The sequence below is a fragment of the Sturnus vulgaris genome, chromosome 3 (genome assembly GCF_052056855.1).
Source record: "Sturnus vulgaris isolate bStuVul1 chromosome 3, bStuVul1.hap1, whole genome shotgun sequence".
NCBI classification, from domain to species: domain Eukaryota; kingdom Metazoa; phylum Chordata; class Aves; order Passeriformes; family Sturnidae; genus Sturnus; species Sturnus vulgaris.
Genome location: NC_142245.1, coordinates 52,464,435 through 52,536,329, shown reverse-complemented (window position 1 = coordinate 52,536,329; position 71,895 = coordinate 52,464,435). Strand labels below are relative to the sequence as shown.

General features: G+C 42.0%; 2 protein-coding genes and 1 long non-coding RNA gene across 3 annotated transcripts; 2 read left to right on the top strand and 1 right to left on the bottom strand.

Moving 5' to 3' along the window:
• The first annotated feature begins 18,932 nt into the window (after window positions 1-18,932).
• On the top strand, window positions 18,933-21,830 carry CITED2 (Cbp/p300 interacting transactivator with ED-rich tail 2). Its single transcript, XM_014879093.2, has 2 exons — window positions 18,933-19,166; window positions 19,817-21,830. The coding sequence occupies exon 2, from the start codon at window positions 19,824-19,826 to the stop codon at window positions 20,544-20,546; it is 723 nt and encodes a 240-aa protein (XP_014734579.1). The 5' UTR covers window positions 18,933-19,166; window positions 19,817-19,823; the 3' UTR covers window positions 20,547-21,830.
• A 6,415-nt stretch (window positions 21,831-28,245) lies between these two features.
• LOC148224339 (uncharacterized) lies at window positions 28,246-68,191 on the bottom strand. The gene is made up of 4 exons (XR_015802406.1): window positions 68,086-68,191; window positions 64,591-64,853; window positions 51,983-52,102; window positions 28,246-31,865 (listed from the first exon to the last, which is right to left on the bottom strand). It is a non-coding gene; the product is annotated as an uncharacterized LOC148224339 (long non-coding RNA).
• TXLNB (taxilin beta) lies at window positions 43,559-69,098 on the top strand. Its single transcript, XM_014879091.2, has 9 exons — window positions 43,559-43,961; window positions 45,832-45,923; window positions 49,661-49,831; window positions 55,353-55,547; window positions 57,144-57,263; window positions 62,343-62,417; window positions 66,470-66,562; window positions 66,916-67,011; window positions 68,111-69,098. Exons 1-9 carry the CDS (start codon window positions 43,559-43,561, stop codon window positions 68,930-68,932), a joined length of 2,067 nt encoding a protein of 688 aa, XP_014734577.1. The 3' UTR covers window positions 68,933-69,098.
• Window positions 69,099-71,895: the final 2,797 nt, after the last annotated feature.

Sequence of the window (71,895 nt, the reverse complement as noted above, 5' to 3'; positions counted from 1 at the left end):
AAGTAATTTTGAAATCTGATACTAATATCAAGGGAGCAAGTACTGTTATTTTTTCAGGAAATAGTATAATTTATTGTGCTTTAGCAAATCTGATTCCAATCTATCACAAACTACAACACTAACTTGGTTAAACACAGAAAATCAAATTAACAATTATTTCTTAGTGTTGTAGAAGCAATCAATAATTCCTGGAATACCTTCCACAGTAGCACTGTCATGATGTAGATATATAGATATATGTAATGGTCATTGTTCAAATGATAAGAAATTACATCAATTAATATGCTTTTCACTAATTTAGCTCTATTAGTCCCTTTCCCTGCTTTTTCTCTCATACTCCTGCCATTTTCTTTTCCTTCCACTCCCACCTTATCCTCTCTCATCATGATATTCCCTCTTCCATGTCCCCTCTGTTCACCCTGCCCTGCCTCCTGTGTATTGAGCATCAACAGTGCCACCTCATACACCAGACATTAAAGCTCATTCTTCAGCCATGGCATCCTGAACCTTTCCTTCACTGATGATTTGCTTCCATAAACTGCAAAGCAGTGTGTGGGTCCAAGTGCCAATTTGGTTGTCTGCACACTAAGCTAGAGAATCTGAAAAACCTGCCATGGAACCTTTTGGAAGAGCAATTTATCCACTAGCCTGGGGTGCCTTGGTTTCAGAATTATAGCCACATGGATTGCATATAGGACTGGGAGCCCAGAAACTCCTGAGTGCCAGTAGTAGCTTTAAGTAATGATTTTTTAAATGGATCCCGACAATTCATTAATCCTCTTTGTCTCAGATTATCTGCAAAGATTGGTATAATAATGCTTTGCTCACCTTCCTCACAGAATTTTGCAAAAAATATGCTCGAGTTTCATTTATTTCAAGGGGAATTATGCTTTTCCACCTGAAGGCAGAACTCAGCCCTTCTACAGTCAAGATGTAAACCTCAAGTTTTATTATAGTCTTTAAGAGACACATGCAAAGTCAAAAGTTGAAGAGAAGGCTGTTACTCCCATTAAGAAGAGATGTGACAGGAAAACGCAAACAAAGAAAATGAAGAAGAGTGTTCCCTTTAAATTAGGACAAATTTGGATCCCAGAATAGAAGATGGAGCAAGAAGATTCCTGCTTTCAAGGGAAAGTATGTTAAGTGCTGAAAACATTGCCTACATTGTTCATGAACACTTCGTGATTACTTAATGACTGATTACTCAGTAATGTTCACAAGGTCAGCAAAACCTTGGGTATCTGTCATCTGAATGCCACTTCCATGAATTTAAGTGAATAAAATTGCAGTAACTTTAAATATCTGACATCTTTAAAGGCCGTATTCCTTTATTATATAGTTTGTTTATTTATTTAAGCATAGTCAAAATGTAACAAGAAAAAGAACTATTCATACCAAAAATGCTATTCCTAGAATTGCATTTGAATTATGTGACATTACAATATAAATTATATCACAGAATCAGAGAATTATTTAGTTTGGAAAAGACCTTCCTCACAAGAGTATTAGAAAAATGAGTAATTAAAAATGTCAAATACATACAAGCATGAAATACACATTTTTATTGCCAAAACAAAGTTCTTATTATAGAAACCAATTATTAAGCTATACAATGCTTCAGATTTTATGAACTAAATCTACAAATTAATTGAATGCCTAGCTCCAAGTTTAGGTGCCTCTGGTTAGCCTTTCAGCAGCACTGCAACCCACAGATCCAACTTATATTTGAGGGCAGAGCAGGAGATCAACAGGTAGGCACACGCTAGGCTGTGAAGCTGCTCACAGCCATACCACATGCCCACTCTCTGCTGGAAATCTCACATTCAGGATTTGGTGGGCGAGGTTAGGAGAGTGCAGCAGGGTCAGGGCACACAGCAGGATTAGGTGTATTGAAAAATGCATTCTGAAGTCTCTTCTCTGCCTGATTCATTGAAGGAACTTGAGCCTATATTCCTCTTTCTCCAGGAATTGGTCAAATGTCAAAGCCATTCAGTGTTTTGAAAAAAATCAGTCTCATCTGTCCCACTATAGTTGCTTCACTTTGTACATTTCTGGGAACATTCACATGAAGTCTCCCATATGACCACCTTAACTAGCAGGTTAGTTCCACAGGCTGTAATTCCCACTGAGGAAGAATAACTTCAGTAGGAGGTACTTGCTCAAAAATGTGCTGTGGCTTCAGATATTGGAAATGTATGCTCATATATGGCTCCAAATCAGACAAAATGCAAACATGGTCTGAATACTTGCCTACTATTTTGCATTCTCCAAAATGAAATAAAATAAAATAAAATTTCTCTATCCTAACATGTGATACATTGGTTTTCAAGGGATTTCATATTGCTTCATAGGAAATTATATACAGAGTGAACTCCACTAAATATTCTGAGGAGAAAGAGTACATCATCCCAGCATTGTGGAACTGGGGCCCAAGCAAACTATGCACTGAACCAGAAAAGCAGCTTCTTGGTCTGAGCACCAAAATGCAAGGGGGAAGAAAAGGACAAAGAAGCACTGGTCAGACCTTGAAAAAGCTAAGCATGAGCAATTAGTTCTTCACAAAATGGTACAGAAAAGAGCTTGCATACAAACAATGTAACAGCCAGTTTGGGAGTCACGTTAGGTATGGGTAAATATTCCCTGAGCACACCAATCCACCTCCAGAATAATCTTACTTCCTACCAGCCCCAGCTCAGGAAACTCCTGTGATTACACCAGGAAGAGGTTATCTTGTGGTACACTGTACCATCTTCATCTTTAAAAGCTGCCCACACCAGAAGAACTTGTCAGCAGCTTCCACTAGCAGTAATTTGATTGTAAACAGAAAAATTTTACCCAAGCTTGGCCTGAGTGACACAAACCCATTTAGTGACAATGGCTTAGGTTCTCTCCACTTAGCCTTTCCTAAGATAAAGGAATAAATGCCCTTATACCTCTGGCCAACACAGCCCAGGGCCAGTTCACGAGTGTCTCCTAACATGTGGAAAGCCTCATGCTGCACATACCAGGCAGCAACAGCAAGAGGTGCTCATCTTCATGATCCATATCCCAGTGTTCATGGGACTGGGGATTGTTAACAGTGCTGTATGAGTGTGTACCTGGTCATAAAAAATTAAACCATTCTCAAATGTCTCTTCTTTCCCTGCCAAGAGCATTATAATCCACATGGAAATGACATCTGCTCTGAGGTCACTTTCCTGGAGAGCACCATCTTGTGACCACCCTCACCTTAAATTTGGGCTTGTCTACACATGGAGTTGTTCCTGATTAATTGTTCTTGATTAATGACATGTGTGGCCACTGCATCCACATGCAGCAGTGCTCAGAAATAGCTCTAAGTGTAAACAAGCCCTTATTCACGGTAGGAGTGCTAACGAGATTAGGAGCGGCCCTGCCCAGCACTTCTTGGGATAGACACTTCTTTACCAACGCGGTGTAAGACATTCCTCAGTCAACGGCTCCAGCCACAAGACACCCTCAGAATTTACACCTAACAGGATGTAAAGCACAGTCCCAGCTACTTTTTTAAAGCCAGTGATGTAGGTGAATGCTCTCAACTAAATATTCACGTTCCTGCCCTCACAGAACTGGAGGATCCATAGGAGTTAGTCCCAAACTTGTCCAAGTTTTGCTGATTTTGCCCAAGCAGCAAAGAAAGAGGCTTTAGCTGACTGCTTGCAGCAGATGAGGCTGCACTTCCCTCAATCCAACCCCCAAACTCCTTTATTCCTTGGTAGCCACTGAATCTTGCAGACTCCTTCCTTCTTTGCTGTGGTTTTAAGCTCTCATTCTCGCTTGAATTATTTTCTATCCACATATTTCTGATGCACAGAGACATCCTTCTTTCTCAGCAAGTTTTGGGTTGGTTTGGTTTCCTCTCCAAGTTGGTTCAATTTTATATTATTATATAGCGCCAAACCGTTATTTCTCCAAGTGCCACAATTCAAAAGTACTTTCTGAAACAATTATTTACTGGTTTTGTTTCTGCTGAGCACCTACACTGAGTTCTGTCAGTGAACAGAACTTAAAGAATAACTCCCAGCACAAGTTATTAAACCAAGGTCACCTAAGCACTTCAGTTTTCTTGTTTATATACACAAAACTAAAGAAGTACTTATATTTTCTAACCAAGATAAAGCATATTTTGATAGAGATCATATCTGCTGAAACTTTATTTTCCAGGTTTTATCTTAAAATATTTCTACTTCTATAATGATTCAAAACCTGAACATTTAGTTGTACAGCCATTAATAACCATAATAAAAAACCTGTTAATATAAACCAGCGTGATACTACCTACATTTTCTTCATTTTTTAAAATCTTATTTGCTATGTTTTGAGTGTTTAGCTTTTCTGGTTTCTAGGGAGGGGTGAGTGCAGATGGGGGTTTAACTGCCTGTTTATTTCATCTGGAAAATGATATGTCTGTTGTTAGATGTGGCTTTGGAATTCTCTTTTAACAGTATATCACTTGTTTTAGACCAGGTGTTGACTGGTCAAATTACAGGAACATGAAGTATAATTTGTACTTGTCACACAGGCAGCCTTTTCTTAAAGGCATTAAGTACTATCTTTTTCACCTGATTCAGTGAAAAGATATCTAAATGTGTGGTGGGCAGTTACACCCTCTCAATGTGCCTCCACCCACATCACCCTGTGGATGGTGCTTTGTTATCTTAGCACTGGAGTCATGCTGGACCCAGCTGGAAAAGAGGCAAAGAAAGTGATGTGGGAGGGGCAGAGCTCTTAGAAACCATTCCCGGTTTTGTAAATAGGAAAAAGCCATTTTAATTCAAGATGATGTAGTTTCCAAGTGATTAAGCCAGAGAGAAAGATGATTTATTTTTCCAGTGGAATTGGAAAAGGCATGTAGGGAGTCACTAATGCACTCATGGGTCCAAACTGCCAGACAGAGGGGCCTAACATTATATTCCTAAAATCTCAGGCTAAGTTTATTGTTAGCCACTAATTTGACATTATAAGCACAGATAAGTCAATCGAAAGTATTGGTATTGAGGCCCCTTTTTTCCCAATTCGAGAAGTTTGGGGGAAATTCAGACTAAGTTTAGTCCAATCCCCTGAATTGAGCATGTGTTGCTCCAGGCATTTCCAAGTTGTTCAAGGGCTGCATTACAGGCTTGGACCATCACCAGCTGTCAAAGTGGTTTTGGTGTGCAAGCAGAGAGAAGCTTCTGGTTTAGCTTCTCTTAAAAGAAACAAAATTTAGTTAGCTCGTACCAAAAACACTTTGCAGACTAAAACAGAGCTTTGTAAGTGGAGACAGTTGGGGAAATAACTTCAAAACTCCATTGCTGCTCCAGCCTAGAATACCATGCACAGCCTCAGGCACCTGAAAATAGAATCTTGATTTCCAAAGCAGCCACGTGACAAAAGTGCCGACTTATTGTTTACCTTACAAAACAAAAACATAACATAAAAATGGCAATTTTTTTTCTTTTTTTAAGTCCCATACAACATACATACTGAAGTCTCATCTATTATTTCTAATGCCTCATATGATAAATTGCTGAATTAGAACTCCTAAGCTGTGTTTAGAACAGGGGAATAGGAAGCCAAATATTCAGGCCAAAAGCTACAAAGGTCTAAGGCATCAAGCAGCTGTGTAGATGGCCAGCTCACATTGAAATCACTCAAGCACAGTGAGGTGCCTAAATAACATTGTGCCTCCTGTCTCCTTCTCCACCAAATAAACTAGGGCAAATAATCTAGATTTCTGGGGTTAGACTAATGGATCTTTGCTCAGACAGTTATATAATAATTTTGCACTTCAAATGCAAAGACAACTGAGAGACTTTCAGACTGTAGATAAACTAATAATACACTGCACTTTTAGTTTGTTATTCAAGGGATGTTACACAAAGGGAGATTGATTTTGCAGCTATTGCACTTGAGCAGCTCCTATTTGGGGCAATGGGCACTTGTGTTGGAAGAACTGCTGTGGAAGCAGTCCCCATAATGCACTTATTGACAAGATTAATCCTCAGTTTTCCTTCAAAGTGACTGTAAGCTGCATCACCATTCCAGAGATCTTAGATGGTTTCTGTGTATTTTCCCATATGGTTTTAGCAAGAAGTTTTAAAAAGTTATATGACAAAAGCTTGATTAAAAAGAAAATAAAATCCCTAAATTGGGTCATATGTAGGACATTCCTCTTGGTAATCTCTGTATTATAGAACAGCCTCACAATTTAAATAGAAGTCAACCCAATTTACAAAATTGGATTGGACAAAACACTAGAGAACATGTTACAGTATAAGGAGTCATCATGCATACACAGTGCAGATGCACTGCTGAATGACCTAACTTGCCCATTTGCATCTCTAATTTCTATGATATAATCTCCATTCCACACTGCAATTATTAGAGAAATAAATTAATTTCTTGGTTTCAATGAAGTTGGTGGAGGAATAGAGGGGTGAAGGGAGGAAATCGAATTTTGCAGAGCCATGATTCCAAAAATAATTCAGAAAGGAAAAATCCTGTAGAAGAAGAGGGTAGAAAGTAATGGAAGAGAATTGACATTCAGCATGCTGTTAAAACTCTGCATTGCTAGCATAGTGGCAACAAAGTCATTCCTTGTTTCTATTGCATTCCAACTGTTTTGTTCTCTTCCACTATTCTTTGCCATTTGTTTTTATATTTACTGTTCCATATACCAATTAAGAATTCTTAGCAGGTCTTCCAAGCAGTAGAAATTTAAATTAGATTACAAAAAAAGAACCTCAAAAGCAGAATGAGATTTTAAATAGATCATTGAAACTAACTGCAAAATTCTTTTATCAGGAGGGGGGAAGGTAATACTTTTTAAGAGTGCCTTAAAATTAATCCAAAATAAGTCACTTATTTTCAGTGTGTCAGATTTGAAAGGTTTACTCTGAGGTTAATGTGAAAGTGAATGTAAAAATATTTTAAGCCTTTTATTCACCAAACTAGAATACCATGAAATGAAAATTTTAGGAAACCAAGGTGTTATCAACAGTACCAACCATATAGTAAGTATAGTGCCCTAAAGTATACTCCATTGAACTGAATAGGGCTGCAAGTTGCTCAGGGTAAGAGTTGCTGCTTCTCCTTCTGCCACATGGAATAGTAAAAAAGGTATCCAGATGCACATTTCTTGAAGGAATTTGCAGTGCTGCCATGCAGTTACTCTGTGTTGTATAAGCTGGCAAAATAGGTGGTCCAACCTTTCCCCCACACTACCAAATTCCCATCTTTGCCTCCTGCCCCATGCTGGTCATATGTTGACCAGAATCACAGCTCATCTTGCCACATTTAAATCTGTTATTTCTGACTAGCAAAAGCCAACAAGTAGTAAGCAAGGCAACCTTCAAAAATTGCAGTGTCTGCCGTTTGGGATGCAGTGGCCTTGCACCAGTGCACCAGTGTTTTTTTCTAGAATCTCTGAGGACTGACAAGACTGGTCCAACTCCATCAGTATCAGGGATGCTCAGTGCACAGACACAGATGGAGCTCCCTAGACAGTGAGTGTTTCACCTCCATCCACATTGCCAAAGGTTAAACAGGAGCTGTGCCCCACCCATTACCAGTGTTTCACAGCCAGTGAATTTAAAAAAAATTAAAAGAAAGAAAATAAGCAAACACCCACATTAAAGAAAGTGTGTCCCTTCCTGAGAAAGGCCTCAGTTTCAAAGGATCTCTGCTCTCGGGTGCTGCACCACTTCCCACACACTGTCACAAGTCTCTAGTTCTTAGTGCCGTTATTTTCTGCCACCAGGTGATCTCAAATCCTTTCTTTTTTCTAAGTAATTTTCCATTTCTCACACCTATGAAGAAAGAGTTTAATAAAAGTGATTCACCTAAAACTAGGTGATCCCTGTGCACAGTTTTGGCTCGTTCCCTGGGCCCAGCCAAGGGACTCACCATGTAGGACCACAACTCTCCTCCAGGTTAACAGTTCCCAGCTCATAGGGACAGCACGACAAACCTGCTCCAAATGCCAAAATGAGCACAGCCACCTGCCCCAGCAGGCACAGCAGCAAGGGGCACTCAGGCGGGTGCTGCTAGCCAAGGTGACAGCCAGGGAGAGGAGGGCAATCTACTTGAGGATTGAGGAGTTGTGGAGGCTCTTGTGCAAGGCTTGAGAAGAGGCACCAGGGGTGAACAAGGATGTGGTGAGGCAGCTGTGGGGTGGCAGGCAGAGACGAGCCCTGGAGGGGAAAGGAAGCCCAGGCTTGTGCACCTGATAGACCTGGTGTCTGAGAGAAGCCTCTCCTGCAGGCAAAACAGAAACATGAAGAATTTTCCTGAGGGACAAGGTAGCAGATGCTGATCAGTCAGTACCAAATTTAGTATAACACCAGCATGGGACCCTAAGGTTAAAAGTGAACCCTCAGCAAGCCCCAAACTTGGGTGTGGGTATGTGGATGCATCATTGCTGAGGAAACTTCATTTCTCTATCTTTTTTTCTTCAGCTCCTAAGTGGCTGAGAGAACTGCTTCTGCAGAAATTGCTACTTGTACAAAACACAACAGCCTGCTGAAATAGATTTAGTTTATAAAGTAGCTCCCCATCACAGCAGCACTGCAGTAGTACAGACCTGAAAGCCACCCGTACAGAACACTGAAAAAACAACACTCGTAGCAACAAAATCTTTTGGGTCAACAAACAAAAGTTTGTGGAAAGAAAGAAGGCTTTGATGTCAGTTACTTGGATTTTGAGCAATTTTGTGACGTGGTAATGGGGAACCAGGGGATGTTACTTAAACAGTGCAAAGGCTTTGAATAAAGAGTGTTCACAAAAGGCTACTAAGGAAAGCTAGTTGTCAGGAGGAGAAGAGTGAGTAACACCCTGCCAGTCATGGATGCAAATCCAGTTAGGGGATAGCACACAGGGGCAGAGCAGGAATAATTGCTTGGTTCTCTTCGCAGCATTTAAGTAGTGGGGTGCCTCTAGGATCAATACAAACAGTAGCATTGTTTAATGCACTTATTGAGGTCCTACTTGAAAAGCGAGATCCGTAAGAGCAGTAGGCAAGACAAGGCTGGTGAGGCACTTCGGTAAGCCTTGACAACACTAAGTAACTGAGTAATGCATCAGCAAAGGGAATGCAGTGTAGATGAGCGCACAGTAATGCATCTTGGAAGGCATGATTTAAACTACTCATATACACAGATGGGTTCTGAATTAATTGTAGCCTTTCAACAAAAAGATTGAGGCATCAGTGTGGACAACTTAATGAAGATGTCTGCTCAGTGTGCTGCAGTGGTCAAACCCAGAAAATAAGCTGTAATAAAAAAAATGGATGACAGAAGATATTGTAACATGATTATATAAAAAACATCCACAGAAAATTTCAGTTATCCAACCTCAGAGGGATGAAGAAGAGAAACATGCCTAGAGAATAAACGAAATGAACTTGTAGAGGTCAATCATGCCAAGTGCCGCTTATGCCCTGAGTTATTGACTGCAGTGCATCCTAGGATCTCAGCACCTCAACTTAGCAGATTGATGGCTTTTCAAGAAAGAGTACATGAAAGTTTGTTCAATGAAGGACAGAACAGATGTGGCACATGGCATGCTTATGTACCTAGCTCATAATAAGGAAACATGTAAAAGAATATAGTCTCTCAATGCAGCCTGTAACTAATCTGTAGAAAACTGGTCATAAACTGTAAGTGTGGTAAATAGCTTTGTTTACCACCAAAACCGAGGAGACTTATACATAAAAAAAGAAAGGAAACACAGCCTCTCTGCTCATGTAAATAAAGTCAGTCCATTAACTGTTGTAATCAGGCAAACTGATTATACAAGCCACAGAGGTACCATTTCATCAGTTGTACAGAAAATAAAAATGACAAGAGCCTTCAATTTCCAGTGTTCAAGAGTCGGCAGGGTTAAGATAGAAATCCCTCAGATTTATGTCTCCACCAGTGATGATATAGCTGGAAAGTTGCTTCATATTAAAGTTTTGTCCTCTCAGTTGTACAGTCATGAGAGAATCCTTCCTCAGGTATTGTTGAATGCCAGATGCATCACGAGTTCTCTAGAAGATATTAATGTTGGCATTGCTAGTTAAGCAGATACTGAACTTAGTGTACCAGCAGCTTTTCCTGTGCTATGAATACTTGTCTTCAGGCAAAATACATGTGACTAAATTTCAGATATCCTTTAAGTTATTTGTTCTTTCTGAAATCAAGTTCCTTTGTGCTGTAGGAAAAAAGAAAAAACAAAACAAAACAAAACAAAACAAAAAAAACCCAAACCAACTAGCAAGGGATTCAAGGGACTGCTAGCCATAATACATGAGAAGCAATATGACAGTTTAAAATAGCATTAATCAGAGCTATAGACTGTATTTAAGTCAGCATTAGTCACAGAACATTTTGTTTTATTCTGCAAGACCTAATATAATATTCAAGACATATGATATTCAAGATAATAATAATAAAAATAATAATAATAATAATAATAATAATAATAATAATAATAATAATAATAATAATAATAATAATAATAATAAGCAGTCAACTAGCCTGGAGAATTTATACATTATTGGGAGTTTTGCCCTTAAATATGAATAATTATAGAAAATCTGTAAATGAAAATACAGAGTGATGGATATTTCTTGAACTCTTGGAGGAGTAAAAGCAATATGTGCATGTCCATCAGTAGTAATAATCCTCTTCCTACCCTGGCATGGGAATGGTGGCGGGAGAGGAACTGCAGACAACCTCGCTGAACTACAAGTGTAGGTCAGCCTCCACCCTTGGAGGAAATATTTATCTTAAGATCTTGAAGACAACTTCAGATGGATGCAAGAGCACTAACACATATTTGTGCTATCACTGAACACCTTCCATACCAGAGCAAATTATATGATGTTTGGTTTATCCTGTATGGGCATTATAGTTGTTAGAAGTTGTTAGATTTAACATTTTCTAAAGGAATGGAAATTGATTATTGGGGTGTCAGAGTCTGGGGGGAGAAAAGAGGCAGTGGATGTGGTTATGCACAGAAGTTGTCAAAGAACCTAACTTCACTGCGATTGATAGTATGTTGCTGGACTGCTGCCATTCACCTTGTGAGAGATTTGGTGGGGGGTGTTGCATGTAGCTGCAGGAAATGGGCTATTTGGAAGGAAAATTGCAATGATCTTCCCGGACAAGAGCTATGAGGATTGAAAGTTTGCAGGGATAATTCATCCTGGAGCAGAAAGGAAGCAAGAGCCTCCAAAGAGTCTTGCAGACGTAATTGGTAAGAGGCACTGGGAGCGGAATATTTAGGACACAGGGAAGGCAGAGGAAAGGGGAGAATTTTGTCCTGTTGCTTGAGTGGGACTGAACACAAGGTTATTGGAAGGGTTACCTTTTGGATGAGATTAAAAATGCCAGAGTGGATCCTGCCTACACTGAAGTCAGTGATGGTAATGACTATTTCTACTGACACTAAGGTGGCCGGAGCCTCACTCATGATCTGAAATAAATGCAGAAAACTAGGATAGCTGTAAAATGCTTTGATGTCAAATATCTGTGGCCACAGTAGTGATTCTTAGGCATTAACCCAAAAGGATCTCTGCTAGGTATTTTCTAGGAGAAAGGTATCATTTTTTCCACTTTACAGAGAGATAAACTGAGGTCTATGTAGGACTTTCAGAAGGAGAAAGGAATTCGGGTGCTTAAGTCTGATTTTAATTACACTGCTGGAGCTGGGAGAGAGGAGAGAACAAATACCCTAGCTCCTGGCCTTTTGATGAGACCACTGCACAGCTATTAAAGGACTTGTTTTCCTTTCTGATTACATTTGACCATTTAAATCCATTTAAGCTTCTACTCTAAAAGGAAAAGAGTGCATGCTCAATTCTGGAGTAATTAGGTAATGCTGGTATTATGCTCTGAAGCTGTGAAGTGCTAATTTATGTAAAAGGCTAGTAGTAGTATGATTAGTGCTTGAGTATGATATCATCAGGCTGATGCATAAGAACAGCAAAGTGTGAAAAATTACATACATCTGCTGTGCCTTCCTAAAGACAACTGAAACCAAAAATAATCAATTGAAAAAAAATTTATAGTGTAGTTTGCAACACTCATAAAGATATGTCTGATAAGAAAACGGTGTATATTTCCAAATAAGGAGCTACCAAACTTGACTTTTGAGTAGTTTTAGGAAATATAAACTATTTTGAGTATTTATATTTCTTTGTTTACATTTCATTAATTTTCAGGGGTTTGAGTAACTTACTGTACATATTTCAGAGCAAAACTTAAAACGTACTAGAATCGAGTCTGTTGTTTCCAAATCCTAGGGCCCACGAAACAGCTACTTACACAAATGGAAACAACATTTGCTGGTGCCAACCAAAATGAAAGGCTGAAGGAAAGCAGGAAGTAATCCACAATAGAAAGTGTGTAACTAATCTTGAGAGGGATAGCAGCAAGGCTCCTCTACAGCAAGCATTCAGGAAGGGAGAAGCACAGATAGGCATCTTCTACACTGAGAATGGCCTGTCTAAGCGAGATTAACCCCTGCCACAGAAAACAAAGATAACCTATCCTGTTCCAGAGAACAGACAATGTGAAGTGCTGGATTGAGATGAGACCAAATTTGAAATATAAAGCCTCAAAATACAGCTTTGCAGCAAAAAGTTCTCAACTAAAGAAAGGCAGTGAAAATCCACTGACATGACAGGTCAGATTGGAATGATTCCCAGATTCTTCATCCTTGTAAAAAATAAACCACTGGAGAAGGTGTATGCAAAGTAAGTTGCCTAAAATGACAAACAGGATGAGAAGTTTTATTGCTTACAAATTCTCCTGAACCCACAGCATATTTCTAAAGGCCTGGAATAGATGGTGCTGCCATTACCACACAGTACACACATTATAATTATTTAATTTAGGAGAAGAACATAATCAAATCAAAGGAGAAAATGTAACTGAAACTGCAACTGTCTGCTGACAATGTATGACACGTGACACCAACACCACAGCTGCTTGTAACCCTTTATCATCAAGAGGAGGACTAAACTTCCCTGTTTCTTTAAATAAAAACTTAAAGTGGCAAAGTTGCTGGAGAAACCTTAATGACCATAGTGATTATATGGAACAACTACTTTCCTACACACTACAACACCATATTTGCACACACTTGTTTGCCGTACACAGAATTCTTGTGTTCCCATGAAAGCCAGCATTTGTCATGTGATTTAGAGAGATTCTGCTGAATATGGTATTGTTAAGTCCAATAAGCATATCCAAAGTACGTGCTTATCCATATCTAAATTGGTGTTCAGCATTGCAGCAGAACATTTCTGTTACATAATAATCATTATGTTAATTTTACTAACATTTTCTTCAAGTCAGAAATATTGAAATTGCCAAGACACAATCTGGACTTAATCAATGGAATAATATAATTATATTTTTAATTGGATATTATTGAATTCCAGGCCAGAAACTCACACAGATCAGTGTCTCAAGTGGACTGTTGTGCTATAAAGATGTGATCACCTGAAAATCCAGTCACTAGTAGAGACAGAGTTGCTGGATGGCTGGATGTAAGTTGTGTCAATTTTATCGGCTGGTGGTCTGAGAAGTAAAGATTGTGTCAAGCTTACTCATACTGAGAAGAATCTTACTTCCTGCCTCACCCACTTCAAATAGAATGTTTGTATGCAGGTTCAAGACAGTAGGGTACTGTGTGAAGGGATCCGTCCAAAAAAGTGACTGTTAACCATGTGTATAAATGTATCTGTATTGAGCCCTATATTTGTAATCATAAATCTTTTTTTAGCATTCCAGTTCATTCTAATAATAAATTTCAATTATTCAGTGGACTTCAAATAAATTACTTGTCAACTACCAGTTCAATTAATTACAGAATGTATGCGACAAATGCTTTAGGTGTACTCATCCAGGTCTAATACATACTTAGAAATATGCACATTGCTTTCTAATAATTTTTAATTAAATAAAGCATCTCATTCTAAAAAAAAAATTTTAAAGTCTTTCTTGACCCAAACAAGTAGTATTAGTACGTGGCTTGGTCTCCAAATGAAAAAAATGTTTGTTCATACAGCCTAGTCCTCGTGACCACTTTCCACCTCTGTGCTCTTTTTGAAGCTTGTGTTATTCAGTTTACTACAGAAGCTGCCACTGCTTTGTCAAAAGCACCTGAATGTTTCCTTTTGTTACTTCTGCTTCCCGCTGATACCAAAACATAAAGAGTAGTGAAAAGGTCTGTGTTGGGGTTCTGTGTAACAAAGTACAAATATAATGATGCTTGATTCATTACTTGCTTATGTGTGTGTTTATTTTAGTATATTTATATCCTCTTGTGCCTCTTCCAGAAATAATGTTCTTAATAAGTTTTCCCATTTTTGCAGTTACTTTTTTCAAAAGATACCTTGCAGTGAATACACTTGAATATTCCTCTCAGTTGTGATCACACAAGTTTGAAAGACTGCACAAAGAGGGCATATATGGGCAAAAAAATGGAGCTTGCCAAGACATTTTACATGAATAAGATCATGCAGATAAAGAGTGCAAAACCACATTCATTATTATCAAAATAAAATATACTATCTTGATCCATTTAACAAAACAAAACAAAACAAAAAAAAAAAAGTGGGTGGGAAGAGAGTAGCACCATTTGCATAGCCCGTATTCCTTAATTTTGACCAGCAATTTTATGTGTACATCTTTGGTTCCTGGCATACCAACAAGAGATGCAAGCACATGAAACCCTCTACCATATCCCCTAATGCTTCAAGGAAGTTCCTTGCCCTGGGTAACTCCTTTCAGAATTATTTGCTGCTAATAAAGCACACCTGTAACCCCAACTCTCAGCACAGTGACCACTTGCAACCAGCACAGAGATGGTTTATCCTGTGAAATCTGTCAAAGAAAAAATTAATCTCATACAGACTAATTGAGATCACACATTCTATGTCTCTTTCTCCACTTCCACTGACTTTCTCCCACTAGCCAACTCTCAGGAATACAATACAGATTTGCTTTGACATCACTCCAGTAACTCCTGGTAACAGGCCACCACTGAAATAAATCTCCAGTGGGTCATCTCATCCACACTTGGGCTGCCCACCTGTATGGCAGGTGCAGTACCTATCTGGCCAGTGGCCTTTCCTGGGATAGCAGACTGTTGAAACAGGAGGCTAGATGCTCAGCTCTGGGGAATGCCTGGCTAGTGTCTGGACCAACAGAGGGGAGCTGTGATGGATTTAGGAAGATCATGTCTGATATATTGAACTAGGTAAACTGAGTTAATCCTGTGATTTTTGCCATAGTCTGGACTTTGGTGCTGTTCGAACAGCCAAACTTGCCATGGTAATTCCTTCCCACCTAGGTACACAGAGGATCTCATGACTAGACCCATGGTTAAACCTGTGTCCAATCTTTCCCCTCAATCCCATAATAACAGGTCTCTCAGTAACACAGAAAACAGTTCCCTGTTAATCAAAACCCCAACAGCAAAAAAAAAACCTCTAACAGTTCTTCTCACAAAAGGAATTCTGGGGGTAATAAAAAGGCATGTAGAGAGACCAAAACAGATTTCTCTGATTCCTGGGTGCCCATCTGGAACAAACTTGTCATTTTTCCTCAGAGTGGGCAGTGAAGCTAGGGACAGCTATCCAGCAAAGAGCTGGGGACCTCCTGTACCACAGTTCCCTCCTCCATCCCAACCACTAGGTGCCTCTGGGACGGGTGGGATTGAAGGTAGCTTTGAAGAGGTCAGATGTGAGAGCAGCCAGAAAATCATGGCTTGTCTTCTCAATAGCAGAGTGTCATTTCTACAGAAAAAAGCATTTCTTCCAGGATATCATTCTAATATAAAATTTCCTATCAGATAACCCTAACAGCTATCCTGACCTGGATTTTCCTGACTGCTTTGTGTCAGTGTGGGAGAGAACACACAGAAACTCATCTCCACAACCATCTGGGACAGACAAGTTACAGAGAGTTGGAGATTACATTTTCAAAGTTGCAAAAAAAGGAAGATCCAAGTTGGCCTGAAATTCGTACCTGGGTACCTTGTTCCAGGGACATACCCCCAATACTCTGCAAGCATAAACATTTCCAGCAAGTATCTGAAAACACACCATCTGGGATTCTCCTTTGTGATTTTCCTTTCCTTCCTTTCACCACGCTCAGCAGACATTCCACTCTGGAAGGAGTGAACAAAGCTGCATCTGCAAGCCAGCCTTCCAATCCAAAATGTTAACATTCAACTGAGAATCTATCTTTTTCTTTTCCATTGTCGCGTTTGATATTTCTCAGTGATTTGTCCTAGATGGGCCCTTCAGTCACATTCTGCTTTCAACTCTACTCTGATTCTTCACTTGAGAAGCAATTCTGTGAATCCTGCTGCTTTCATTCCCATCCCTGGCCATCTCTGGCTTTCTCCTGGTATGCAGTGCCCTGCTTTCTTGCTGTCTGTCTGAGGAACCAACTCATATGCAAAAGACTTTGAAGAACATGAGTGAAAATATTTCTTTAAATAACCATGGCTTAGATCAGGAGCAGCAAACAAATGAGATTCGGGGTTTCCTGAGAGCTCAATGGTGATGGGCTCATGCTTTGTCCTGCATTCCCTTAGCTGCCAGTCACAAGCCTTCCAGCCATTTCCTGGAAAGCAACCAACTGACTGTGTTCCCACTTTGCTATGGCCATAAACAATGACAGACTTGCCTTGTCTGGCAGTGCTCTGCTGAGCCTTATCTGGATCCCACTGCAGCCCCCGATGGAGAAAGCACTGTCTCACCTAATTCTTTGTACGTGGGCTGTAAATACCTGAAGATATGTTTTGTATGAGTGAAGTGTCATGGAGGCTATGACTTCCCTACTACTGCTTCTGGCAGTCTCAGGCCAATTGTCCATAACTCACTTTGGCAAGCTGGCAGCTTGCAGCACCTGAAAGCTGAAAATAGGAAAGGGCATTTGCAGGGTGGTGATACGATGGCTTTAAAAAGGATCACAAATTTAAAGCAGTGGAGAGCAAAAAGGCATACCAGTATCACCATGGATATGTGACATTAAACAAACCACTTGTCATGATACACAGCTGACTACTTGCCAAATGGAACAGGATCTTATTATTCATTGTTTTGTCCTGCTAAACCTGCACACCACTGAGAAGAAAAAACTATGGAAAGGTACTGTCACTTTTCTGACCATCCCTGGCTGTATTGAAGATCCTTGCTCAGTGACAATTCCCACATCCATCTACTCATGTGCATTTGAAGACCAAAATGTGAAATCATGGTAGGCACCCAACAACTGCTGCAGGAAAGGGAGCTCCAGGACAAGGTAACTTCCTTGAAGTAACTCACACTTTTAAAGCTTGCTATCCTCCCAGTGCTTTGATTTCACCCCTTTTGTCCCTCACAGTTGGGACGTCAGCCAGGTATTTTCCTGGTATCCCATGTGTGCCCAACCACTGCCACTTGCCCATGTGGCTTTGCCAAAGGATTGCACCAGCCGCACAGAGACACCCATCCATCACTTCTCAGTGCATCCAGCAGCCCAGCTCTGCCTCCATCTCCAGGAGAGACAAGCAGAGCTAACTATCCTTTAGGTTTCATAAGTCACTGCAGCCAAGTAAGAACCTGGCCCACCCAAAAGGGGGCAAGACAATGACACATGGAGAGCCTCTTGAAGCATCCAATTTGCTTCACCTGTGCCTCCCCAGGGAGACTCTCTTGCACTGTGGTGCCTCCTTGCAAAGCACATGGAGGAGCAGAAACCCCATCTCAGCCTACATGACGGCCGTCTTGACATCATATTCACAATTCCTTGTGCCGGGGGGAGCGTCCTGCCTATCACTGTCCTCTCTGTGTGCCCGTAGACAGCTCCGAGAAGAAAAACAAACACGGAAGCAGAAAGCAGGCAAATGCACTGTGGAAAAGTGGGCCACCATCCAGCACTTCCCTGTGGTATGCCTCAGCTCTTCCCTGCTACTTCAGCATGGCTGCCCTGCAGAGAGGAGCTGGTGGATCTGGAGCAAGAGGCAGGAGCGCCGGCCTCGGGGGTGGGGGGGAGGCTTGGATACGCATGGCCCTTGCCGGGGCTGTGCAGCGAGGCAGGGCTCTGCCGGGCAGGGGGAGCGATAGGGGACGTGCCCAGCCAGGGCGATTGCCAGTGCAAAGTGTGTGCCCACCCGCAGACCGCATGTTGTTTTTCTTTGCCATTCCAATGAAAACAATCGTAAATAACTGTAATAAACCCCACACTGGCCAAGGGCAAGAGTGGGTGGGCACTCGCCCTACACAGCCCAGGTGGCAGCAGGGGAAAAAAACAGGAGATGGAGGGACGTGGGAAGTGGGGAGCGTGCCGGTATCCCCACGTACACCACTCGCGTACGGCACCCGTGTTTGTGGAAAAAGGTGGATTTCGGATCTCGCCTCCGGGAGAGGGGCCGGCCCCAAGGACGCCCACGCGGGTTCTGGGGCCTCAGGCCGGCGGATCCGGGCACCTGCACCGCGGCGGCGCCGGAGGGACGGACCTCGCCCTGCCCGGGCAGCGCAGCCGGAGCGCTCAGCCCCACGCGTGTCGGCGGCCGCCGCGCCGCAGCGACACGACCGGACGGGGCGCAAGGGGCAGCGGCGATGCCCGGGTGCGGGGCCGGACGGGGCCGTGGGCGGCGGGAGAGCAGCCGCGGGGTGCGCGGGGTGTCGCTCCTGCCGCGGAGCCCCGCTTTGTTCCCGGGGGAGGCGCTGAGCGCGGGCTGCGCGGGCCCCTTCCCGATCCGCCTGGCCTCTTCCCGCGTGTCTCCGAACACGCGTGTGCCCCGCTGCCTGCGCGCGCGCGCTGGGTGTTGGGTGTTTGGGGATTTTTTTTTTTCCCTTTTCTTCCCCCCCTTTTCCCTCCCCCCCCCGCCCCTCTTGCTCCAGGTTTTACTTCTGGTTGCCTGTAAGGGTTTTGCTCCTCCCTTCTGAAATCCTATATTAGCCGCGGCCAAAGCCGTGTAAGGAACACAGCTCATTGTTGGCAAGTGCCGATGCGCCTCGCGGAGGGGCGAGAACCAGCTCCGGGGCTGCGGCAGCGATCGCGGCGCCGGTCACGTCAGCGCCGGGGAGAGGGAGCCGGAGAAGCCCTCTCTATGCTGGGTGACTCTCGCTGACTGATTCCACCGCCACCTTTGAGGGAGAAGAAGAAAGAAGCCGGGAGGTGAGTGCGGCGGTTCTCGTGGCTGGTGCCGGGTGTCCCTTTTGTGTGCAACAGGAAAAACGTGACTGTAGAAACACGCGAGGAAAGGTGTTTCTCAGCTGCTTGGCTTCATGTCCTTATCTGTGCATTACCAAAATTTCACCAAAATAATTGAGACTTAATTCGAAAAGTTGCTGACAGCGGCTAGGTGGGACTTGCCAATTCTTTGCTTGTTCCCCGCAAGTTAGCGAGAGTGCCGTGGGAATCCGCTGCCTTCGCGGGCGAAGCCGGGGGGCTTGGGCGGCTCCGGAGCGTGCGGGGAGGCGGCGGCGGTGGCCGAATGCGACGCTCCCCGCCGATAGGTATGCGCGACTTGGAGTAGGAAGGCGTGCTGCCCGCCGGATTAGCGGAGGGGACTGGGATTTTCGTTCCGCGGGCTCCCCTTTTATTTTTCCTTTTGTACTCCATGGTGGAGCCACTGTAGATTTTTGGGAGGTTTTTTGTTTTTTTTTTTTTTTTCCTTAATTCCCTCCACGGGGAAAGAGAGAGGACTGCAGGACCAGCGAAGTAATTTCTGCCAGGGCCAGGCTGATGCAGCTGGTCCGGGAGAGGGCGGCTGAATGTCCGAGGAGGGTGTATTTTCCTAATATATTCACACGCTAACTTTCCAGGTGAGCCATGGCAGACCACATGATGGCCATGAACCACGGGCGATTCCCCGACGGATCCGGCGGGCTCCACCACCACCCTGCGCATCGGATGGGCATGGGGCAGTTTCCGACCCCCCATCACCACCACCAGCAGCAGCAGCCGCCGCAGCAGCACGCCTTCAGCGCCCTGATGGGCGACCATATACATTACGGAGCTGGGAGTATGAACGCGAGCAGCGGGGTGAGGCACGCCATGGGGCCGGGCAGCGTGAGCGGAGGGCACCCAGCGGGCAGCATGCCGCCCCCCGCCCGCTTCAGCGGCTCCCAGTTCATGGCCCCCCCCGTCGCCAGCCCGGGAGGGCAGCTGAGCGCCAGCATGCAGCTCCAGAAGCTGAACAACCAGTACTTCAGCCACCACCCCTACCCCCACAGCCACTACATGCCGGACTTGCACCCCGGTAGCCACCAGCTGAACGGCGGCAGCCAGCAGCATTTCAGGGACTGCAACCCCAAGCACGGCGGCGGCGGCGGCAGCGGCTTGCCGCCCGCCGTCCCCCACGTCCCCGCGGCAATGCTGCCGCCCAATGTCATAGACACGGACTTCATCGACGAGGAGGTCCTCATGTCCTTAGTCATCGAAATGGGGCTGGATCGCATCAAGGAGCTTCCCGAGCTGTGGTTGGGACAGAACGAGTTTGACTTCATGACAGACTTCGTTTGCAAACAGCAGCCCAGCAGGGTGAGCTGCTGATTCATTTAAAACAAACAAAGGACTTTTATCGGTGCGAATGAAAACATTCCCCTAGACACGGTGTCTCACTTTTCAGGGCTTGAAAAGGTGAGAATCTGGAAAGCAGAGTCAACTATGCGCTTGTATAATTTTTTTTTTTTTAATCGCTGCCACTTTTTTTTCCTTTTTGTAGCTTTGTCACTCACCTCCCCTCCTGTAGTAATAATATCTAGCAAACTCTGCCTTTTTATGTTGGTTGCCCCCCTCCCGACCTCCCTCTCTTAATTTCCTCACAGTAACGTGCCCATAATTCCCACAGTGCCGGACTGTTAGATATTAATCTTGGCAAATTGCTTAATCTTGTGGATTTTGTAAACTATGATTTCCAATGACTTGAACTGCATTCAAATTCTGAGTGAACAGGGAAAAAAATTGCATTAGTTGGTTGCATGAACTTTGAAGGGCAGATACTACTGCACAAAAGCTGCCATCTTGCTTAATTTTTAACTATGCATTGCAGTGCAGACTAATTTTTTTTTTTTTCTGAATACGCTAAACTGGAAGCTTAACAGATGTGGGCCAAACCTTTCCAGATCAGGAAAAGTAATACTGTTACTTAAAAAGTCTGCTACCCATTCCCCCTCCCCCATATGTACAGACAATAATATGGTGTGGATGGAATGTTGACTAGTGGCAAACATTTCACAGATTTTTTTTTTTTTTTAATTTTGTTTCTGTCTTCAGCGTTTTGACACTGTGCTAATATAGTTTATTCAGTACATGAAAAGATACTACTGTGTTGAAAGCTTTTCAGGAAATTTTGACAGTATTTTTGTACAAAACATTTTTTTGAGAAAATATTGTTAATTTATTCTATTTTAATTTGCCAATGTCAATAAAAAGTTAAGAAATGCTTTAGTTTTTCTAGAAGTCATTTACCAGTATTTTTCTTCAAAACTCTTCCCCACTGTCCCTGGTAAGTAGAACATAACATCTATCTGTACAACCGTGTTGGTGTGCAAAAAGACATTCCAAGATAGAAACTACACTACACCCATATATATGTCATGGTGAACTCGGTAGGTGAGCGGGATTTGAACATACTTACAGCATAAAGCCTCATGCGTTACATTGTAATATGCCTGTCCGTGTGGTTTTCTGAAAAATAAAGTTGCCGAGGGAGCAACTTTTTTTGTGACTTGCCAACATACTTGCTTTAAATGTAGTTGTCCAGAGTTATGATGCATAAAGTATTTATTATATTTATCTATTAAACTTGTAATTTTATAAATCTGCTTTCATTTATATAGTAGACTTTGTTCTTTTGTATATTTGTTATCCATCCGGAAGAGCTATGTAAAAAGTGTGGGAAGGGAGGGTGGTGGGTGTCACCCTCTGCCTCTTTCTCACCTCACAGGAGATTGCTGCATCAATCCAGATCTGTGTGACACTGGAACCAGTTTCAGTTCATTTCCAGTGACTTAGGAGAAGGGGAATATATCATTGAAGTATTTCACAGTGGGACATCTCTGACCCCTCTCCCAGAAATTGCTGCCAACTGAAGCCACTGACACAAATCCATACAGGTCTACTTAAAATATATTGGAGAAAAATGCCCATTATTTCAAGGCAGCTGACATTTAGTGCCAACTGTTGCTGCCTCCTGCCCTCACTCAGCCTTTGGCAAAGCTCCTGCACAAGTTATTAGTTTGCTGAGGGCTGTGGGATCAGGACCCTAATAATACATGTAATCCTGTTTAGCCATGATTCCCAAGTTTGATAAAGGAGCAGTACCATTGAGCTTTCTTTTTGCTTACTTTTTAATCCATGTCTTCTGAATTAGGAAGAAAAACAGCATGGTGGATGTAGTTAAATTTTAAACCTGGTCACGTAAACAGGAGGATATCACCACACAATGGGAGCGTAAATAGCAGTGTTTTGAATCAAGCTGGGAAATTAAACTGATTACTATTTCTAAGATTGCCCCAGCTGGTGAGAAAAGTGATACTTGTACTTCTTTGCCTTACAGACACGAAGCGGCTAACACGTTTATGAATGTAAAAGAAAAAAAAAATTTAAAAAAAAGTAAATATTTAAGTATTAGCAAAGGTTAAAAAAAAGGAAGTGCATGTTTCTGGGAAAAACTGAGATGACAAAACGCACTCTGCAGGCAGTGACAGTCCATTCCTAGAAAACTCAATACCAAGAATTTTAAAAAAGCAGCCTTCTGGTTTCAGCCAGTGATTGCTAATGTTTTGTGACAGTAAATTTTACATCAAATGACAGTAAATCATAACTTACCAACTCACCAATAACATAAAAGAGTATTTAGAAGAATACAGCTGTAGTTTTAAGAGCCATTGCCCAATTTGCCACTATATAAATCCTTTTTCCATTTCAAGGCTGTTTGATCTGCACACATTTCATTGCCCTCTTCTGCGGGAGTTAGGGAGGGTGATTTTTCTGATTCTAATCAACTTCTTGTAAAACAGACTATCAAATTATGTGCATACCAAATTGCATAGATGTTTAAAGCCTCGATGATCTTCTAAAACCAAAGGGAATACTCTCACTTTAATGATAGGTACTTTTGCTTCATAAAGTTGGTTAAACAACAGCTTCTTCACAGTTGAGACATCACTACTTAAGTCTGTCAACATTAAATCCTTCCATGCAAGCTTTTCCAAGAGTAGGCAGTTCCACGGGCACACTGGTAGAGTATATTTGCGTACAACTCCGTGTGAAACTGAGAGTTGCTGCCTCTGAGTTACAGCAGCTACTGAAAGCACTGGCTTTGGGCAAGGCGTCGTCAAGGGGCTTTATGATTTCTTAAAAGTAGACCCTGGGGAAATTTGCCAAACAATCATATTGTCTGCCTGGTCCCTTTATTTCTAATGAAGAGTCAGATCCCAGTGGATAGCACAACTGTGGATTTTTTTATTCATTATATCATCTACTGAGCAATATTGGGGGCCTGACCCTCATCTTGCCGACATGAACCCCTTGGCAATGCTCCCACTGGCTCCCATGGCTGAGGCAGTAACAGGCTTTCAAGTAGGTTCTCTCTGTCCTCCACACTGCTTCGAAATAGACCGAAGTGATTTATTACTGGAACCCAGCGATTAGTGAAGGATGCACAGTGACCCAGTTCTGCAGCTCCTCACGAAGGACACTGCCGTCTCGCATCCCGCTAAGTTGCTGTCAGTACAGGAAACTTGACCTCTGTACTTTGGCTGTTTTTCAAGAACTTCCAACATGGTACATGAGATCTGCTCCTCTTTAAGCCACGGCCATAAATAGACGCGCTTCTTTATTTGGAAGGGAGATCAGCCCTAAGCCGGCCCGCCACGCAACGCGCGCTCGGTGGGAAATTAGGCACCGATTAACGCCGTCCTCGTCCTTGTTCCTCGGTAGTCAAGAACTCAGGGGTGGGCGCTGGGCTGGAGGCCGCAGGAGGGGCAGCTGCCCGCTCACCGAGGGCCCCAGCCGCTGCCCGCCGCGGGAGCCCCAGCCCGGTTCGGCCCGGCCCGGCCCGGCTCAGCGCGGCCCGGCCCCTCGGCCACCTGCGCGGGGCGGCCGCGGCGCCAGCGCGCCCCCCGGCGGCGGCCGCGCGCTCTGCTGAGGAGGCGGGGGCGCGGGGCCGAGAGCCGCCCCCGAGCCGGGAACCTCGGTGCTCGCCGCGGCCCGGGGCTGTGCCGGGCCGTGCTGGGCTGTGCGGGGCTGTGCGGGGCTGTGCGAGGCTGGGGGCTCGCAACGAGGCGTGCCGGGACACAGGAGGGGCACGGCTCTCAGCCACGACAGCCGAGCGAGTGTTTATCGCTGCCCTGCCCGAGGGACCCCTGGAGAGCCGTGGAGGGAGAGCCGCACCCGCGGACGGCGGCCCTGCCCAGCACCCGGCCCGGGAGGGGGGCGCGGGCCCTCCCGAAATTTCTCGGCGCGAATTTAGAAAAGAAGCACACAAACCTGGTGAAAACATGCCTGTTGGTCTCAGGTTCTGCTATTTAAAAAAAGGAAAAAAAAAAAAGTTATATAAACAAGGATTATCCCCTGCTTATCTTGTCTTGCTAGGGGGATTGGAAAATTCCAGCATCTGGATTTGTGGAGTTCCTCTCATTTGTTCCATTTTTTAGTCACACTTCTTTTTTTTTCACTTTTTCCCTAAGGAGTTGTTTTCTGCACTTGGTTGGATACAAAACCCTGTGGATCTCTGGTGGTCAGCCAAACGCTTGTGTCTGTGGAGCCCCACAGAAGTAGTTCATCAGGGCATAGGTGACTTCTGCATCAACATCTGGCTATAGGAGTCATCCTATTCCTACCTTGTTCCTGCCCCCTTCCTCCTGCCCTCTGCCTCTACTCAAGGGGACAATAAACCCTTGCATCAGAAACGCCAGTAAAATCGTGGGTCACAAGCATTGAGCAGAGGGAAATGAAGCCAGAAAAAGCAGTTCTTGTCCCTGACCCTACAGCTGTCCTTTTCAAAGCCTTAATTTCTTCAAAAATAATTCGGGTTTACTGCAGACAGGATTAAGAAATGCCAATGTTACAGATCTGGGCTACACACACTGACCTTAACCTGATCTATTTCTGTGTCATCACTCATAGGGATAGCAGTGTGAACAAGGACTAGGTAACATTGACAGGAGCTGTTCAAATGATAAGACAAAGTATTTTTTAAATAGTCTGGCAGATATGTTTGTCAGATAACAGTATGTGTGCAATAAAACTCAGATGAGGAATCAGAGGAATTTGGAACCCAAGGCAGCAGCATTTTCTCAGGATTTCATGTATTCTAAGTGCATCATTTTGTCAGTAGAGAGGAGGTGTTTTACATAGTTTATGAAAATATATTTACACATTTCAATATGGTGTCACTATTGTGCTCACGCGCAAGATAAAGCTGAGTCTTAGTAAATGCAACAATAAAGAGATACATCAAATGACTGAACAGATGAGCTGCTGTTATGGTAGGTTCTCTGTTATTCTCTTTGCCTAATTTTAGAAAAAATTTGCAACACCAGGTTTTCAATAGAGTTGGTTCAGTCCCTCTCCATCTGCTGTGCCTTTCCCCCTCTTAAAAAATTACAGAAGGCCAATTTGATCACAGGCCTGAAACAGATTTTGAAAGACTTATTTGCCATATTAAAACCAAGCAAAACATTTTCCACCTTATCAGACTTCGTGAAATGCTAACCACTTTTCACACCTTTTTTTTCCACTGGGCCATTTTGTTATCTCTCTTTCTACTGGGGTGTTCATTTGGCAACATATTACCTATTTTATAAGCAATAAAGTAAAATAAAAGAAACTTTCAGAATTGTCCAGTTCCTAAAACTGTGGCTGAAGTTATTATATTGAAGTTATGTGGCTGAACTGTGGCACCGTTATGTACTGTGCAAGTGCACAGCACTTCTTATGCTCAAGAGCTAATTATTCAGCAGATGATCATTGCAATAAGATGCTATGGGCAGTTTTGACCAAGAGCCTCCTAAGAATTACCCTGTGAGTTTTCTGCTGCAGGCTGATTTTCTAGCACTAGTGCACTGTGCAGGAGAGGGGGACATTTCTGAAAGTATATAACATGTCTTATCTGCCGCTATTCAAACACAAGTAACACAGAGTATTTCAGATTTTACTCTCTGTCTCTGCAAATACACATTCAAAGGCTTGATACTCAAAATCTTTTCTATTTACTTCAAGTTACATTATTTGGTCTAATAAGTGATATTATCTCTGTCTACAAACCTCGTAGAATTATATGCCCTCCATCAATTTTATATGAAGCAGAGTATGTATTTGAAGGCAGATATTAATTCCTAGGATTTCCCAATGACAGGGAAAACCACCAAGCTTCTGCACACATCTGCTTTGTACAAAAACTAAATAGTTATATTTTAGGTTCCTTTTAGGATTATAAGGGTTATATGGTTATATTTTGGGTGGCTTATCAGCAGGCTGCACTAAGGCTACTGTGTGATCCAACAAGAAGATGAAGGGCAAGGTTCAAATACAGGCATGAGGATGAATGCAAAGTCTTTTTAGTAGCAGGCAGAAAAAAATTAGTGACCATCACAGAGAAAGTTTTAGGGAAAGGTTCTGAAGACCAGTAAATCCTTAACCACATTATATGAACGGGTGCCTGTCAGTGGAGTGGCTGGGACAGGTTGGTTTTGCTCATCATGTCTGATATGGTGCAGCACTGTATGCCAGAAAGTGGAGAATTCGAGAAAACATGAGGTATTGAGGTGTTAACCTTCTTCATGGACCATTACTTACAAGAAAAACCTGAATTTTCTTAGGTGAATGTAAGTGAGCAAAGCTGCTGCTGAATGGAACCAAGGAAGTCTGCAGTTTCGAGCACCACCTTCTCTGCTCTTGAGGGTGGACACAGGATGCATGTCCCTGCTCCTGGACTGCAAGCAGGGAGCAGACCCATTCCCATCAGTTGTCACACTGGAAACCGTTGTAGCCAAAACATGGGCTTGAAGCCTGTGCTCAGTGCTGCTTCTAAAAATCACCTTCTCTCTTCTTAAATCCCTTGTAATACACTATCTCAGCTTTGGCTGGTGGGACTCTTTCAGTGGCCAGGAAGCACCACAGGCCTTGTGCTTCCTCATATCCTCATTCTGGTTTAATCAGGGCAAATGTAACCACTGAAAGTATTTGGGGCAGCAGCGTGTTTGCTTTGGGACGCACAGCCAGCCCATGAGGTGCATTATTGCAGCTGTGCCCTGGGATGGTAGGAGCGAGTGACAACTGGTCTGTCACAAGTCACCTTGTGGCTTTGCCCTATAAGGAAAAGAGCAACCTCTGAAAGGCATCTTGGTCCGCTCCCTGTCCTCCCGCTGCAGGGCAGCCCGCCATCCCATCGCCTCACTTCTTGGTCTCCGTCTGAGCTGTCGCTTTTTGAGACCTTGCCTGACATTTTAATTAAGCACTTTACATGAAAGATGCCAATGCATGCACAGATAATCACACAGATTTTTACAAGGAGCTGTTTAAATTGTTGATATTTACTTGGAATTGCTTAGTTTCAATTCACAGTTCCGGTATTGAAGAGGAGCAGTAGTTATTTACCACGACAGATAAAGCCTCTCTGTCAGAGTGCTGCGGAGAGGCTGCAGTACTGGGAGCTTGTAGCTAGGTGTAGCTGAAGCCCTGCCTTTCTTATTGATTAAAGTATTTAAAAGAGCAGCCTTTTAATTTGATTTATCGTATACATTTTAACTGAATGAATGTAGTCAGAATGAATAGTGATGGATGCTTATGGAGTAGAGCCTTTACCTAAGGCAAGAATTGCTTCTTGGCAATTCCACAATGCCTTCACAAAATTTAGATTAATACACACAGCAACTCTACCAGACTGATTCCTTTAGCCCAAACCTCTTAGTCCAGGGGTCTTTGTGACAGGGTTTCTTTTACACTTAAATATTGCAAGCAATGAAGTCCTTTATAAGAGGACTATGTTGTTTTCCCCCAAGCTCTGTTACCAAGGTCTGTGTTTAAAGGGCAAAGATTTCTGGCTCCACAGGAATCAGTGAAGCAGAGCCCTTCTAAACTCCGAAGTGGAGCTCAGTATTTTGGCCTAAGGAAGGAAAGGAGACTACTTTGCCTCTCCTTCAGATCTCTCCAGCTTCTCCAGCTCTTACTGTACATAACAACTTTGCCCTGAATGGTGTTCTCATAACTGTGATTGAAGATAAGGCAAAGTTCAAGAGGTACATTCTATTTTTTTTTTTTTTTTTTTTTTTTTTTTTTTTTTTTTTGGTGGGGTTGTTTTGTTTGTTTGTGGTTGATTTTGGTTTTGGACTTTTATGGTTAGCTTTCAAAAGACAGTGATCTTGAATGGTAAAGATTAACAGGACTTAACTTAACTTTATTATTCACCTGTGATTTTTTCCAGATACATTTTATAACCAAAATCTAGATCATTGATCTTTGGGTTCTGACCTAGGTGACTGCTTGGTCATTGAAGTCCAAGTCAAAAATCAAGGCCTGAATGATGGCTTATCCAGTAAAGCCATAGCCTTGGGATCCTTTTTTGGAGTGCAGGCACTACTTTATGCCAAAACTGCATACCATATTCTGAGTCTAATGCAGTTACTTCAGCTCCCTCAAAGTCACCCCACCAGATGCAGTGGGTCTAAAAGTGCTCAGAACACATTATTCATTTTAGGAGGACTAAATGTTGCTTGGTCAGGTTATACCATAGTAGTGTAAATTAGTCTTGGGTCTTTTAAGTCCTTCTTGAGAGTCTGGAGTGGTATTGCTGGAGACACTGCTGGATCAAGGTAAAGTGCTGCATGACCACAGCACTCCAGATGCAGATATGAACCATTCTCTCTAATCCCAGCACCTCATGTAACATGGTAATTTCAGATTGGATTACAACAGAATTTGCAATCATTATGATGACTGAGAGTCTATCTGATGTTCTCATTAACTTAATTTTAAAAATGTTGCATATTTGAGTGTAATCCTCAAGTGATGTTTGGGTCAAGAATGGATTAGAGTATATTCCCATATTTTGCTCTGACATTAATTTATTGGAGTTTATTACTGTGAAAATCATTCTGATAAAAAACTACCGTGACTTTCTGATTATCTTTTTCCTCAGCCTAAAGTGAAATAACTTGAAAATGTTTTCTTTCTTCATTTTGTGGGTTTTGTATCACCCTGGTAGCAGGTGGCCTTTAACTACTGAGAAGACAAGTAGATGGAAATGTGATTGACTAAAATTTTCCTAATTTTTTTCCTCCTTCCCAAAAATGAGCTGCTCCAAAGTGCTTGTCAGTGGCTTTGGTCAGTCTCTTTGATTGTGAGGAAATTGCATGTTGCTTTTTAAGGAAGCTTAAGTACATTCATGAATCATGTATGTCACATCTTCGGGGTATAGACACTTGTTTTCTGGTTTTTCTGCTAAAATAGCAAAGACATAGGTGTAGATAATATTTAACATCCAAACCAATTCACACTGCCAGTGAAGCATCCATTGTTATCAAGGAGATTTTGTACTTTCCATTAGAAAGGCAAGTTGCCAGCTTATACCTGCTTGTGCCAAGACTTACCAGATTCATGACTGCTCCGTGTTTGTTGCCTGAGATGGGTAATCATGCTGAAATGCTGCATGACTTTCTTCTTCCACTTTGTTGATGAAGGTTATGTGGAAGTTTGATGACCTGTGGGTATCCTTGATACCTGACAGTCTAGGAAGAAACTGGGTCATGGAACAGGACTTTGAAATTGATGGAGCCTCACAAGGACCCAGATAGTCAAATGTTAGTTGGTGACATAAAAGGAAAGAGAATACAGAGAAAATCAGACTTAAAAGAACTGTATTTTCTCTTTGCTTGCTATTGGCTGGCACATAAGAGGTTTCTTGGGGCCTTACTGACTGGTGTGCCCTCCAAAAGCTTTCCTCTTCAGGACTGACAAATAGGTGAGAAAGGATAGGACTAAAGACTGGTTGTTTTGGTTTTTTTTCTATTTTGTGGTTGGTAAAACAATCCACAGTCTTATGAATTGTGACTATCCTTCTTGTCTGCTCTGCTAGCTGATCTCCTAGAGAGAAAAGATGATGGCATGGAAGCCAACACTGAGAAGCCTGGAGGTACAACCAGACAGTAGGAGCCTGCAGCACCAGGAAAGCACAATCATGTAACAGAATGGTGGCTCTGGGTGACTTACTCACTATCTATCTTACAAGACAGATGAGAGACCAAATGATGTTGGGGGGGAAGGAAAACAAACTGAGGAAATATATATTAGTCATTAGAATAATGATATTACAGTCCTGTGATTTTGTTTGCATTCTCCTGTGTGAGTTGTCATAGTCACAACCTCTGAAATTTCTCAAGGATCTCACAGATGTTTTCTGAATTTAATGAAAAACAGAATTACACATTTCCATGGTCATGTGGACTACAGTTCCTTTGTACAGGAATAGATTAGATAGGTTAACATTTAGGCTCTTCAGTCCTATATTTATTTAATTTAGCCCTCCTTTGTTAAAAGCAGTGTGGATTTTAGACCATCTTTGCTCAAGCTGACTGGACATTCACGTGAATTTGTCAACCCATGTAAACTCTTTGCAGAAAGTGAAGGCACCTAAAGCACACAAGACATGGAACATTTTTGTGAGGTGGACTTCCCTTTCACTCTAAGTATGCAACTCTAGTCCTCCTGTATTAAGCAAGCATGCCACAATTAAAGTACAAAAGAATCTGAGCACATCTTGTTCCTATCTGCGTGACCTTGGGCAAGTCCTTATTTATTGTGCATTAACATGTAACACTTTATGTCTCCATTTACCCTTTCAGATAATGAGTCCAATGTGCTTTTTGCAGTTCACTGCTGCTTGATGTTGAAGTTACTTAATAGGTTATATTACAGTCTTGCATGCAAGCTACTACACAACTGGAAAACACTGGAAGCCACAGAAGCAAACAGTAACTAGTGATGTATCTTGCAATGCCACAGAAACACAGGCAATACTATAGATTGCCTGATAATGAGTTTCCAAGTGAACTAAGTGAATTGTTCTCTCTGATTCCAAGTGGGGGGCTAAATAGCTAATTTTCTTCCCTTAGTTCAGCAATTCCCCATACTCCAAATAGTTTGAGAGTCTCAAATTACATAACTGCTCTGAGGCTATTGAAAAACCCTGAGATCTGACCCATCCTCTCCTTTAGAATGCTGTTAGAGGAAAAACACTCTTTAAATTCATAGTAATAGAGTTTTGGAGACGCATCTGAACATACCTAAGGCAAAATATTATGTATGTATGTATCTGTCTGTATACTCCTATTCAAGTCTGGAATCTAAATTAGAAACCAAATTGCCTTTCTCAATAAATATGGCTTGCATAAGCCTTTTGTGTACACAGAATGAAGATTTACTATATCCAACAAGTTGGGGACATTGGTGCCACCTCTTGTATTTGTCTTTCAGCTTAGTAAAATATGAAGCTCGCTCTCACCTGATCTTTTCTTTCTTCATCCTTTCATCTCTTGGGTTCTCTTTTCTTCTTTTTTAATTTGGTCCCACAAATGTTATATTTCATAAGGTGCTTCTGCATAGCTAGAAAACCCTTATAAAAATTCAATTGACACTGTTTCACAGTTCTGATCTGCCAGTGCCAACATACCTCCTACATCCTTTTGCGTTTTCCATGTAGAGATTCTCTTTCCATGCAGAGATTCTCTTTCCATGCATGCCTTAAAATAGGTCATTGGTGTTTACATCAGCAGCAGTTTTAGACATCACAGAGTAATGCTGTCAGTTCTGTTGATCACAGGATCATTCAGTCTGAACGAAGAGTTCATTGTCCACCCCATCATTATCCTATAAAAGAAGATCCTCATTAGGACTTATTTCACCATCACTGTCTCTTATTTTCCTGCTTCTTTCAACAGATCTTTCTCTTTCACCACAAATGTTCCCCTGATTTCCAAGCATCATTTATCTCAATCTGTGTAATTTTCATCGTGTCAGCCTTAATCTTTCCTCCAGTATTCCTAGACAGGTTAGTCATAACCTCAGTGTTGTTCAGTCCTCTGCCCCCCTCAGCTTCCTTATTTGCAGAATTGGGACCTTTTCAGAGAAAGATGCTTGGCTTCAATTATGAGATGCTTCCCTGCCTATGTACAGCTGAGAGATTCAAGCCTTCAATTTCTAATTTGCTTTATTCTCTCTGCTGCTCACAAGCAGGTGCTGCTTGGGAAATCAATGACAGTTCCACACACGAAGCAGCTGCAGGACTGAGCCTTTAATGAGTCTTTTCCATTTCTAATTTTATAAGCCAGTTCTAGCAGCAATCTAAAATAAATGATACATATTGATAACGAAACCGATGCAAGTGAACATTACTAGCACATGGAAGGGTTTAGAAAAGGGAGGAAAAGACAAAGACAAGTACCTTTTACAAAGTAATTCGGTCTACATTATCATGCCAGAATAGATCATTTCTTCTCTATAACTCACCCTTGACCGACATACCCCTGGCATTTAAAAGACTTCCCAATTACATTTGATATGCAATTTACAGCATGATCACATCTGAATTGGGCCCAGAGATTTCCCCTGGCAGGTACAGAAAAAGCTTGGGATTGATGGTTGACTTGGCCCAACTCTGTTCCCAGAGGGTGTTGATAGAAGATAATTTCAAGCTAGAGGATTATCATTTTCAAATGAAATTACATTACAAAAATATATTGTTTCAGGATTCAGTACCTTCTTCAAGTTTCATGCTAGATTTGTGTTTGCTTATAATGGTGTAAATCAGCAGTAACTTCACTGCAGTACCAGAATAACTAGAAACAGCTAATACTGCTCTTTCCCTTCCCAATAAATTACCTTTATATATTGGAGAAGAGTTATTTTCAAACTGCTGATATGCATTCAGGTGTGACTGCATGCCTCACCTGAGGGTTTTCTTTACCTTTTGTGTGATTTTTCAAGTGGAGCTATTCTAGACTCTGCCAAATTTTCCCAGTAGCACATAGCATAATGTATTTATGTAGAGTCTGTCTCTTGGGCAAGCTGAAGCGGTGGAAATTGCCGGAGAAAATTGAAACCCTGATAATTGATTTTGCTAGCTCTTAAAGTTTCAAAAGACTTGAATCTTTCCAAGAATAAATCAAAAACTGTTCAGTAGCAGACCGTGGGGATTCCCTCCAGATTCTTAGAGTGGTTTCCTTGCTACAATGCAGAAATTATATTCTTACTGATGTAGATTAAGAATTAAATTATTTGCTTAAAATAGTTAAGTCTGTTGCCTATTGGGGTTTTCTGTGTCAGCTAATTTGGCTGTGTTATTAAGTGCCATTGGTAGCCAGGATCTTTGAGCGCTGGAAGAAAAAAATGTGGCAAGCATTAGGTATATGACAAACCCTTCAGGCCATAAAATCTTATTAGAAGGCAAATCACAACCTTCCAACCCTTTTGAGATTGATGTGGAGCTAGGAAATCTGTAGAAAATTGATATAGTGTGGAATGTAAATATTTTACTCTCCCTCCCCTCCTTTTTTTTCACATTAACACAGGACTAAACAGGAGAGAAATTATTCCCAAGAGACTACCATAGAAAATGTCCTATTGGTCCTGGTGTTTACAGCGTTTCTATCAAAGTAAATTAAACCCAGTGGAGATTGGTCTTGACAAACTTTTCATTGGAAAATCATAGGACTCTCCCAACACTGGTTTAGTTGTAGGTGCCAATGGCAGAAAAATACTGCCAGATTCAGCAGCCTTCTGACTTTACATATCACTGTGCTTCTGTGTCTCAAGACCCATTATGAGGGTTCTTTCCAAATTCTAATTATATGTTTTATGTTTATAGGCATTTCTAAATTCTTCATCAACACTATACTTGCATTATATATTTTACATGCCTGCTTGTTACTGTATATTATCATGTTGTAAATATATTATATTATTATGTAATTACATAAGTATATTATGGTCACAGTTAAACAGAACAGGTCAATGTTATTTCATAGAATCACAGAATCATAGAATGGTTCAGGTCAGAAGGGACTATCTAGTTACAACTTCTCTGCCACAGGCAGGGACACCTTCCACTAGACTAGGTTGCTGAAAACCCCATCCAGACTGAACCTGAACACTTCCAGGAATGGGGCATTTACAACTTCTCTGGGCAACCTATTCCAATGCCTCACCAACCTCACAGAAAAAAGAATTTCTTCCTCATATCTCATCTAAATCTAGCATCTCTCAGTTTGAAGAAATTGCCTCTTATCCTATCACTATCTGTCCATGTAAAAAGTCGCTCTTTCTCATTTTTATAAGCTCTCTTTAAGTACTGGAAGGTTGCTAGAAGGTTTCCCCAGATCTTCCCTTCTCCAAGCTGAACAACCCCAACTCTCTCTTTTCATTGGAGAGGTCCTCCCACATTTTTGTGGCCCTGCTCTGGACTTGCTCCAACAGGTCCACACCTTTTTTGTGCTGAGCTGGGGAGGTGGGGTCTCACGAGGGCAGAATGGAGGAGGAGAATCACCTTCCTTGACCTGCTGGCCATGCTGCTTTTGATGCAGCCCAGGATGTGTTTGGCCTTCCAATGTTGTTTATAATATAATTGACTGAAATAGTAGTATTATAGCAAGTGGTTCTGTCCCTGCACACTATAATTTGAAAAACCTGTATCTGTCAAAAAAATAGACCAAAAACTGTTCAGGATGAAAGCCATGAAAAACTCATTCAGATTCTTAGAGAAGTTCTGCACAAGAGTAAAAAAATTATACTCTCACTGAAACAGATCTGGCACTGAAGTAGCAGACCATGGCAGTCCACTGAAGTCTGCATCCCTGTGTGTGACAGGACTGGGAATGCTAGACTCCAAATTTTCTACTGCTGCTGCAAGCAGGGTCCACTGAAGTCTGCATCCCTGTGTGTGACAGGACTGGGAATGCTAGACTCCAAATTTTCTACTGCTGCTGCAAGCAGGGTCTCATGGAGCAGAGCAGCTGCAAGTTGCAGAGGGGTGCAGACAGCCCTTTCCTTGCCAGTGCAGAAGGCAGGAGAACCTCTGCAGCCTCTTTGAATTCTGTGAAAAGACTGGCCTGCAGGACAAGCCAGTCTGTATGACTGTTAGGGGATATTAGGGCTTCTGCAGAAACTCAGTGTTCAGTTAGGTGGAAGAAGAACTAAGGCTTGCCACTGCTTGTGGTGAAAAAGAAACTCTCAAAACTTTTTTGAAGTGGTTTTAACCAACACAGTGTTGCCTTCAGAGCTGGCATTTTTTTAAAGCCTTTGAGCATTTGAGAGATTCTAAGCATGAACCATCAGTCTTTCACCTAAACTATCCCCAGGGATACATACAGAAAACATACAAAATTCCCAAAAGCAACATTAGTGCTGGAGGGAGTGAGGAGAGCAGGGAGTATCAGCAGGGAAGAGCTGAATGTTGCATCTGTGGAAAATGGCCTAGGCAAAGAAGGGAAAAGGTATGTCAGAGGAAGATAGGAAGGAAACCCAAAAGCTTCAATAGCATTGACTTAATGATGAACTTGTCCTTCCATTTGGTAAGGCTGAACACATTTAATATTATATAGAGCAAATGACAAATACAAGTAGAAAATTTTTTCCTCCCCTGGGAAGTCTATCCTTCAATAGATTTGTGTTAATGATGATTACATTCAATCCAGAAATAGACAGTATGTTTGTGATATTCTGTATGACCTCTGTGGAAATGCTACTGTGCAACAAAGAGAGCGTAGGGTTATTGATATGCAATCCAGCTCATAGCTGAACATACCTGTAAAATAAACTCAGTTTCTTTCCTGCAAATTCTCAAGGAGCCCTCTAGCTTTAATGTGAGGAAGCTACATTTCTCCTCTTTCTCATGAATTGGAAATTATTTATTTCTCTTCCCCAAAACAGGGACATGAAATGCCTAAAACATTGCAAAAGCTGAAACCTCAGACACTGTGCAGGCTTCACAGAAAGCGTTTTCAATCCACTCTCTCCTGAGCCAGCCAGATGTAAACATCCCAGCATGCAGAATCCAAATGTCAGTCAGTTGGCTGTCCTCAGCACGTCAATTGCCTACATGGCAGTTTCAACACACTCCTCTAAATTTCTCTGAGTTTCCCTTTCCGTTCCTAAGACAGTTATTTCAACTCACAGCTCAAAATCCAGGAGATCCCTTTTGATCTTCTGAAGCTACACCCACATGCTCCCCACAAACTTAGTAATACTAATTTTATCTGCTCCTTTCTCTTTCCTGACTCGACCACAGGCTGTTGTATTTACTTGTATATTTAGGAACAACTCAGAATATGTAGTTTTGTACTACTTGTAGCTGATTTTTATAATAATAACCCCAACTATTCCTGTTATCAGTATGCTGTGATGTCTCAGGGACATGACCAAGTTCCCAGTGCCCAGTGAATCCCATCATGTCATTCGAGCTGTGATAAGGGTTCCCATGCATGCTGTCAGGCTGTTGCAAAAACGAGCTGACACGTAATAGCTTTAATCCCAGTGAAAGAGAGCCTTGCGTTTACCAAGGAGTGAGAATATGCCAGAGTAAGTTTCTGCAGCTCAGCTGTTACTTAGCTCCTTGGTAGCTCAGTTGTGCATTTTGATCTCAGAGCTGATTTTATTTCAAAAGAAAAATGAATAGGGACTGGAACAGGAGAATTCTTTAGTCAAATCAGGAGGAGCACAAAGAGCCCATACAAACTCTCTTATCTTCGCTGGTATTCTGATCTCTCACACCTCCCTGTCACAAACATCCCCAGAGTTTTATCTTCTCTCAAAACACATCCAGCCAGTTTCCAGCCCTCTCCCAAAGATTTTCTATAGCAGCCCCTGACTTTGCAAGCTCACTCCTTTTCGTTACCCCTAAAACAGTGACTTCCTTAGGAATGCTACCAAGCCACCACAAGTGTCTGAAGAAAACTGAAAGAACAGAAGCCACAATGCCCATGCATCCCCAGATTATAGGAACTGCTTTTTCCAAGTAGAGAAATAAGACTAATGAGAACCACCTCAAGTGTGAACTTTTTGCCCCACCATCTCCACAAATATAGCAAGACCTTTAGTCCGCTCCAGTAAAAGTCTGAGGTGCTGCTAACATATGGACTATTTCTGAGCTAGTACTTCATACTGAGCTGCTTTCTCTGACATCCCTCATAAATCAGGCACAAAGCATTTCTGGTTCTTCTGTTGCCATGAACCGGTTTGAAGGCTTACTCCATATCATTATAGTATACATTTATTTTGCCACCTTTTGTTCTGAGCCTCTTTGTTTTTCATTGGAGACCAAGTCTCATTTCTCTTCTCATAGCCCTGGCTGCCACTTCCAGTACCAGCCTATCATTTCTCTATTGTTTGCATATCTGTGCATCGGACTGACCTACATCTCCTTTTAGAGAGTAGGTAGCAGATGGTGCTTAGGCAATGTGGCATCTCAAGATGGTCCTTGAGTGGCTTGTGGGTCACAGAAGTGGCAAATGCTGGTTGCTGCATAAGCAGTGTGCAGCTGAGCTCCCTGGGGAGTGCTCTGCTTGTTTGTATTAACAATTTTGGGCCAACATGAGCCAGCACAGTCTCATGCAGAAAGTAGGTCAGGCAGGTTATCTTGGCTGCAATATTTGTTTGGGAGCTGCTGGGATCAGGGGGGGCAGCTACACCACTCACCTCTTTTAGCATTGCTGCCCTAATAGAAAAGTGGGTCAATTCAACAAAAGAGCACCATGGTGGTTGGCACAGGAGCATTGTCCTGTGAGGAAAGTTTGGATGTTCAGCCTGGAAAAGGGACAGCTTTGGAGGAGATTATCAAGAAGATGGAGACAGGGTCTGTATAGGGGTGTAAAGCAGGAAGACGAGGCAATAGGCACAAGCTGGAACAAAGGAACAAGGGAACTTCCCTTGTTCCAGCTTATGGGTAGAAAAGGAAACTTTTTCAGTGCCATGACAGTCAAGTCAGATAACAGGCTTCCCAGAGAGGTCATGCAGTCTCCATCCACGGAGGTTTTAAAGACTAATTTAAAGCCCAGAGAGACCTAGGCTGAGATCACAGCTGAGCCTCCTTTAAGCAAGAGCTTGAACTAAAGACGTCCTGTGGTCTCTTCAAGCCAGTGAGTGTATGATTAAGAATCAGTTTGTTTTTAACAAATCCTGCCCAAATCTCAGGGCAAAGAGAAGTCACAGCTGAGAGTTCACATTATGGAAATCCATCCCAGTCTTTGTGGTAGACACAGAAAAATTCAACCAAGTTCGACCAATCCATAGTCAATACAGACAAATTTCACACAGCACAACGCCTCAAGTCATTGAGGGATTAAGACTTAAATTTGAAGGGTAGCAGCTGTGTAAGTATCCTTCCTTTATTTTCTCTTTCTGAGGGCCCAAGTCTCTAATCTCTCATGCTATCTCTGTCAGAGCAGGGAATAGCCAACATAGCTGGCTCCTGCTGCCAGCCAGCAGGCAGCTTCCCCTGCGCCTATCAGAGACGGTCCCTGCACAGTGCGCACTCGGTCCCTGCACTGTTTGCTCCTCCTGTGTCATTCCGTCCTTCCCTCCTCACTTGGTCTTCCCGTCCCTCTTCCCTCAGTGGCAGGATTACAGAACCAGTGTCCTGTTGCTGGCGTGCCCTTGTCTGAGCTTTCTGCCCGACTTTTTTCCTCTGCTCAGCTCTTCTCTTTGCTCGGGTAAGTCTGATGAACAGCTTCCTTGCTTGTCACTGCTTGGTGGCATGGCACAAGGGCTTTGATGTAAGTACTTCCCTTTGGGAGCGCCAACCTGCTGTTTTCTAGGAACAACCCTAGGAAAGTCTGGGCATTGTGTGACATCTGAGGAAAACAGGGAGGTATCCAAGGTTGTTGGTGAAAGTAAGAAATTCTTCTCTTAAGAGTGATCAGAGAAATTTAAGATTACTTTGGTAGTGCTTGTGGTGAATTGAGACTGGGGGCCATATGTGGTCTGCCACAACAGTCAGTGGTCAAGATTCAGATGCCACATGAGAGGTGAGGCACGAGGCTTCAGAAAGCCTCCAAGTCTGGTTCTGAGCCTGTATGGAAAACTGCCACGAAACCTCAAAATTTTGTTCAGTTTTGTACCAGAAAATTGCACAGAAATCATAAAGCTATTCAAATGCAGTGGGCAGCCAAAACAGCTGGTTTTATCTCTGCTTTTTAAAGTAACACCTGGTGCAGTGTCTATCTAGACTGTAAGAAAGTACTTGTATTTTTCTGGAGGGTGATCAGAGCTACAGTAGAAAGGGCAATTCTAGACTTTAATGTTTGCTGCTTTGAGGTGTCACTGCAGACCAATCTTGTATTATATAAAGATAAAAACTCAGATGGTATCAGCATGTGTTGGCTGGGGCAAATATATGTAAAGCTTTGTTTTAGAGAAATGTGTGTATGTGAACTTTGAGCATAAAGTGCTAAATACCATCACCCATTTTAGAAGAGCTTAAAATAGCTCCTGGCTGCAGAGCAGGTGCCATGTGTCCTTCTGCTGAATACATGGGGATGCAAAAGCTAAATATAGACCAGTCTGTAGACCCTCTAAGGTTCAAGCTGCAAGAAGGAAATCAGAAAGCAAATCCCATGAGAAGGAAGGGGAAGCACACTGTTTATAAAAGATAAACAAAAGTCTGTGACAGTCTTCAAGGCAGCCTGCAAGAAGAGTCAAGAAAAAGACGTTTAATTTGTGTTTTGGTTGTGCCAGGAGGGCTCCTGGGCAGCAGTGTCAGCTCCCAGCAGTGGAGAGGGGGGCTGGCACACCCCAGCACAGGAACAGTTTTCCTAGCAGCAGCGAGATGGCTATTGCAGCTCTGCTAAATCAGTCAGTGGCCCTTGCCTACTAACCTTTTACTTTGAACATACTGTCTCTTTTCAAAGCACACTGAAGGTAAATTGTGCTGTAAATGTGAAATATTAAGGGATATAGTTGCAGACAAACAAACTCAGCATGTAACCAGATTGATCTGGGGCACACACCTTTTGCTGTTGCCTCTGCGTGCAGCTGTGGCTATGCTGTGTGCTCAGCTCTGCTGAAAGCTCCATTACTGTCCTGAGTTATCCCAAGTTCTTAACAGAGGAAGAAGGAGAATGGAGAGGAGTTTTTCTCACAGTGGGGAGGCAGCAGCACCCTCTGGCTCTTGGGGGTGTTTCCCACTGAAGGAGAGGAGGATCACAGTGACTATTTGTAGGCAGCAACCACAAGTGTCAAGTTTCCATCTAAAACGCCAGAGCCAAGAAAGGTGCTGATCTCACAGCTGTGGAACAGGTCCAGGATTTGGGAATGCAGGAGGAAAAGCATAAATAAGATGCAATGCTCAAACTCAGTCAGACTGGTCAGTCCTCCCCCTTGCCATAAAACAGAATAAGGCTGTGTTGGAAATTCAGATGCCTAGAGGCAACAGTAATGGTACTAGGAGTTGCAAAACTGGAAAGGTGGCTAGTGTAAAATTGGGCAAGTCTGAAAAACAAGGAATTCCTCTTCTGGACTCAGTCACCTTATTTTTAGGCATTACTGTGTATAAGAGTGTAATGTAAACAATGACTCTTGCTGAAATTGGCACCAAAAGTCTTTTATGGCTTGATAAGGGAGAATTCCTCGTGCACATCAAGGTTAAGCAGGCTAGAGTTCAAGGGAGGACTGGGGCCAGCTGCAGTAAAAGCGCCCAGCATCAAAGGCTGTAAGCAGGCAACTCTCCAATACTGTGACTCTCTCAACATAAGCTGCAGTGCTGTGGAATCTGTTGTGCAAAATAAGGTACAGAAGTCTTCACAGGCATTATCTTTGTGCTGGAAAGCAATTTTCAGACCTCTGGTTTAGCCCGAGGAAGAAAAAATAAAGCATTAGGATATTTATTTGTGTGTGCATATACAGCTCCCAGTATGACCCAGCAGGTGGGCACCTTTGGGTTAGAAGTTCATTGCTGTGTATTTCTGGGGTTCCTGCCTGCTCACCATTCTGGGCTGGTGGGTAGAAGCTCAGACGATGTGAATTGCCATGTTTCAGACTGATTATAACTAATCCCTTTCTAGCCAGGAATGTATGTTAGGGAAGATTGTAAACATCTTGTGCCCTTGATTCTAATCACCCAGTTTCTCTTTCATTCACCCATGTTTTTCCCTTGTTACTGAGACACGTCATACACCGATCAATTGCCACTGTGGATTTAAAGCCTACAGTATTTGGAGACATGCTTTGTGATTCCCATATGAGGAAACCTTTAGTCAGACAGTATTACTACGAGTGATGAAGTGGGGAGGGAGCCAAGGGAGAGAGTCGGGGTACAGAGAGAACATTAACTTGAGCCTTCTTACAAAGAGCAGGAGATAGTCAGAAAATAAATTAATATATGGAAATTGAGCATTTTGCAGTCCTGCTCTCCCTCTGTGATTGACATATTACAAAAAACAGCTATTTAAATTGGGATATACTTTCTGAGAGTTTTATTCTGCCTAAACAAGAGCTGGTTGTCCTGGGTTTTCTAGCTGATTGATTGCCAACTGCCAATTAGTTGAAATTAATGATTGCAACAGTAAACACTAGCCTGAACATGTCAGAGATAAACACGTATTTTGTGGAGTGTCTAGCTTAGCCTTTACAATACTCTTCCTGACCTTGAATCAGTTGGCAGTCAATTAACTCTAATTTAAAAGATTCACAAACAAGAGGTTAACATTTGTGCTATCTGGAATTATTTACTTAAATTACACATATAGGGTCTAATTTTTCAATGTAAATTAAACTCGATATGACATAAAATCAGATCAATATAATTTTACAATCATTTTGCAGTGATATAATGACTGTGCCCCAAGGACTAAGGAAAGAATGGGATGTGATTGTGTGACAGGTCTGTGAGACCAGGTCCAGATGCATTCCTGAGCCATTTTTGCTGGCAAGTTGTATCTATGGGTGGACTTCAGGGACATGGATTTATAGCTAATAGTTTTCAAGCCCTTCCTGAGCCCACTCAAAGCTTTTGATTATTTACTTGAGAGATGATAATTCATTTCACTATCTTATCTGCAAGCCCGGTCATATAGCTAGAAAATCAAATCTTGAAAAATGTTGCCTTAGTGATGGCCATCACTGCACTGCCAAACATCACTTTGACTGGGGAGATTTTAAGAACACTGCATCATTTATTACAGTAAATTACATCTCTCTTATCATATAATGCCTTTGGTCATGTTAGTTTACAATTTTGAAAGCTGTAGAAATTTAGACACTATAGAAAATATATGTTGCAGCCTGTTTGAACAGGGAACAAAATACTCTTCCCAGTTAGCTCCATGTGTTCAAAGTCTTCTTAAAAATAAGAAAGCAACCACTTCCGATGCTGGAAAGAACCAACCAAGCAAGCTTCTTCCCCTCTTTCTTCTCCACTGGCACCATTGTAAACCATATTATTAAGGAGAGGAACAAAAATCAGTCTGGAAAAGAGGGAGAAAGGACTCATGGCTGGAAAGAGTACAGAGTCTGCAGTCAAGCAGCAGTGGGGGTTAGTTGCAGATCAAAGTCCAGCTGTGCACCCCACACGTCTGCACTACTTCAATGAGGGCAACACAGAGGTGCCAGCAGCCTCTCCCTCTGAGAGGAAGGGGGCCTTCACTGCTGTGAGTTTTCCTTGTGCCCAGGATGCTCTTGCTGACAACCTCATTATCAAGTCCTGGGTAGGCCAGAGCAGGAACACAGATACGCTGGGGGCTCTGCATTTGCCTGGCTGAGAGCAGCTGCTCAAAAATGCGACAAAACAAAAACTTCCCTTTGCAAACTGGGAATAAAGTAGCTGAAATTCGCCCCACAAAACACCATGGACTATCAAACTATGTTATGTGTGGCTGGGTTTATTTCACTGTGATTTATTCTGTAGTTTGTTAAAGAAGCTGTCAGCAGCATGCAGCAAGTACAAGAGAAGGGTGTTTTTAGAGCTGTTACTCTTATTCTTTGCTGTTATTGCGATGGTACCAAACCATGTCTCTTGTAGATCAAGCACCATGCTGGGCTTTCCAAGGGCATAGTGCAATTTTCAGTACACCAGTTTCATTTTAAGTATTTTTCATGATTAGTGACTTAAGATGTGCCAACAGGAGAGAAACAGGAAATGAAACTAATGCAGCTCTGAAGTGAAGCCGCCCACATCGGTGGCCAGTGTTGCAGGTAAACAGATCAGGAAAAGTAAACATGTGGCAAGTATTTGATTCAAGGAGGAAAAATGTATAAGTGACCGGGGTGTCATTTCATGTGCCATTACTGGCAGTGGGAATTTCATTTCTAAGTGTTAGATTTGGGTAGTCTTTTCTCTTGGAAAGTATATAATTTGCTTTTCTCCTTGCAGGCAAATCATCTTGGTTATTTATCTAAGTGTGACATATTTGTCAAGCCAGAGCCAATGGATAAGCTGCCATCCCAAATTTCACACAAAATCACTCACATGCTTGGCCAATCTTTGGGAACAGCTTGATGGCTAATTCTTTATATGGCTAATTCTATGCCTTTCAATTAACCCTCCATTTGTATTTCTGTCAGGTGCTGTAGCAAGCATGGAGAATGACCAGTCTTCCACCTCACCTGGGCAGGATATCCAGGGGCAGAGTGGGGACAAACCTGCCCCTGGCCTGCCATCCCCTGCTCCAGCCCCCACAGAGCAGCCAAGCGCCTGGCCCGAAGCAGAGGTGTGTGACATCTCAGAGGAGCTGAGCCGGCAGCTGGAGGACATCATTAAAACCTACGGGTCTGCCACGAGCCTGATGGAGAAGGAGAGCACTGCTACAGGAACTGACAGGCCTGAGAAGGGGGAGCCAGGCAGCTTGGAGGATGCAGAGTATGAAGATGGAAATGAAGAGAGTGAGAAAGAGAAGCTGGCTCCTGGGGATGCTTCCAAAGCAAAGGAGCCCAGTGGCAACAAGGAGCAGAAGCTGGAGAAGAAAATCCTGAAGGGACTAGGCAAGTATTTACATATTCACACAGCCCTTCTGCAAACACAAGTAAGAACTCCCTGTCCTTGCTCTTTACAAGGTTAAGTTTCTGGTGTGGATGATGGGGACCTCCAGCTACCACTGAAAATTACAGTGACCATTACAACTTTTCTATAACTGATAATTATTTTTGGCACTACCCAACATGTAGGCTATATCAGATATAGTGATGTACTACTGGGCCGCCCACATTGGTTAGTCAAAGCTCAGTCCAATGACACATTGCAGAAAGTCACTTAGATGAAGGAAAACATAGCCTCTCGTTTGTACCTTAGTGAATGTTTTCTTCTCCTATCTGCTCAGATGTGACTACTCACTGATCACAACAGTGCTACTATGTGGCATGGGGACTTGCAGAATAAATTTTTCATTTAGTAAACCCCTGGACTCATCATATAATATACATGAAATAAGCCAATACATTTGTTCTCTAACACCTCAGCCCTGGCAGGGCTGTCAGCAGAGCTAGAAAGAAGTCTCAGCAAGTTTTCGTATGTGTGTACTTTATGCTGGGCAGCCACTAGAGAGCAATGTAGTTACATTCCAATCTAATATAGATGTAAATTATTTCCCTTCCTACATTTAACTCCAGCCAATCTTCAAGCCTCTCCTTTGCATGAGAACCCAAACCCAAATGCAGACTAAGCCTGTAAAGAAATCACTACAGGACATTCATACAGACAAGTGTCTAAGCATAGAACACAGCATGGATTTTTTTTCCTCAAAAATTCTTTGAATGTCCAGAAGAAAATTCCTCAGTTTCTACCGCCTTGGCTTTGGTGCTGTTACTAGTACCTCAGCAAGCTCAGTGGAAACCCTATCAACACACAGTTCTCCATCTGTCCTTGTGACAGTTCACACCAGGATTTGATTTTAGCTCACTTCCAATTATTTATGCTGATGCTATAGAGAGAACTTATAAAATAAATAAAATAAAATAAAGGATATTCTCCAGACAGAGTACTCCTGGACTGCACTAGACTTGAAGAAGAAAACGTCCAGCCCAAAGCAGAAAGCAAATTTCTTTCTCACAGAAAAGAGGAGCATTTGGAAAATCATGTCCAAGCCCCTGGAACCAAAGGCAACCTTATCTCCAGGGATGTCAGGAATACTCTGTATTTGATGAACACTGTTGAAGCTCCAGCTCATACCTGGGGCTGAAATGAAAACCAAGAGGTATCAGAGGAGAAGCAATACCTAAATGGCTGTGCAGTGATTTAGCTCTGCACGCCCAGAGTACCTTGTGTATCTCTGGTACACAAGCTTTCTTCACCAAGTCAGGGAACTGATTTACACGAGTATCACATAGCCCAGACCTGGCTGGCAGCACCTACCACTCTCTGATTGTTTACTTCCGCACCGTAGTCTCTATATCTGACTTAATATTCCTGATGTCTTGTGTGGGTTGATTGGCAGAGGAGCTGAGTACACCAGATTTGATCCACTTTCACTTGCAAAGAGATCTGTTCCTGAGCCTTCAAGGTCCAGGCCCTTTCTGTCCTATTTCAGTCAAATGTGCCATGTGTCTGGCCAAATCATGTTGCCAAAGCATTGAATGAAAATCAGATTACACAGGACAAAAGCATTTCACAGACAATGCTTTTGTTAGGAAAAAAGTGCATTACTGAGGTCTGAAATGAAGGAAAGTCCTAGCATGTTTTTTCATATGGGGCAAAGAAAAACCCGGAAATTTATAGCAAAAATTATTCCTTTCCTTGCAAAATGCCTCATTACACCCTGTCTTATTACAGACCCATGCATCAAACCAGCAATTTCATAACAGTACATCAACTAAAAACTACCTCTAGCATCAAATCTCTGCTTCCTCTTTCTCTAAGGGAAAGAAGCCACCCTACTGATGCAAAGTTTGAATAAGCTGAATACCCCAGAAGAGAAGCTGGACCTGTTGTTTAAGAAGTATGCTGAGCTGGTGAGTACAATGTTGCTCATTTCTGTACAAACTGCCTATACAAGGAGGTATAAATAATACATGACATGCAGCATGATCAAACCTCACATACCAGTAGTGTCTGTCCTGATAAGTGAATCCCAATACAATTGCCATGGTCAGATAATTATAGGTGAAAAAGAGAAAAAAAATAAAAAGGAAGGAAAACCAGATTTAGTTCCAAAAGTTGATGAAGCAGAATATTTGTACTTAAAGGCAAATCTACCAAACTGACCCACACTGGAGACTGGTGTCTAGGCTCCTGCCTTCACCTCCTGCAAGGAGTTTTGCATGCTTCTGTTGTAGGTATTGCTTTAAATTATTCATTGGTGATTTCATAAAAATGAAAATAATACAGGACTTAGCATAAAACTTCCTATATTATGAAGCAGATAATAGACAATTGAGACTAATCATGAGAGAAGCCACAGCACAATGAAATGAAGAGTCAAAGTCCCTGCCACCATAATGTCACCCCTGTAACAATGCCACCTACCTGACTGTTCTTTCCACATTTAAGACAGGTTATTTTCAGATTAAGGGATGTTTTTCTTTGTAGTCAAAGGAGTGTATGACCATAAGCTGTGGAAATCTTACAAATGACAAGGCTGCAGCATTTTATGCTTTGTGGAGTGCTGAAAAATGTGTGAAACAGAACACTGACTTTGTAATTGGTTTTATGCACAGATGTGTCCATGTCTCATCATAATGTGAAGTGAAATTTAGCTTTCCCTTTTTTCATGTAAAATCTTCTGATTTCATGAATTGGGCTCAGGCTGTTCATAGTTTATCTCATGCTTAAAGGGACTTCATGCTCATGGATTAACTGAAATAGGTCTTCTTCCTCTTTAAAGTGCTCCCCACTGCATTCAAATGTCATTGCAGCACTGTATAACACAGGGGCCGTATTGCCAGTAGTGCGTGCAGGAGAAAGGTGCTAAAACAAAACTACTGAACGCTTGTTTCTGGCATACTGTGCAATGTCGCTAAAATAAATTATTCAGTAAATACAACAAAAACCTTGTTGGAGACAGCCTTACCCTGCTCACTCGGAGTGGCTGAGGTGATTAATGGCTTGTCAGCAGCTGGCTGTAGCTGTGACCGCTCTCCCTGCTCCCTCTTGTCCATCCCCATCACACACTTCGGATCACATCTTGCTTTTGCTGAGTTGTTTTCCAGCCAGATCAGCTCCCTGGGCTGGTGAGCCGTGTGGTGACACAAGCACTTGTTGCAGCACAGCTCAAGGGAAGGTGTAGCCATGAGACAGATGGAGCTGGGTGCTGGCAGTGGCTTCCCCTGCTTCAAGTAGTGTTGGGGCTGGCTGTAGCTGAAGAGGCCACCCAGCAATGTTTTTTCCCTGCCAGCCCATGCCCTGGCACAGTCTGTACGACTGTGGGTACACAGTGGGCTGGAGCATGGGCTGGGGAAGGTAGGAGCCATGCCAGCAGGGATGGGGAAGGGGGACGGCACAGCCATTTGGGCACAAGCTCTGCCACACTACTCGCCAACAGAGAATATTTCATTCACTCAATCCAGTGTGCTGGGTCAGTAAAGCAGACTGTGGTTTACATAGCTTTTGCTTGCAAACAGCTGTTGCAGAATTGTTTATAACTGGATTATTTTCAGAGGTTCGGTGAGTCTCACAAGTGCTGAGTGCAAGAACAATATGCTAATAAATAAATAAATATGAGCTCTGTCATTGTCTGCAGTGGGTTCAAGATAAAACTTTATTTTCATAAATGGACTGTTTCTCTAGGTCAGCTTTCAAAAATCAAAATTCCTTCTATTTGCAGTTAATTTTAGCTTCTATTTCACTAATTATTCTTAAAAATTTATCATTGGGGACCCTTTTGGCATTCCTATTTACCAGTGAATTGCCTTTTTCATTGCAAAATACCATGTCTTAGATGTTTTTGAGAACTTTGAGATATAAGTTTCTAGTGCAAGTAATATTAATGGGGAAAAAAGTGCAAAAAATGCTTGGAAGACTTCTCATGATTAAAACCGACTTTATTCTGAGCCCCCTATCTCAAGCACAGTTTGAGTGAATCACGAAATTTGGATAAATCATTATCCACTGAGCACAGGCTGTGCATGCAAAATGTGAAGCAAAAAGAACACTTTTTATGTTTTTCAGTGGAAAGGGGAAAGGGACAAAAACAAGCTTATGAAGGAAAAAGATCTCATCCTTAATTACAGAACAGAAATGTCTTTTCTACAATACTAGAAAAATTATTTCAGCTAGTGCAGCTTGATTAGATGCAAAAGCCCACATTGTGATCTACAGGAGCAAAAATAGGCAATGCACATGTTAAAAGCTGGACATAAACTGTAAATATAGTCCAAGCTGGTGAGAGCATTGTTTTGTGGTACACTTAGCTGTGATTTGATTAATAATAAACAGAGCTCTCTACTGTAAGCATAAATTACTGAACATCTGCAGAAAACAGATGAAAGTGTAAAATATGATGGTGTTGACTGTTTTGTTTGAGCTGCACATCATTTCCCCAGTGCTCACAGACCTTCCTAGTCATACTGGGGTTAATTAGTACAGGTGGTACCACATTATTAGATAATGTAGTCTTAACAGCAACTGTTATTATTAAGGTTTGCATGTTTAAGCTCATGTGCTACTGTTTTTTCAATCAGAAACATCTGGACTTCAGAAATACCTTGCAATGTATGATGCAGAGAGGAGGGTTATTGTGTGTTGGAACAGGAGGTGAAATCATTAAAAGCTTCAGAGGTGAAAGGCTTCTTTGGCCTGACTGTTCGGGTGTTAATTTACCGGACAGGAATTTTTTTCCAAACATCAAGTGATAGACACGTGTCAAAAGAAATGGCCAGGCTGTGCAGGGATTATCATTAGCAATTTTGTTGCTGGTCCTCTTTGCCCCCTCCAAATACACCCCTCTCCCTACCAGCCTTCTGGGTAAGGCAGGAGCTGTGCACTCACAGAACAGCAGGCTCTCAAGGGAGCATCAGGGACTTTTTGTGTTTTCTCCAGGAATTTTAGGGAGACAAAGAGCCTAAAAGAGGTTTGATTCACCATGACTCACCCCCATTGATAACAGGACCTCCAGAAACACAACTGACAGATGCTCTCACATGGTCCTGTGAGCCAGAGGAGCCTGGCCAGAGGAGGTGCCACATGTCATTCTGGGAAACTCTTCTCTGAAGAGAATTCTCCTCCATCAGCAACAAAGCCCCTATATTAATAGCTTTCCTGGTCTACAGCGCCTCTTCTGTTGTTTTTTCCAGCAGGTTCCTGGATATTAGGAAATTGCTTCTTTTTCAGGTAACTGTAAAATAGAATGAGCAACTACTGTATCACCTCATGATCTGGAATCTCACCACATAAAGCACTACTGACTGCTCTAGTTCCAAATGTTGAAACAAAAATAAAAACCTCACAGATGTCCTTCAGAGAAATTCAAACCAAAGAAACAAGAGCTAAAATGATGTGACAAGAATGTTAAAAATCATGTTCACCGACCCACAGTACAGCATATTTGAGATTATTGCAGCAAGCAGGCTTGGGAATCTCCAGGTTCCTCTCTCCTCTCACTTTAGTGCTGGTAAATACAAAATATTTCCTAAGCAGTTAAGAAAGTGTGAAGACGTTCCCCATACCAGAAGAGCTTGTTTTCTTTACTTTTCTATCCCTCTTTGCTTCATTTTAATCAATGTTTCCCTGTTTTAATCCCCCTTTTGCCTAGCTTGAAGAGCATCGTGCTGAGCAGAAAAAGCTGAAGTACCTACAGAAGAGACAGGCCCAGATCACGAAGGAGAAGGACCAGCTGCAGAGCGAGCACAGCCGAGCCATCCTAGCCCGCAGCAAGCTCGAGAGCCTGTGCCGAGAGCTCCAGAGGCACAACAAGAACCTCAAGGTGAGTGGGAGCCTTAGCACAGTACCCAGCAGTGGGGGAAAGATGATGCTGACCCCTTCCCATCTCCCTCTAGTACCAAATCAAAGAGACTTTTGCATCTGCGCATGCAATATATAATTGTATATACACTCTAATCTAGAGATCCACTTACACCAAGACCCCTTTATTTCTCGCTTGGAAATATCGCAGCACTTTTGGGCACTGGGTTTGCCCACACTAGCTCCAAGTCCTCCTTGCACTATTAGGGAGCTCAGTGCAGAGAAGAGCAGCAGTGCAAACAGACCAGGTCCCTCAGAGTGCAGATGCAAATGCACGTCCATGGACAGAACCACGGAACACCAGCTTGGCTCCAGTGGACTCACAGGAGGCTGGGGGGTGTTCTCATGTAATTCGAGCACTTGGACTTTTTCAAATTATTTGTGAGGGTCAGTCAATCAGGACATTTGCCTCAAGTCACCAAACCTCAAGACAGAAAGAATGACAACATTATTTGTGCAAGTTGCTTGGATTACAAGAATTGGTTAAAAGAGAGAATTTTCAGGAGTGTCGAAAGGCTGAGATCCATACACCATGTCTGCCAATTGCTTGGTGTATCACGCCATTTAAATGTGAAATTTATAATATGATTATGCTCCTTAAAAAAAGTATGTTCAAGAAGAATATTTCTGTTGTGATCATTTTTTCTCTGAGTGGTGGTGTTGTTAAAGTATACAAAAGGCCTCTGCTTTGATCTATTCAAGCCCTTTTTTTATGGGGATATAGTTATGTCGAGAATTACACATAGGAATTGTCAGCAGCTAGAATTCCACCTAATATAACCTCTATTACTGGTAATTCATTTTCATTCATTTCCACTGGCTCAGGAGTGGGCCTTCAGGGTCTTGCTCTGACTTTCATTGTGTGCTGGTAAGAATACAGCTGGGAGAGGGAATAGTCACACATACATTCAAACTGTGCCCTAGTAGAAGGATAAAAGCAGTTTAACAGATAGGGAAGCTAGAAGCAAATCTCTCTGTGCTCAGTTACAGTTGCACAGAACTGGTAGTGAAAATTAAATTTGTGCCTGTCATTTGTATTAGACATGAGCTATTCCTCAATATTGATCTACAGGGATTTACCAGGCCATCTGTGGGTAAAATCTCTCAAAAGAAATATGAGCCAGTTTTAAAGTGAATTAAGAATACAGTGTACAGTGCTTTGCATAGCCTTAAATGACATTCCTAAGCAAATCATATCAGTGGAACAAATCAGTGAGAACTGGGGCATTTAGAAATACTAATTCTATTTGGAAAACATATTTGGAACAAATTTTGATGAATTCCTCACAGTTTCCTAGCTACTTTATGCTTATTAATCTTACTACTAGAGACTATGATTTTTGCATTCTTTTTGTATATAAATACTTCCTTACACATTTCATCTTTACAATTAGGAAAGTCTCTTTCCAACATATTTTTATCTGTTGGACTGCTTTACTTTTTGACTAGGTTCTCTAAATAAACCTATAAATTTTAGACTCACTTCTTATCTTTATCCTATATCTATGCCAGGTGAGCCAGATACCTGAGATGAACTGGTATTAGGAAGAAGTGTTCAAATTTTCAGCGCTTCTTTCTAAGAATTTGGAGACCTTTTAAGAAATCCAGAATACTATCTTTCCTCTGGTTCCCATGCTATCAGTGTAGAAAAAAAAAACAAAATTAAATAAGACAGTAAGACAACATATACTTGCAGAATGCATGAGAAATAAAGTAATAAACAAAGGCATTCATTATCCTTATCCAGTTTTGTTTCTCTAAGAATTTTAGCCTAGTTCTTGGAATATTTGTCTTCATGCTTTAGCTCCTAGAAATCTGTGAATGCCCAGAAATTCATGTTCAATTTATTTAAAGAAGTGCAATTTTCTTTCACTTATTGCTGTACTGAGAGGGCCCAAAACCAGAAAATCCGTCAAATCTTATTTTTAAAATCTTATGCTTAAATATTTTTATTTTGGTTTTGGCAGGACAGAGATTCATAATTTTTCAGTGCTTGGGATTAGCAGTTCTGATTATGTTTCAAAATGTGGAAAATGGAAGCTAGGAGACTGTGTCATTTCAAGAGCAAAGGAGAAACCTGGCCTGCCCAGATCAGAAACCCCCTCTGACTTACCATGTGGTACATTATATGCACATCACGTCATGTAAATGTCATCTTCACTCATCTGGTGTGTGGAATTCCCATTAACTGCAGATCTATGCAGCCAAGTGGTGATGAATATGCAATGCAGAACTGCATTGAAAATCCACAGGGCAGATCAGAGAAGAAAAATATCTGGTTAGTATTGGATACCAGCCTCAAATTCTCACTTATGTACAGTCCAGCTTTTCTGATTATTTCCTTGCAGTTACACAGATGTTTAATTCTCCCTCCAAGAAAAGCAGAATAAAGGTTCGTGAAATAGCAGCATGTGTTCCCACTGCAATAGAGAGCAGCTCTGCTAAGAGCCACAGCACCCCATTTTTCTGCATGGAGTTCATGTTCTGCCAATTAGCTGACAGTTTGGTAGCTACTTAGCATCCTGTAGTGACATGAACATCTCAGGTCCCTCGTCCTTCCTGCCACCAGGCGTTAAGCAATGACTTTCAGACAAATGTCACAAAAGTCAAAAGCTTCAGCTGTGGGCTCAGCTCCAAACTGGCTCAGACTGTGGTGCCTGGGAAAGACGAGCACAGTTCATTGAAAAAAGGATTCCTTGCTCATATCATCTTGGCTGATATGGCTTCAGCAGATCAATAGTCTTCTGGAGGTGCCCCAGAGAGGCACGAGAACAATTCCAGTTTCAATCACACTCTTCTATTCGCAAATGATCTCACATTCCTGTGCTAAATCCCAAACTGCAAAATATCCTGTCTTAATTTTAACAAGGTTTTTACTCAATGCATTCTTACATTCTTGGCAGCAAAACATGAGAGTAAAAGCAATATTGCACTAGGACAAGAACATATGTTTGAAAGGGTGAACATGGAGTGCAAAGGTTCCCAAAGGGCAGAGAAAAGAGAACAATAGTTTATGGCTGGTCTCTGCTCAGTACTGTAGCCACACTGTTGTCCTCCTGCCCAGCCACCCTTAATCCGTGCCTGGGATCTCAAGGATATAACAAATGAGGGCTTCTGAGGAGCTCCCCAGGATGCACACCAGCCCTCATCCCCAAGCAAATGTCTTTCTCAAGTATATTTTTCTCCAAAGCAGAACAGATACAGAGAAATCCTGCACCCTGCAAATAAATGCTTGCTGGCTCAGTGTCTTTAACCACGAATCTTTGTATTGTCTCTGTGCTCTGTATTATACCATTTTTCTACCTCAGAAGAGCGGAAAATAAGATCTTCTGAGTAACACACATGCAGATGGTTGGGTTTTTTACATTTGCATGATTGGTACTCTCAGGATGTCTCATTTCACCTTGTAACAGAACTGTTTGGTGTGACATATGCACAATCCACCTTTTTTGGTTTATATATTTATGTGGACTTATTACTCTGGAGAGCTTCAAATCACATTAGTGACATGTTATAATGTTACTTGCATTGTAACAATAAAATGTTTTTGAGGAAGGATGTTTTGAAGCGATAGAGAGAAGACTTCAGACATGCAAGTTCAATTTCTCACTCTGACTTCTGAAAGTGAAACACCTGGTCACCTTTCTGCCTGCTCAGGGCTGCACCTATGTAATGGAGAACGAAGAGGCATGAGGAGTTTTTTAAACTGTGTATTAGAGATAAAATGGAATTCTGACTTAATCAAAACTACCTAGGAATTCAAGTCAAATTTGGAAAAAGTTTCAAATAAAAATAAAAAGGATGACATAAAAATACCCTTGCAAAAGAAAATTAAATGTTTACTTTTGGGAATGCTGAAGCAGTAGTTATAAAAGATCTTCTGAGCAGCATTTTTAACTCTACTTTGGAAGAGCATTCTTCTGCTTAGAGGATTTAAACAAAAAAAAACCCTACAAACAGCTCAATTGCTGGTCAAGCAAAATGTTTCAAAAACATTCTCACCAACTGAGAAAAAAAAATGGAGAGCTGCTCTTTCATTTTGCTGCAAATTTTTTGTGTGTCCAATTTCCATGCCCGGTACTGAACCAGGACCCAACCCCCAAGTCTTTTGCCCAGTTCCACATGAAATTCTCTTCTTAGGAGGGAGAGTCCTTCTGTGTTCACACTTTGTATTACTCTGTTTATGAATACACACACAGGTTCTTGTGTGAACTGCAGAGCACAGCAGGGCTCTGTGGTGATTTCTGTGCACCAGGGTATTATTATTAATGGCTCCATTGCTTTCCTCCCATCATCCAAGGCCTTGTCATCCCTATCGCTCCCCGGACAGCAAAAGGACAAACATGCCCTACCTTGAACAGCAGCTGTCCTAAATCAGGCTTGTGTTGTGCATGCTAAGCAGAAATTGGGTCATTTGGTATTCACCTTACTTTATGAGTGGGGCCTGAATCAACACCTGCTATGTCACATTCATGATACAAATTATACCTTATTAGAGTCAGCTAAGGCTTTATTCAAATATATTTGTAGAAAATATCCATATGCAGTGTTACCAGAGATTTTTATGCAAATTGCTATGCTAGTTGAAACCTTATTAGAGTATGCCATTTGCATGCTGTGGAGTGAGTTTTTAACCTATGGTCCTGGCATGATTTATAACTACAGCAGATATGGTCCTAGCCATTCTATATCAGGATTACATTCCCCAGAAGGGCAGACTGCCCTGGAAGAAAATGAGGAAAGAATAAAAATAGATTGTATTTCTGGATCCAAATCAATGGATCCAGATTCTTTCTGCATTGTCTTTTATATAAACAAATCTAAACCAGAATTCAATAATAGGGAAAAAAAAATCTGAATGTCTGCTTTGATTCTGTAGGAAACAACTTAAAAGCTTTCGTTGAATTCACTAGCTAGAAAATTAGTGTAAATGTTCATGTCAGTTTAAAAGTTAGAGAAGGAAAACTGAGAAACTGGAAGGGATTCTTCAGCAAGTGCTGGATTTCTCTTAAAAATTTAAATCCCAAAGGCAATGAATTTGATATGAAGATTCCTTGTTAAAATGAGGCATTGTAAAGGGTGATTTTTTAATTCAGTCAAAGAAAATTTTGATAGAAGACCTTTTGACTGGTTCCACTAAATATATTTTTCTGAAGCAAAAGCTGTAGTGCAGTATAATGAATCAAAATATGCATGTATGTCCTCTCCTTCAGGCTTTTTTTGACCTGAAGCTCTGCTCTACATCCATCTTTATAAATGCAAATTCGTAGTTACCCAAATTTTTCAAGGCCACTGTGTAATTTGCTCTGTAAATTTAGAATCACACTTAATGCTGGAGCAGGTGAAAGCAAGAAAATCTCCAAAGAGGAATGAAAACACGTATAATCCTTCAAAGGGAAGCCTCATGCCACTCGGAAACAGTATTTTTCTGGAACTGCTTATTATGCCTCTCACTTACTGTGTTCTCTCCCATTTAACAACAGGAGGAAACAATCCAGCGGGCACGGGAGGAAGATGAGAAGAGGAAAGAAATAACTAATCACTTCCAGGGCACACTGAGTGAAATCCAGGCTCAGATCGAGCAGCAAAGTGAGAGGAACATGAAGCTCTGCCAGGAGAACACGGAGCTGGCAGAGAAGCTGAAGAGCATCATTGACCAGTATGAGCTGCGGGAAGAGGTGAGCAGTGCCCCGGCTGCTGGCTGTCTCAGGGCAAGCTGGAAGCACTGCCAGCAGCCTGGCCATCATTCGGGTGTCCCACAGGGGTAGCAAGAGTAGCCCCACCATGCTGTGCCCTCTGTGATACACAGCACTGTGCCTGCACCCAGCCCTCCAGCCTCTGCGGGTACGGAATTGTGCGGGACAGCCTTGCCGCTGTGGGGAGAGGGGCTGCTAGGCTGCCCCAACCCCATCACAGCTCCCTCAAATCCCTGGGGACCTCCCCCAGCATCCCTTTCCTCCTTCCCACTAAGCTCCCATTGAGTACATCCCAGCTCCCATTTCTTTAGACAGCCTGATCTGCGAGAGACAGCAAATGTATTTTGTTCCCTCCGGAAGCAGGTTGCTGAGAAGGGCTCTGATGTAAACGATTTGACCCTTTCCCAAAAGCAGAAAATTAGGATGACACATAAAGGAGACCCTTTGAATTGAAATAGATTCTTTTTTTGCAAGCACAATGCTCACTGAGATCTAGCAGATAGTAGACAGATGGATAATTATTCTTTCTGTAAACATTGGAATTGGCCAGAAAATTTTGACACCAGAAAAAAATCCTCTAGTAAAATCCCAAACTACCTTTTTTTTATCATTTTATGACAAACATCAACAAATATCACAATATCACAATGGGTCTTTTTATAGTTTCTAAATACATTTACTGTGAGCCTCAGTCAGTGCAATCAGACAACATTATCGTACTGAATAAAACATAAGTTATCCGTCTTTACAATCTGGAATGACTGATACAATACCTGCTTTTCCAGATCTGTTGAATCATGCATGAAGTCCTATACTGAATGAACAAAATGTATACTCCTCTCTTGTGGTGTCTATGAGAAGAAAATGTAAACCAGAGGGACGCACTCAGAATAATCGCTCCTATGAATTTTATCTAAGTGCATTAAGAGTGAAGGCTATCAGCAACATTCATCTCCTGAAAGTCACCATGGAGGCAGATATTTTACAGGCTAGAGGAGGCCTCTGGTTTGTTTGGTCTTATCTCCAGATCCCCACTCATATCCTGTCACCCAAGCCCTCGGTTGTGCAGGTGTGGCCAGACCAAAAGGGGATGTACCGAGCTTGTATTTGCACAGAGGATGTCATGGGCTGTGCACGTGCTCCCAGGCACTGCAAGTGCAATGGGTCTACACCATCATTCACACTGTGGCTTAGATCCACTGGCCATTTAACAGCTAAAAAAACGTGTGTCCCCAGCATATTTATTATTGATGAGCAATTATTTGATCTTCAGTCATACCAAATTGTACTAATGACTTCATATGTAGATCATAGAACTGGCAAAGACGTTAAGGCTTTCTTTGTCTTAAAATAAATCAAAATTGATAATGTACACCAATTTCCCTTCCCATGCTAATTCCAGCACAGTTTGTTCTTATCAGAACTGTAATTTCTTCAGTAATTGCAATAGGTTGAGTGTCTTCTTGTTTTGCAATGATTTTGTCTTTTAAGTGTTCTAGTAAATAGCTGTACATGTATGAGCATGAAGGGCTATGCAGATAATTAAACCTGCACATTCAGCAGAATTTTTTTTTACAGCACCTTGATAAAATATTTAAACACAGAGAACTTCAGCAGAAACTGGTGGATGCCAAGTTGGAACAGTCTCAGGAAATGATGAAGGAAGCCGAGGAGCGACATCAGAAAGAAAAGGAATATGTACCTATCCTTCTAATTTGTCTGTCTTTTATCTAGCTTGAAGCCAAAACAAGCCCTGCATGTTATTTACACTAATATATCCGGGTCCAATCTGGGGTGGGGTAGCAGAGAAGTTTTTATAGCTACCATCAATGCTCAATGCAAAGGAACAGCCTCTGAAAGGCTGCTTTCATTGGCATTTACAGTTTCAGAAGCACGCTGCAGAGCAGTGGGCTAGAGCCTGCTTCAGCTAACTCACTGCTACTGAGCAGCTGGTGCATCATGATGTTGGCTCAGGTGATGCCACTGGTTTTCAATTGTCTCTGGTATTTGATACTCCATCTCCCCACACAATGAATGCACACATCTAAACCATCGAGAGGATACCAAGAACGTGGGACTGAAATGGCTGAAGGCTGCTATTCCCCCAGGTTCCAAGGCTCCTCAGGCATCCTGCCATGGATCCACTTTGCCAGTGGAAGAATCCACAGGAGCCACTTGCTCTTACAAGCCTCCCCTTCTCGGTTTCCCTCCCTATATTAGTTTGCCAGTGCCTCTTTCAGGCAGGAAGGATCTGGGTCCATTTAGCAGCTTTGTCTGCTCTTCCTCCCTTTCTGGAGGAGGGGACATCTCTATCAGGGGGTCAGGGAAAAGCAGGTCCAGGAGGGATGTCCTCTGCAGGCACAGCTGGGATGGGAGGACGGCACTCCTCCATCTGTAGTCTCACACATTTTATGACTAAAACAGACTAAAATTAATTTTCTCAGACTGCCTAGTATTTTCACAGCAACCCTCATATCTACAAAGGATCAGAGTTCAACACAGGCACATGATCCCTCTTCTCAGTGGAAACAGCAGCTCTCAGAGGGAGTGACAGGCTCTCATCAGATGGAATAATCTTTCGTTTTCACCAGTCCTCCAGGAACTCAGGAGCAGCATGAGAGATTTCTATAAAGAGAGGACATTTATCCCTTCCCCATATCTGGAAACAGATATATTAGCACAAGCATGGCTCCAACGGGTGTCTTAAAATCCTCGAAATAGATGAAAATAAGAGGCTCTAAGGCTTGTGGCTAGAGCACAAGGGAAACACAGCATATACCTCTTACCAAAACCAGCTCATAAGAGCATTTATCCTCTTTCTCTGCACTGATCTTGCAGCCGGAACACCCACTCCTGCTCAGCTTTACTCCCAGCTAAAGAGTTAGGGTGAAAAAGAGCTGGGGCTTCTCTGTGCAGATCTTCATATCACTGCATGACAATTTGTGGTCCAGCTGACTTATTCGCTTTCATTCTGAAACCCACATAAAGCCAAACCCCGAAATTTCATTAATGACCATTGATTCTTGGCAGATTTAAACTCCAGAAAACTCCAGATGTCCAAGAAATCACTTACAATAGCAAAGCAAATATGGATTTACTTTACTGATGTCACTGGGAGTTCTGCTAATGAGTACCAGATTTCAAATACTGAGGGGAAAAAAACCCCTCAGAACAGAAGATGTAAAAGACCAGGCACTGGCTCCATGGAAAACTGGCATATACAGCCTTGTGTCAGTGACCTTTTGTGCTGCACCTCTCAGAACATGAGTTTGGGGCTGCTTGTCACCTGTGACTGTCCCTGTTTTAGTCAAAACTTCTTTGTGTGTACTATCCAGAACTGGTATGCACAGTTTTGGTATTTTCATTTCTTTTAAAGCACTGAAAGACATCACTGTCTACAACTGGGAGTGGAAGATTTTCTTTTGGGCTTTGCTGTGTGTATGAAATAACAGGTTTGAAAATAAGCTACAAAACCTTTACACAGTGGGTGTATAACAGTATGCACAGTGTACAAAGAATATTTTTCCCAGTGTCCAAAAGAACACTTAAAAATCCTATTCTTGAGGCAGGCTGGTGATGTATGGCTAATATCACCTCCACGCAAGGTAGATTTAGCTGCAGAAATTAAGGCCAGAAGCCATGCAATGAGTCAAGACATAATTAGGCATGTCACGATTCATCACAGGTAGCCCAGCACCCAGAGAGTTGCCCTACCCTTGGCTCCCACCTCCACCCTATTGACGTGCTCTCAGTCCCACCCACCCAGCTATTGTACCAGTGCCTGTGGGAGTAATGTATATACATGTATGGATGAAATCAAGGTGCTTTTGATGGAGTTCTCTCACTTAGCTGTAACTCTCTCCAGCTCAGTAATGTGCAAAGTTAGAAGAGCTTTCAGAACCTTTCTCTCCATAGAATTTTCTCATTCCTGTGCATGACCTTTGCTGCAGGATTTTTCAAGTGTTCCTAAATGAAAATTATTGTATTCTTTTATCTATTTTATTACTCTTTGAAGGCTCACTTTGATGCCTCCCCCCACTTCTTCCATGTGGGAATCTTTGCCCCTATGCAAAACTTCTTTACCTCAGACAAGGAGAGATGTTCCCTCTTGTAGAGCCTGTACACCTCAAAAGGAGGTCATGTCATTGCTTGCACAGTTCACTCTACATATGCATCAAAAATGCAATTCCCTATTGATGCAGCAATGGTTCATAATGTGCGGCTTCCACAAAGGGACAACTTGACCTAAGGATGCAATTTTACCACCATGCCATAACCAGTCAGCACTACTTTTACTTCCTCTCTCCCATACCAGACATTTTTAGCATTGTAATACAAACTTTGATGTGCAATTAACTGCATTTTAAAGCATCTGTGGCTTTCAAGTACATGACTGCAAGGTATTGGTCAGATTTCTACATAATTGGAATTTACAGAGTCTGACAGCAAAAAGAGAAGCTTAATTTTCACTAAGCCAGCCCCTGTGACTGTCTGGGCCTCCAGCAGCTATCATAGTTCTAATAATAAAGTGTAACATCACCACCGTTTGCTAAAGTGCTGCTCTGTAAACACCACATGCAATATTTATTCATTTCTTGATACTTCAGCCTCCTTGTTACCACTTCATAGTCTATTAATAAATGTATCAGTTCTGATTCATTTTCTCCCAGCTTGGTGTTTGCAGATGACCTCAGGCTGCATAAGAACGTGTGCTAATTTGAGCAAGCCTCTCTGTGGCTTGCTTCCATTACAGAAGAGTTTATTAACTCTTGGATTTTTACTGACTGCACAAGTTATGTGGGTCAATAAGAGAGAGCTATTGCATTAAGAGGCAAAAGAAGCAACTTTTCTTTGCCTTCTCTGTCCATCTGTTGTGCTGTGGCTGAAGACATGGTGCAGGAGGTGGGACCTTTTCATTATTCCAGTCACACTGGGTATGGAGGCAACCCTAGCTGAGATTAAAGCAATAGTCCAGTTCTTAGAAGTAATGACTGGCCTAGGGACTGGGTAGCTCTGAAGGCTTTCAAAGCACTTTTCATTAAATCATTCAAACCTTATAAATTCTAAAAAACACTCTTAAAAAGTAGATATCAAAGAAAGGTGAAACTTAAAAATCCATATTTCATCCAAACTTTAAAAAAAAATTTTTCTCTTTATTTTTGCACATGTGAAGTGTATCCTCTTTTGAGAAAATAAATGCATGAACTGATGCTCATTTAACTCATACCAACTCTTTTTACTGGCCATGGCATAACCTATTTGAAATATTAATCAACAATGTCTGATTTGATTTATCTCCATGGAACCAAACATCAAATTAAATTCTCAAAATAAATATTCAGAGGCAGGTATAAAACAAGTACAACACAGCATTTCTTCATAATTGAGCTGTAAAACATTCTTGTCTAGGAAACTTTAGATGGCAAAAATTCAGTGAGTCCAAATCAAAAGGCCCAATGGATGGAAGAAATATTTTTCTAGAGCTAATATTTATATATGGTTATATGTGCAGCAAGTCTAATTCACAAACAGCTGGAGGCAGTCAACATTTTAGAGTTCATCCTCAGCTCTTTTACCGGGAGGTATTTGCATAGTTTACATTTATTATTTTCAATAAAATGGTTAGAATAAAAGTTTTTACTGAGGATCAAATACATTTTCTGAATGTGCTTCTACTCACCTTTCACTTCCAGTATAAGATCCACTGACATACACAGTCCTTTTAATTTTCAATATATTTTCAGAGCCCAGCTGTGCTATTTTAAATACAATTTAAAGTACAATTTAAGTACAATTTAATCCAACAGAGCAAAATCCTGTGGTAAAATAACTTCTCTATGTCTCATTTCTCAAGCTATCATTAGCATTCTTTTTCTAAAATATATTTGGCCTGGCTAATAAAACACTTTATAAATGTTTGGTAGACGACGGGACATTTCTTTAACACTCTGGTAAACATTTCCTGCTTTCAGATTAAACCAATTGCTAAAATATTACTGTATACTTTGGAAGTGCTGACTTAGAACTGTAGCTAGGAAAGGTCTCTGCACACCTCATTCATACAATTCATTCAGCCTTGTCCAATCCCCCACTTGTTTTATCTGCAGCCTGCACATCAGAATGTGATTTTGCCAAACACCTTGGAATAGGGAAGCACACCTTCTCAGAAGCCAGGAAAGAAACTGCAGTCAAGCTTCTCCTGGGCTGCCTACTTAACCTGAGACATTTATCACCCCTTGCACTGGAATTCTCCACTTGTCAGTGCAAACAGAGCCCAAAGATAACAGACAGCAGTAGATATATGACATTTACTATGCACTGGCTTTCTGAAAGCTCACAGATTTTTTGATGCAGGTCTGACTGTGACCATACCCACATGCTAACTCATGGTTATTATACGAAAGGAAGTTTGCTGTTCACTGGAGAGAAGAATTTGGCTGGAGCTGTGCTGGAATGAATGTGCCAGAAAGTATCATAACCATTCTCTAGAAGTCTGGTGAAAATGTGGTTAAATACCACTCTTTTTATAGCCCATGATACTGCATGCTTAATTCCAAGTAGGTTGTGAACTCCTATTCAAATATGCCTTTGGAACACAAATAGCCTGTCCCATGTCTCAGGATAAACTAAATAGTCTGCCTTACCTAACTGCTCTAACTGTATTCACCTGAAAGTTAGATCACTCCTTATCACAGTAATATGAGTAGCTGGAGGATGAGGGTTTCCAACTGATAATCTAGGGACCTAACAATTTTCTCTCTGTTGCCCAAAACACAGCTCCTGAACCAAGCTGCAGAATGGAAGCTCCAGGCCAAAATGTTAAAGGAGCAAGAGACTGTCCTACAGGCACAGGTGATGTAGGAGAGGTGATTGCATGGTGTGCCTTTGTTTGCCAGTTTTTAACCCATGAAGCACATCCCAGGTAAAGTATCCAAACTACTTTCTGTGTATTCCTTCTAGCTTCATTCTACATCCCATAGACTATTGCAAAGGAAGCAGGTTATTTTCAAGCCAACTGTAAGGTAATGCCCATACTGCAAATCATACTCTGACATGTGGGTTGTTGAGTCTAAAGAAGAGAAGAGAAGGCCCTTTTGCAATTTTTTTGGTATTTAAAAGAGGTTTATAAAGATGTGGAGAGATTTTTGGCCAGGGCATGTGATAAGACAAAGGGTAACAGTTTTAAAGTGAAAGAGGAGAGACTTCTTCTACGTATGAGGAAGAAAAGCTTTGCTGTGAAGATGGTGAGACACTGGAAAAGGTTGGCCAGAGAAGTTGTGGATGCCCCATCACTGATAGTGTTCAAGACTGGCTGGGTGGGGTTGAAGGAACTGGACAGTGGAAAGTGTCCCTGCCTAAGGCAGGAGGATTGCACTATGTGATCTTTAAAGGTCCCTTCTGACCCTAATCATACTACAGTGCTGATTTTATTAGTGTTTACAGTGCTCAACCACAGAACAATGTGTGTGCCTTGATTATTCACCATAACTATCCTTCAGGCAAATTTTAAATACAGCAAAGCACTGAAAGTACATACATATCAGGAAACAAGTTTTCCAAACTGGAGCTGCTGTGCCCATATGCTTTTCTGGGCTGGGGCTGCAAAGGCAGCATTTTCATTAACTTTAACAGAAATTCTAAGGGCTTGTAGAGAAGATCTCCAGGATTTCAGTGCTTAACTGTAATTTGAAATTTTCAATAAAATAAAATTACTCACCAAAATTACACCAGGAGACAAGCTGGAGTGAAAGGCAGTAAAACCAAGAAATAGGCAGAATATACTACACTTTGGGAGCAATGCAATAATCATCTTGAATAGTTGAGTGAGACCTTCAATCTATGAGTGAAAACACTAGATGATATCAAGAAGAGAGAGTATCAATAGATTTTTCTCGATTTTAGAAACAATTATGTTGATTCTTTGACCTGTCTGTGAGAAAGATTCCTTCCCTGAGGGAGGTGGTGTCAGTCTGTCAGCTCCTCTTGCAGCTGGCAATCCCCTCACCCATCAGGAAGCACTCTCCTAGTCCTTGCTCACAGTTAATTATACAGGCAAGTTGTTCCAGCCTTTTCCTTGCAGATAGTCTAATCTCTACCTGTTGAGCCATCAAGAAATGCCAGTGTTACACTGATAACCTGGAAACATGCTAAGAGGGGTTTAGTTTTTCACGTGTTTTTTTCCGAGGCTGAGATAAGCCAGTGGCACACTGAAGAACAACGTATAAACTGCTGCTGACAGTAGTTGGACAGGTCCTGCAATCAAACCTTAAAGGCCTCTAACTAAGTCTGTCCCAACTGCAAACCTGCTCCAAATTTTCTCAAAGTGGTTTTAGTTAAACTTTTATGTTCAACCAGAAGAAAAATATTTATGCAGGCAGACCTCCATAGCCAGTTTAATGAAGCTGGAGGTATTGATAAAAACTAGAACATTTGAAACAGAAAAGGTGTTTTTAGAAAATACGAGTCAAACAAGCATTGAGAATACATGTGCTCTTTGCAGACTTGTGCAGACAAAAATTAGATTATTCACTTCCTGAAATGACACATGCAGTTAAATGTGTTGCTCAAGTGTGAGCTCTCACTTACATATCAGGCTTCATTTGGAATTACTGGGATAAATAACATTATTAATAATATTTTTTAAAATGTTCATTATTTCTGGCATGGTAATACCGGAACTCATGGACCCTCATGGACCCCATGGTCCATGGTTCCCTCATGGACCAGGTGTTATCCTGCAAGATGTTGTGCAAGTGCGGAGCAGAAAGAGCATAAAGACCTCCTTGATATAAACAACACAAAGCAATAAGTAGATTCCCATCTCTGGAAGTGTTCCAGGACATGTTGGATGGGACTTTGAGCTACCTGGTCTAGTGGAAGGTGTCCCTGCCCATGGCAGGGATGGACTTTGGGGTCTCTTTTAACACAAGTCTTTCTGTGATTCTATGATTAACAGAGGAACAGCTGCATGGAAATTTATGAGAAGATGTTGGGTGAGTGAGATAGGGAGAAGCCATAATATTACCTTCACAGTGAGATATCACTCTGATGCAGAGGAGGTGGTGAACACCCACTTCTTCTTTGAGCTGGAAGGAGCTGGGGACATCATGTTCATGCCAGCCTGTCTCTGGATGGCACAATGTGCCAGAGACAGCCAAATCCAGCACTCCAAATGGTGACAGGGATCTGGCACCAGCTGAGGAGGTACACCCAAACTGTGGTGCTTCCTAGGATGCTGCATGCTCTCCCCAGGCATGATGCTTAGGCAGACTATTTTAGCTTCACGCACTGAAACAAAATAAAAAGATAGAAGCCAGTCGAGACCTTAAATTTTTGGTAGCCAGCACAGTGCAACCACTAAGCCATGGGAGCCAAGAAGAACATAATGCCAAAGGGGTGTCCCCACTTCCCAAGGCCTTGCACTCACAGCAGTGCTGCCTCCGCCCTCCCTGCCCACACAGTCCTGCTGGATGCAGCAAGGGGGTTCATCCTCCTAGGGAGTGACATCTCTCACAGCCTGTTCCCAGCCACTATGAAAACATTCATTTATTATTCAGTTCAAATTGCAGAAGCTATTCTTAGTGCTGTGGTGCTGCTTAGGGCCCCAGCTGAGGTCAGAGCTTGCCCTGTTCAAACGTGAAATGTTTTTGACCCAATTTAAAAATATGCAAAAATTGGAAGGGAAACCAGAGACAGAATTGAGGTGAGCTTTTCAAAAACAGATCTGGACTAGGAGCCTCAGTTCTCTGACTCCCACCCCTGCTCCACCACCTGGCTTTGGGACGTTCAGGCATTTCTCCTTAGAGCTGTGACATCTCTTCCAAATATCAATGTTCCACTTGGTATCAGTGTCCCACCTAGGCTGTAGAACTTGGGCTGCTAAAAGAGTTTTGTTTGTGCCTAGGTCACAGCTCTGGCTACAGCCTTGTATGAATCCAGACGTGCAAGTTTCATGTCAGCTAGCTCTGATATTGGCACCACGGAGTGCTCTGTATGGGTTACCCTTCACCCAGCTCCGAGGGGAAGGGCTGCAGCCTATACCCTCCTCTCAGCCTCTGAGACCCTTACAGCCCAGGTTATACTTGGCTGAAACCCTGTGGCTGTGGCAAGGGCACCATAACAGCTAGCTTGAACCAGCATGATACATGGTATAACCATACCTGATTTCAAAATCAGAATGAAACCCACGCCACTATTAGCAACATTTTCTAAATCTTCTTTTCCTCAGTAACTTCACGGGGAGGGGATGAGTTTGTTGGCACCACACTAAAGAAAAGCTCCTAGATAATCCTTTATCCAGCTCCCTGCTGGTATGAAACAAGAGGGCAACCACCTTCCACCCACGCACTGGAATACTGCAGGCTGCTCTTGACCCTCCCAGAGCTCTGCACCCACCCTGCCTCAGCCACCACATCACTTGTGGTGAGAGCTGCCAGGCTGCACAGATGAATGATCCTGCACAGCATCAGTGGTTGGACCAGCTCAGGTTAGTCCTTCTTGCCCATGGAGATGGGCCAGAGATCAAATCAAGGAAAATGTTTTCAGAAGTCTTAATATCTACAGAATTACTTTTCTTCTGGACACCCTGTATAGAGATACCAGAGCTGTAACATTCAGGAGAATAGGGCATCCATAACTCCCAGGTCGTTTTAAAATCACTTGCCTGGCTCTTTCTATTCTTACTCATTTAATCTTTATGCAATGGAGGAATCATAACAGTTTGCAACCATAAAAAGATGCATAGAGTTTGTGTTCCCTGATGTTTGTGTTTCATGGTCTCCAAAAAGAAGATAATTTCCATGTTCAAACACAATACTTATTATCTTTTACCAAAGTAGAAGAAGTTCACCATCCTGGATGTTCTGAAGTTACTGAGGTTTTTGGTTTTTTATCTGTTAATACAGATCACTCTCTACTCTGAAAGGTTTGAAGAATTTCAGAAAACATTGGCCAAAAGCAATGAAGTGTTTGCCACATTCAAACAGGAGATGGAAAAAGTGAGTAGGAGCTCATGCCTGAACTCTTTAATTGATACTTTCCTTTTAGATTTTGATATTTCTCACTCTAATAATTCTATCTGAGATGGGACAATCTCTGCACATTTTGAAGAATAATTTCATCAACATTCAAATAAGAGTTAGGACACACTCAGCCAAGACCAGCACAGGTTAGATTTCAGCTACTTCAAATGAAATCCATCCCTTAAGATAAATTATTACTTAGCACAGACACTACAGCCACTGGTAGCAGAGTTATGAGTAGGGCCAAAGACTGAATAAAAGGGCTCCCCTAATTTAATCTTCAGCATTGAATTTCTGTTGTGATTCAGCTTTTCTTCCTGATTCTGTAGATGACAAAGAAAATGAAGAAGTTGGAAAAGGATACTGCTACATGGAAATCCAGGTTTGAGAACTGTAACAGAGCATTACTGGACATGATTGAAGAGGTGAGCAGTCTTTCCCATCCCAAGATGCATCCTTTTCCCCATGTAAAGCTTTAACTAGGAGATGAGACAACCTGAAAATCTTAGAAGTCAGTGAAAAATCTCTTCTTGAATCTAGGCATTTTTCTTTCAAGCTACCTTGATAATTGGATGTCTTTAGAGAAAAACACAAACTCAACTGGTAGGGCTTTTAGATTGTGCAGGCATCCACTACATCCATGAGAAACTGAATTATGTAACTCTGAATTTTAAGTGCTCTAAAAATGGGTGATTCTGAATGCTCTTCCATAGAAGCAAATTGGCATTAGTTCATATCATGCTACTTTCTGCATAAGAGCAGCCACCCAGGGAATTAATGTGTTCTAGCTAATGAACTTTAAAATCAAGCCTTTCATTAAATTCCTGTGCAGTCAGACTCTAAGTATCAAAAGCAAGTACTGTGTCTCACCTTACTTTTAAATGTGCTGTCCCAGGGGCATTGCAAAGGAAGTTCATAAGCACACTGGAACTCATTCAAAGAAGATAAGAGGCTGCCTGAAGTTTCACCCCAAACGTATGGTGAACTTGGACCAGATCTTTCTGGTTAGCTTTGTAGCTCTTTGCTATTTCTTTTTTTATGGATTTCTGTATCTCTTGTTTCCTCACTGTTTGTAGAAAGTGTTCCAATTCAGGATGCTCTTACAGAACCCAGAAGCAAGATAAACAAACAAACAAAAAAAAAGCAGCTTGTTTTCCTCCAAATTCACACCCACACCCACCAAAAGTTCAAGTAGACTTTTTGTTGCTTATCTGTATGGACATTCACTGTGCTTTTCTATCTCTCCAGATCATCAGCAGGTATTCCTGTAAATATATTTGAGTGTAATTGCTCTGAATATGTATCCAGAATATTAATACACTGTAGTTACAGGGATGAATTTCCTCTTGAAGCTTTGGTCCAAAAGACAATAGCTATTGAAGAGCAGTTGATGAAATCCAGCCACTCGGCAGCATCCTCTGAGGGCTGCTTAGATTTCAAATCATTTCCTAATTGCCAGTTCCACGAATGAATTGCATGCACCCAAACTGAGCCTGTACCTTTACTTGATGTCTTTGACTACAGAAAGCCATGAGGTCCAAGGAATACGAGTGCTTCATGCTGAAAATCCAGAGACTAGAGAACCTTTGCCGTGCTCTGCAGGAAGAGAGGAATGAATTGTACAAAAAAATAAAGCAAGCACAGCTCCCAGAAGAGGTGAATGGAAATGGCATCTTAGAAGAAGAAGACGAAGAAGATGAAACTGAAACCAGCCCTTCCTCCTCTGAGCAGGCTAGCATTGACCTGCATGAGAGTGACAAGAGGATGCTGAAGCAGCTGGCTGAAGCTTTCAGGGTGTCCCACAAGGCAGAGGAGTCCCTCCCAAGCAACAGCAGCAATCCAGAGACATGTGACACTCAAACATGTAATGCTGTCCTGGTGCCAGAGCCCCCCACTCCTCTCATTCCACATTCAGAGGCTGGGAATCACTGTGAGCAGCCCAGCATCAGCACACCAACACTCAGTGAACACACACCAGCACCCACTGAAAGTACAACAGCACCCACTGAAAGTACAACAGCACCCACTGAGAACGTGTCAAAGCCCACCAAAAACACACCCTCACTTCCAGGCAGGGTGCCAACACCCACAGAAAGTGTGCCAGTGCCTCCTGAGAGTGTCCTTGTACCCACTGGGAATATGCCAATACCCACTGAAAGTATGCCAGCAACCCCTGAAAACATGCCAACACCCACACAAAACACACCTCTTTCCCTTGGGAACATGCCAGTACCCATTCAGTGTCCACCAAAAGCTGCAGAATGTGCAGGTGACCCAGCAGACAGATCTGTCCAGGGTCAGTCTGCAGGGCAAACAGGGGACACAGACATGGAAGCAGTGGATTGAAAACACTGTGTGTCCAGGCTTGTCTTCTGCAAACCAGAGCTCTGCTTTGTCCTCAAAATTGATATTCTTTTTTTTTTTTTTTTTAAGAAAAAAAGTTGGTTCCTAAAACACACTCATGTATTTGTATGCAAATGTAATGCACTTCTCTTTGCTACCACTATCCAGTAATAATGGGTCTGCAAATTTTGCAGTCCTTCATCTGCTTGAAGTATAATATTTTCTTAATGATATGAAAATACAATGAAATCACAGGATCTTTTTTTCCCAGGCGTGATGAGTCATCTCATTCAGGAAAATAATTTTAGTGTTGCACTTCCATGTTTCAAAAATCATTGCAATTCTCATGCATATACTTAAAGCCTTATAATTAATTCTATCTATTTATTTTGACATTGCATAAGAAATGGCCTACTTGGACACACTGTGATTTTAATAAATGAGGTGAAAGGAATCTGTAATTACAACATAAAATAGTGAAACCATAAATGTGATCGGCCATCTCCAAGGAGCAGTGTAACAACCAGAGGTGAATTTTTGGGCAAGGAAATGACCACTCAGCACTGTGGCCTAAACACCACAGGCTTTTAGCCTTTCCTTCCACTGGTCTTTTCTGCTCAGTGTTCTAGAATAGGTTTCGTTTTCAACCAAATTACAGAGAAAGGATCTTTTCTAGATTCACATAAAATAACTGAAAACAACAGCAATTTCCAAATTGCTGGCAATTCCCAGGGTAGGGGTCACAACTCTCTTTCTGCATCCAAGGGAAAAGTGCTACATTGTCATACTGTTTGGAATCAGAAGGCCAACAGTGGGGATCATGCCTGTTTCCAGTTCACAAATGAGGTTCAAAGTTCAGAGGTTGGTTGCAGATCCCACTTTCTAGGCAAGGAGCAGAAAGCAGAGTGGAAGGTACCAGGATGTATTCCAGCAGAATACAGAAGAATAATCCTGAGATCGTGCTTCTGGATGGTGCTGTCCCTCCCAGTTACAGCCACATGAACCACAGCTCCCTCCTGGCACTGCTGCATGTGCTCATGCTCCCAGGAGAAGGACGAGGACACTGGCCTGTCACCCCTTTCTGGAAGCAGGGCACAAGTCAGTAAGCCAGAAGCAAAGAGGAACCAGGAAAGCAGGAATTCCTCTCACAGACACCTCCAGGGGCTGGCTACATTCTCATCCCCTTTCTTGTCTAACCAGCTTTTCCCATCGGCCTGCCAACAGCTATTTCTTAATAATGTGGCCACCTTGTCAGAAACTGGTTTATTCTGGTGCCAAGAACAGAGATGAAGAAGGAAGGAGGCAAGAGAGGGTACCTACTCTTGAGACAGTCTCAAGCAAGGAGCAGGCTTTTTGAAAGAAGGTTAAACCATCCTGTGGGAGCATTCCTTGTTTCTCATCTCCTTCCTCTGAATTCCATCCAGGCCTTTCAGAGTCTGAGCTGAACAGATTAAGAATTTGAAAATGGCAGTTATACAAGATTTTAGAGGTTGGAATGTGAAATCTTACCATCAAAGAAACCCATGTCTATAGACAAATTCCAAGAAGACCCTGAAGACAAAGAGAATCATTCAAGCCAAAGTTGAAATACAGGTGAATCAAAAGGAAAGATGTCATCTTTGACACACTGGGAAACAGTGGCCATAGAGTCCTTCCAGCATGCCACCCTCCAAAAATGGAGTTTGAATCTTTGCTTACTGCCAACATGGTCTGTACCCTGGTTAAATATGTCTGTGAACTGCTTGGTCCAGCCTATTCCAGAGCTATCCCTTGGAGTATACAGAGCATAACCTGCAAAATGTGTCTGGATATGGCCTGTAGCTATTAGGACTACAGTTCTCAAATGTGAATGCCTTATGTTGGATAACAAGACCTACAGGATTTATCTCATGTCTTTAATCAGTGAAAGTAGATAATTTGAGTCTTAGTTATCTTAAGCTCCTTTTATAAACAGTGGAGAAGAAAAAGCATCTTTTGAGGACAAGTTATTCCATAATAAGACTGGCATCCAAGTCAGAAGGAATGACTTTTTCTCTGAAGATGATCTTTCTCTTCAGATTCTAGAGCCAGCCTAAGACAACTAATTTAAATTTAATATGTCTATTGTTAGGTATCTAAATTAGGCAGTGTGAATCCAATCAAATATTCAGATTGAAAGCCCTAAGTGAATGGCCATCTGAAAACCAAGCCAGTTATATGCCTGTGAAAACATTAACCTATAACAAATCCGTATCCTAAGACAAAAAGTTATACTCACCTGATACACTCCTTTTTTTAGTTTCCATTGAATTAAGTTGATAGAAATATAGTTTCCATTACAAGTTTTGTTTGCTATTAGGGTGACTTTTAAAATTAATGCAGTTATATACTTGTTAATGTTTTGGGAGTTTTAATTCTTGATCTTGTTTGATTCTGTTGCCATTTTAGTAACCACCTGCATGAAACCAACTTCTTTTTCTTTAACTACGCCCTTTTTTTCTTCAAATAGCCTTCAGTTGTTGACATTTTCTTAAACATTCAAATATTCAATGCAATAATAATGGCCTTGCAACTTTAGGTTGGTTCCATTTTGCATAATCATTATGGTCACATCTTTAATTATGTAATTGATGTCTCATACCTTCCAACTTCAGCAAGCAGGGAGACAAGGATCATGCATATAAAAACTTCCTACATAGTTATGATTTATTCTTACAGCATCATTCCTCATGAATAAATACACAGCCTTCTGGGAAAATTACTCCCACTTTATTCCACCTTCCTCATTTTTGCCCTCGAAATTCTAACACTGCACTCACATACTTGCAGCTCCTATTACTATGAGTTTCTCTCACATACTTGTTTCTTCTCTTCTTTAATACCATGTACCAACTGCATTTTATCCCAGCAGTTTCCTCCTCATTTTCAGTATGTATGCACACATACAACACTGAAAGCACAGGAGAGTGACCTCCATAGACTTTAGT

Coding starts and splice junctions, on each gene's coding strand:
- CITED2 (XM_014879093.2), top strand. CDS start 19,824: ATGGCAGACCACATGATGGCCATGAACCACGGGCGATTCCCCGACGGA.
- TXLNB (XM_014879091.2), top strand. CDS start 43,559: ATGGAGAATGACCAGTCTTCCACCTCACCTGGGCAGGATATCCAGGGG. Junction 45,924..49,660: donor TTAAGAAGTATGCTGAGCTG/GTGAGTACAATG, acceptor CCTTTTGCCTAG/CTTGAAGAGCATCGTGCTGA. Junction 67,012..68,110: donor TACTGGACATGATTGAAGAG/GTGAGCAGTCTT, acceptor CTTTGACTACAG/AAAGCCATGAGGTCCAAGGA.